The following is a 72,089-nucleotide window of genomic DNA, read 5'->3' as shown; positions in this document are numbered from 1 at the left end:
AGCGTCGACATGAGATTACGTTGTGGAAATGACGAGACATGTTCATTTGAAAATATCAAGAACATAATCATCTGACATTGCTCAAAGAATAAACAATTTGGACAGTTAGCGGCCGATACCAGTTCTGGGGAATCCTGGCATATACACGTCATCTGTTCTCATTTTGAAGTCACGCAGCTGCTGAAGGATGCGACGAGGGAAGAAGCAGGAGTAGTAGACGTCATTGAATATCTGGTGTTTAAGTATGTGTCCTCCCTTGTCTTTGTTTTCTACTATTGTCTGTTCGCTGAAGTCTGAGCTCCATTTTCCCCCAGCAACCTGCAACATTGTAACATATCAACTATTTCCCTTGTTGATCACATCCCGATTTCCAGGTCCCGGCCTTCACCGATAGAATAGTGCATTTCATATCTAGATATAATTATGCAGCGTGAGATATCTACATATTGGCCCTTCAGTTGTAGAATGTGTGAACAACATACATGGCAAGGGCGGAAGCAAAGGATTACCCCCACCCTCCCCCCAACATTGAATGTGTACTAATTGTGCAAGTATGAGTGAGTGAGTGAGTTAAAATTTAACGTCGCATCGGCATTATCTCAGCCATATAGCGACGAGACCAAGTTAATATATTGACAATTTAGTCATTAATGCAAAGTTTTGTTTAAAAACAAGTTGTAAAACATATTTGAGCATACAATATTTAGAAACAATTCATGAAAATATTTGAGCATAACAATATTATATATACAGTTTTAAAACACGGGCTATAGGCCACCAGTAACCATAGCTAGGCCACCTCGCTGGGGATCATGGGGAGAGACAGTACCTCTGCTTCCTGCATGATACCCCAGCAGGATTTACGTCATCACTTTAGCCACTGGTGGTTGTGCACAATGCTAGCCAATATTAAAAAATACTCATCAATGAGTTGGCTTAAAAACACTTGTTGATGATAGTTACATTGATTATGATAGGATTACGTGTCACACAGGGGGGCAATATTTTTACGGTACTTTAACCTCCTGGACAGAGCCTTCAATAACGTCTGTTAATAGTAGTATCAGACCAAAGTTAAAAACAAGCATTTACTAATTCACATAAATATTTAAAATTTATTATACAGACCAATTTCTTTCAAGGAATTTATGATGAGATGCCCGCTGACACGGGAAAAGAGATCTTTCAGATTTATGCTTTGATAATGTGAATCCCTTGCGATTGCAAAGTCCACATAGTCAAGCAATCTATGCTTGACGGTGAACCTTTCATCACAAGGGATACACTTAGGAGGTTCGTCCTCATCTGCCTTAAGCAGATATTCATGTGTAAACCGAATGTGGCCAATACGACATCGTCGTAATACAACCTCGTCATGTCTTGACTGACAACCCAAGTAGGTATGACCGATTGTTGGTTTCAATTCGTGTAGTTTATTGCTTCCTACTTGGGTGTCCCACCTCTTTTGCATGAGATCCCCAGTATAAGATTTGATGGTTGGTTTGAAATCACTGTACGGGATAAGAAGTGGAGATAACGGTTTGTCAAGAGCTGCTTTAGCTGCAGCATCGGCTTTTTAATTACCTGTTATGCCTACATGACTTGGTAACCAGCAAAAGACGATGTCAATTTGGCCAGTGGAAAGATCATTATAGAGTTCTAAAATGTCAAGGATAATAGGGTGATATGGTGAGACACTTTTAAGTGCCTGAAGGCAAGATAACGAATCAGAGAAGATGATGAAATATTTAGATTGGTTTTGTTGTTGAATATAGGTCAAAGCTGTTAGGATAGCTTTGGCCTCAGCAGTAAAAATTGAACTCAAATCTGGGATTCTTGAGGAGACAGTTCTGGATCCAATGATGGTGGCACTTGCATCTTTGCCACCATCCTTGGACCCGTCTGTAAAAATGGACCTGTGAGAATTATATTTGGAGCGTAATTGGTTATATATGATTGTTGATATACCAAAGGATTGGTATCCGACTTTTTTAGATTGGCAAGAGTGAGGTCTACTTCTGGCTTCACCATCTGCCAGGGAGCAGAAGACGGTGAGGTGATATAATGCTTAAATCTATTTTAGCTGCAGTGATGTGTGGTTGAATTCTGATTCCAAGTGGTGGAACAAGTTTTGAAAAATTTTCAAACAGGTTTTCATATTGAGGGTGGAAAACACAATTGTATGCTGGATTAGATTTATTTGAGTGCAATTTAGTGATATATTGCAGTGAAAGTTTAATGTGGCGCAGTTCGAGTGAAGGTTCATCTGCCTCCACATACAAACTGTCCACGGGAGAGGTCCTTAAAGCTCTAGGACAGAGTCTTAGGCCTTGATGGTGTATAGTGTCTGTGTAGTGTCCAATTATTCTAAATTGCTTTTGCAGGTTCCACCATAGACAATGGAACCATAGTCTAATTTGGAGCGTATTAACGATCTGTACAAGTGAAGGAGGGTGGTCTGATCCCCTCCCCACTCGGAATTTGAAACAACTTTAACAAGTCGAGAGCCTTCAAGCACCTTGCCTTGAGATATTTAATGTGTGGTAAGAATGTGAGATGACGGTCAAATATGAGGCCCAGGAATTTGTCCTGGTGAGGTTTGTATTTACGACAAAAGTGAATGCAGTTTGTTTTGGATTTAGAAAATTTGAAGCCGTTTTCGTTTGCCCATTTTTGAATTTTGTTAGGACAGAGCTGTAGCTGTCTTTCTATTGTATTCATATTCTTACCACGACAAGAAATGTTGAAATCGTCCACAAAAAGTGAACCTTCAACGCTAGTGTTTAATACTTTAGTGAGACTATTAATTTTGATGCTGAAAAGGGCGACTGATAGTATACTGCCTTGTGGGACGCCCTGATCTTGATCGAAACGATCAGACAGGGTAGATCCCACTCGTACTTGAAATTGTCTGAAATTGAGATATGAACTGAGGTAATCTGCCCCTTAATCCAAATTCATGCAAATCTTTTAAAATACCATGTTTCCACGTTGTATCATATGCCTTCTCTAGATCGATAAAGATTGATACAGTATGTTGTTTGTTGACAATGGAATTTTTAATAAACGATTCTAAACGCACCAAATGGTCAATGGTACTTCTGTTTTTTCGGAAACCACACTGGATGTCACTCAGGAGGTTATTGGTCTCCAGGAACCAGACTACTCGATTGTTGACCATTCGCTCCATGGTTTTACAAACACAGCTAGTTAATGATATTGGATGGTAGTTGGATAGATCTGTATGATCCCGTCCTGGCTTTGGAATAGGAATAATAATAGCATTGTGCCACGAAGAAGGGAAATTTCCGGTTGTCCATATTTCATCAAATATACTAAGTAACGTTTCCAAACATGAATCGGGCAAGTGTTTCAGGAGCTGATAGTGGATGTTGTCTGCTCCTGCTGCAGTTTCATGATATTGCCCTAGGGCAGTATATAATTCATGGAGTGAAAATGTTTCGTTATAGTCCTCACCATTATCAGAGTTAAAATTGACTTTTTTCTTTTCCTGCTGTTTTTGAAACCTCTGAAATTGAGGATTATAGTTTGATGATGAGGAAAGGTTTGTTGGCAATTTCGGATTTAGTAGTTAAAGGTGTGTTACCATCTTAGAGATGTTGAACTCCAGATTTGGATCCTCTGCCTCAGAAGGCTGCCTTATTCTCTCATGAAGATTATGTCATTGTCACCTACTCAGGAGGCATTTAAACAGAATGCATTGAGGGCTCATCTGCAAACCTGCACCTGGAAACATGCTTTAGATGAAGACCCTCCGACTCTAGATCCTGTCAACCGTGGCTGGATGAAAGACACCCTCAACCAGACATTGCTTCGAGTGTTGCTGATACCAGGAACGCCATCAGCTCCTGACTACATTCTCAAACTGTTGAAATGTAGCTGTGAAAACTGCGCCTCAGCGAAGTGTGGATGTGCTGTTGCTCGACTTCCATGTACAATGTTCTGTGAATGTGAAGGATGTGATGATTGTTATAACAAGCACACCAGAACTGCACAGAGTGTGTTAGATGAAAGTGACTGATGTGACTGATCTGATGTGACAATAGACTCAAACAGACTTTGCCTATGACTCTCTCATAAATATTGTGACTCAAATTGATTCAAGAATGGGACCTGACTGATTATCCTGGATAAGGATTTGTATGATGCATGTTCTTCATCTGGTAGTATTGTAAGTAACATACAATCCATAAATCAAACAATTCAGTCATGGATTATGTTATTTCCAACTCATGCATTATATTTATAGATTCATTGAAACAATGAGTTAAAATACTTTTATGGATATTGTCAAAGCACTCGTTTATCCATACAATGTATTAGGAAACATCTGAAAGGTTCTCTAAAAAAGGTTTAATTATCCTATTTTCAAGATATAAATCAAAGTAATTTTTACTTATTTCGTATTAGAAATTTCAAAATCAAATAATTGTTTTTTTATCTACTGTATACATTGATAATTCACAATTCAACAGTAACATGGTATGGATTACATTTCGTCTGGATAAAAGAGGTTTAGAAAATCATAATTCCCTATGTTTTAATACTTAAAAAAACTTCTACCACATGTCTGACCAAAAGTTTTAAACATAATTATATGTTGAATGTCAAGTGTATTTAACATCTATAGCAGACAGAATATTATTCATAAAATCACAGCTAGTGTTCATTCCAAGCAATATTGCAAAGTCCGAGAGAGAAATGTGTATATCCAATTGTGTTTTAACATGCCAACTCATTCCAAAATCCCTTCACATGTTCACAGGACACAAAGAGATGTTTCCTATTTTCAGGCTCATTCTCACAATAAGTACATATACTTTTATCCACTATCTTCATCTGTTTCAGTTCCGTTTTGGTGTATACTATGATGAATATATCTTTATTGAAAGTCTAGCAACTTAGTGTCTTTTGTGGGTAGAATAGGTCTTCAGCAACCCATGCTTGCCGTAAAAGACGACGATGCTTGTCGTAAAATGCGACTAACGGGATCGGGTGGTCAGGCTCGATGACTTGGTTGATGCATGTCATCGATCCCAATTGCGTGGATCGATGCTCATGATATTAATCACTAGATTGTCTGGTCCAGACTCGATTATTTAAAGACCGCCGTCATATAGCTGGGATATTGCTGAGTGCGGCGTTAAACAACAAACCAACCAACCAAACATGGCAAATATGCTATGCGGATCTCGCTTTCGAAATGTCTCCCCAAATGTCTCCCCAATGTTGTCGATGCCTTAGGTTTGGCACCTCCCAATCTATTGACTGACATTGGTGGAGTAACTGGGTTTACTGCCAGGAATAAAACCCTTCTGTTAATCTGTGAAATGCAGAAGGCTGCAAGTTCTGTGTGTTGGTTCGACTAGGCAGTACCTCCTAGGAGAAGAAGTCCCATTCGCTGTTTGGGCTGCGTGTAGATGGGGCAAGGGCCCTGAGCTGATGATGAACCTAACCAGCCTGACTGTGCCAGGATCACCCAAACCCTCTTTGCTGCATTTATTTACTTAAATCTCTAAATTATAATAAAGCATAAAACTGTGTTCTAACAGTTGATTACAACGGCCTGTTTCATCACTGGCAAGATGCTGAGAACTTCTTCAATGAGCATGATCGAGATGATGGCTTGACATTATGAGTTGACTTTACTTGCAAATTGTTACCCGCTGCAAGTTTCAGAATTGACTTTCACTTTGTGTGAGTTCATTGGAGTCTGAACCTTCATAGAGCAGGGGCCAAACGTAGAAGCTTTCGACGACGTCCACACGATGTTTTGCCCTCATACTCAAATGTACTCACACAAAGTAAAAGTAAATTCTTATAATTTCTGATTTAACTATATTAAACTATAATTTATATATAGTTTTGCTGTCACATGTCAGTCATAGTTTGGATTTGCATTTTTTCGTTTTGTTCACTGTAATTGGTCGTTGCGAGAATATTCTTAAAGAGGTTTGTAGTTTAACTCTCTGACTCTCATGAATGTATACTTATATGCTAAGTTCAAGATGAAAGGGTCTAAATGATCAGAAGCAACGCTTCTGAAATTTTTTTATGCTGGGGGATTCCCAGGGCTTTACCCCAGGAATAGTGGAGAAGATCGTCAGTGTTTACGCCATTTCAAGAATACAATCTCGTGAAAACGTATGAACGTCAAAATGTGTCGTTCATAAACATATGAACGTCAGTTTCGCGGTCATGTAACTGACCTCTCGTCCAATGGAAAAGTCGTATATCTTGTGTCCTTCACACTTCACTATATATTTGTATAAATTTCAATGTGAATAGTGTATTACTATTCATAACGTTATGATTATGCAAGTACGTTCTTTTCTGGTTGTTGTTTAACGCCGCACTCAGCAATATTCCAGCTATATGACGGCGGTCAGGAAACATTGGATTCTGGACGGACAATCCAGTGATTGGTATATTCGTCATCATAGTCATCTTTCCGTGATGGAGCACGACATCCTCAATGAGGATACCTGGAGCTAAGGAACAAATGTGTTTCAAGATAAATGCACATTGATGAAGTCTCTACTAAATCAGTACCGATTCGTTGTCCTTAGTCGGTTCATTCAACTTGATTCAGCGTCAGAATTCGTCTCCAGTTAAGAGGCAACCAAATGGAAGGGTTGGTCAATTTCTATGACATGGTTGAGAGAGTGTGGATCTTTACTTCCAGGATCAATCGACCCGTGAAGATACGGGGTAGAATAGGTCTTCAGCAACCCATGCTTGCCGTAAAAGGCGACGATGCTTGTCGTAAAATGTGACTAACGGGATCGGGTGGTCAGGCTCGATGACTTGGTTGATGCATGTCATCGATCCCAATTGCGTGGATCGATGCTCATGATATTAATCACTAGATTGTCTGGTCCAGACTCGATTATTTAAAGACCGCCGTCATATAGCTGGGATATTGCTGAGTGCGGCGTTAAACAACAAACCAACCAACCAAACATGGCAAATATGCTATGCGGATCTCGCTTTCGAAATGTCTCCCCAAATGTCTCCCCAATGTTGTCGATGCCTTAGGTTTGGCACCTCCCAATCTATTGACTGACATTGGTGGAGTAACTGGGTTTACTGCCAGGAATAAAACCCTTCTGTTAATCTGTGAAATGCAGAAGGCTGCAAGTTCTGTGTGTTGGTTCGACTAGGCAGTACCTCCTAGGAGAAGAAGTCCCATTCGCTGTTTGGGCTGCGTGTAGATGGGGCAAGGGCCCTGAGCTGATGATGAACCTAACCAGCCTGACTGTGCCAGGATCACCCAAACCCTCTTTGCTGCATTTATTTACTTAAATCTCTAAATTATAATAAAGCATAAAACTGTGTTCTAACAGTTGATTACAACGGCCTGTTTCATCACTGGCAAGATGCTGAGAGCTTCTTCAATGAGCATGATCGAGATGATGGCTTGACATTATGTGTTGACTTTACTGGCAAATTGTTACCCGCTGCAAGTTTCAGAATTGACTTTCACTTTGTGTGAGTTCATTGGAGTCTGAACCTTCATAGAGCAGGGGCCAAACGTAGAAGCTTTCGACGACGTCCACACGATGTTTTGCCCTCATACTCAAATGTACTCACACAAAGTAAAAGTAAATTCTTATAATTTCTGATTTAACTATATTAAACTATAATTTATATATAGTTTTGCTGTCACATGTCAGTCATAGTTTGGATTTGCATTTTTTCGTTTTGTTCACTGTAATTGGTCGTTGCGAGAATATTCTTAAAGAGGTTTGTAGTTTAACTCTCTGACTCTCTTGAATGTATACTTATATGCTAAGTTCAAGATGAAAGGGTCTAAATGATCAGAAGCAACGCTTCTGAAATTTTTTTATGCTGGGGGATTCCCAGGGCTTTACCCCAGGAATAGTGGAGAAGATCGTCAGTGTTTACGCCATTTCAAGAATACAATCTCGTGAAAACGTATGAACGTCAAAATGTGTCGTTCATAAACATATGAACGTCAGTTTCGCGGTCATGTAACTGACCTCTCGTCCAATGGAAAAGTCGTATATCTTGTGTCCTTCACACTTCACTATATATTTGTATAAATTTCAATGTGAATAGTGTATTACTATTCATAACGTTATGATTATGCAAGTACGTTCTTTTCTGGTTGTTGTTTAACGCCGCACTCAGCAATATTCCAGCTATATGACGGCGGTCAGGAAACATTGGATTCTGGACGGACAATCCAGTGATTGGTATATTCGTCATCATAGTCATCTTTCCGTGATGGAGCACGACATCCTCAATGAGGATACCTGGAGCTAAGGAACAAATGTGTTTCAAGATAAATGCACATTGATGAAGTCTCTACTAAATCAGTACCGATTCGTTGTCCTTAGTCGGTTCATTCAACTTGATTCAGCGTCAGAATTCGTCTCCAGTTAAGAGGCAACCAAATGGAAGGGTTGGTCAATTTCTATGACATGGATGAGAGAGTGTGGATCTTTACTTCCAGGATCAATCGACCCGTGAAGATACGGGGTAGAATAGGTCTTCAGCAACCCATGCTTGCCGTAAAAGGCGACGATGCTTGTCGTAAAATGCGACTAACGGGATCGGGTGGTCAGGCTCGATGACTTGGTTGATGCATGTCATCGATCCCAATTGCGTGGATCGATGCTCATGATATTAATCACTAGATTGTCTGGTCCAGACTCGATTATTTAAAGACCGCCGTCATATAGCTGGGATATTGCTGAGTGCGGCGTTAAACAACAAACCAACCAACCAAACATGGCAAATATGCTATGCGGATCTCGCTTTCGAAATGTCTCCCCAAATGTCTCCCCAATGTTGTCGATGCCTGAGGTTTGGCACCTCCCAATCTATTGACTGACATTGGTGGAGTAACTGGGTTTACTGCCAGGAATAAAACCCTTCTGTTAATCTGTGAAATGCAGAAGGCTGCAAGTTCTGTGTGTTGGTTCGACTAGGCAGTACCTCCTAGGAGAAGAAGTCCCATTCGCTGTTTGGGCTGCGTGTAGATGGGGCAAGGGCCCTGAGCTGATGATGAACCTAACCAGCCTGACTGTGCCAGGATCACCCAAACCCTCTTTGCTGCATTTATTTACTTAAATCTCTAAATTATAATAAAGCATAAAACTGTGTTCTAACAGTTGATTACAACGGCTTGTTTCATCACTGGCAAGATGCTGAGAACTTCTTCAATGAGCATGATCGAGATGATGGCTTGACATTATGTGTTGACTTTACTGGCAAATTGTTACCCGCTGCAAGTTTCAGAATTGACTTTCACTTTGTGTGAGTTCATTGGAGTCTGAACCTTCATAGAGCAGGGGCCAAACGTAGAAGCTTTCGACGACGTCCACACGATGTTTTGCCCTCATACTCAAATGTACTCACACAAAGTAAAAGTAAATTCTTATAATTTCTGATTTAACTATATTAAACTATAATTTATATATAGTTTTGCTGTCACATGTCAGTCATAGTTTGGATTTGCATTTTTTCGTTTTGTTCACTGTAATTGGTCGTTGCGAGAATATTCTTAAAGAGGTTTGTAGTTTAACTCTCTGACTCTCATGAATGTATACTTATATGCTAAGTTCAAGATGAAAGGGTCTAAATGATCAGAAGCAACGCTTCTGAAATTTTTTTATGCTGGGGGATTCCCAGGGCTTTACCCCAGGAATAGTGGAGAAGATCGTCAGTGTTTACGCCATTTCAAGAATACAATCTCGTGAAAACGTATGAACGTCAAAATGTGTCGTTCATAAACATATGAACGTCAGTTTCGCGGTCATGTAACTGACCTCTCGTCCAATGGAAAAGTCGTATATCTTGTGTCCTTCACACTTCACTATATATTTGTATAAATTTCAATGTGAATAGTGTATTACTATTCATAACGTTATGATTATGCAAGTACGTTCTTTTCTGGTTGTTGTTTAACGCCGCACTCAGCAATATTCCAGCTATATGACGGCGGTCAGGAAACATTGGATTCTGGACGGACAATCCAGTGATTGGTATATTCGTCATCATAGTCATCTTTCCGTGATGGAGCACGACATCCTCAATGAGGATACCTGGAGCTAAGGAACAAATGTGTTTCAAGATAAATGCACATTGATGAAGTCTCTACTAAATCAGTACCGATTCGTTGTCCTTAGTCGGTTCATTCAACTTGATTCAGCGTCAGAATTCGTCTCCAGTTAAGAGGCAACCAAATGGAAGGGTTGGTCAATTTCTATGACATGGTTGAGAGAGTGTGGATCTTTACTTCCAGGATCAATCGACCCGTGAAGATACGGGGTAGAATAGGTCTTCAGCAACCCATGCTTGCCGTAAAAGGCGACTATGCTTGTAAGCGGCGACGAACGGGATCGCTTACTTGGTTGATGTGTGTCATTGTATCCCAGTTATGTGGATCGATGCTCAATCAATTTGGTCTAAGTGTCTACAGACTTTTGCAAGTTTATGAGTACATAAGGAGCCCGTGGAGTTATTATTATTGACTTATTTATTAATGAGGACTTACTTCATTATTATTATTCGTTGATTGGGGTATAAACCTAAACTCAGGTGTGCGTACTGTGGAATCCTCTGTTAACACAAAATATACTGAAGTCAATTCTTAGATATACACACAATTCATAGAAGGTAGGACCTAAAGTATAATTTTATCTTTAGAGATCGAAACTATTCAGATTCTAATAGGAAATACAGCGAGCTGCAATAAGTAGGTAAATGGAACTACAATGTTGAGGGCGCAGTTTTAAATTATACAGGGAACAAATCCATACTACACCGGTCTCAAGATGACCTAGATCTGCAAGCGAAATTAATAACGATAAGTCACCTGTATTTACTGTTAGTATTTTTCCATATACTTGTATATTAAGCATATATTTTCACAAACCTGAATCAACGCTTGGTCATACAGCTGGAATATTGTTAAAGTGAATGAGTATGGTTTTACGTCGCTTTTAGAAATATTCCAGCAATATCACGGCGGGGGACACCAGAAATAGGCTTCACATATTGTACCCATGTGGGGAATCGAACCCGGGTCTTCGGCGTGACGAGCGAACGCCTTAACCACTCGGCTACCCCACCGCCCAAGTGCGGTGTTAAACAACCAGCCAACCAACTGTATATATGATATATATATATATATATATATATATATATATATATATATATATGATTTGAGTATACATTCGACTGTTTGCTTTTATTCCTCAAGGCTATATTCTGTGATGAGGGACTACTTCTGCCGTACATACTCTTTGCGGTAGAATCGTGAGCCGGACATTTCTTCGTTATACACACGGATGTAGTCCTCCAACATTTCGTCAGTGAACCAGTTCTTCCAGTCACCACTCACACCTGAAATGGAAGCAAGCGTTGGTGAATCTCAAAACAAGTTCAGCATTATCGTACTATTTGGAGGGTCAAATGGGTTTTTTTTACACACAGGCCTTAACTGGTAGTCATGAAACCGGCCTGCACAGAAAGAGAATTCCATTTATCATTAGGTCACGTTTTACCATACTCTTATACGTTTTACATTTACGTCCTCCAGCCTTTAGGGGATCATACGATGACTTCCTTAAAGTGACGATTCCGGGGTAGAATAGGTCTTCAGCAACCCATACTTGCCGTAAAAGGCGACTGACGGGATCGGGTGGTCAGGCTCGCTGACTTGGTTGATGTCATCGATCCAAATTGCGTGGATCAATATTCATGATGTCAATCACTGGATTGTCTCGTCCAGACTAGATTATTTTACAGACCGCCGTCATTTAGCTGGAATATTACTGAGTGCGGCGTTGAAAAACAGACAAACAAACTTCCTTTTAGTGACAGTGAGGGGTGAAGAGCCGCTTTGAACCTGATGTGATATCACTTATTTGGAAGGAAAATCCAAAGACATGCAAAATGTAAACGTCACTTATGAGTGAGTGAGTAAGTTAAGAATTAACGTCACATCGATATCGGCAATATTTCAGCCATATAGTGACGATCGTCACTTATGAACACCATTGTTTTGTTGACCAACTAATCGTCATTTTTTAAACCACCGGGCACTTGTCGCTCAGACGAAAATACTGTTGGAAGATGACACACATCCGAGACATTGTGTTATGGATGCAGGAGGAGACACACAGGCGCCGCAATTTCGCTGTGCACGGTTGCGACTTTTGTGTACGCCACCATCCTGTGCTATTGGGTTCGGATATATCTCTGGGTTTGTCATCACCATACACACGTGCTCATTGGTTTCACCAAAGCCATAAACGTCAGAGAGCTGCAGCACGCCGGTCTTTACTCCCACTTTAAGCTGATACGCCATGTTATAACTGGAATATCGTTCAAGTGGCGTCAACTCACTCACTTGTATGATTGGCCCAAGTAAGGGCACTGAGGTATTTGATGCGTTTGAGAAACAGTTAAAAAATAGAGCCAATTACTTCATCCTACAATTGTATCATACTCTTATGGAATCTTACCTTTTCGGAAAATAGAGTTTTCTCCACTGAACTTTATAGTGTATGCACTCTTGTCAACCACCATTTTTGAAAACTGGCATTTTTCAGCAACAGCTTCAAAGAGACCAACATTCTTCTGGACGCCAAGAAAACCTGCCAGCCTTTCAACTGCCATGAGCTTATTCTATGAAAAAGAATACATATATTATTTATTGTATATTCTATAGGAGCACAAGGGCTTGATCATAACACATGTACGGGATCGGGTGGACAGGCTTGCTGAATTGCTTGATGCATGTTATCGTATCCCAATTGCATAGATCGATGCTCATGATTATAATTACTGGATTTTCTGGTCCAGGCTCGATTATTAACAGACCGCCGTCATATAGCTGGAATATTGATGAGTCGGCGTTAAACAACAAACAAACAAAACAAACCATCACACATTTCCTTTTTTATGAATGATTAAATTCTCATTTTTTAGGATAGGATCTGTGACAATGCGACGCCTCAAAAGCCAACAGATACTATATACATTAAATAGTATCATTTCTGTTGATACTGTATGAACAAGGCTTACTTATTAACATTCAGTGACAGGATGATCAAGATTACCTCAAGCATCTCTTCATACACTACTGTGAGTACAGGGATGTCCGGATGTTGTTGAAGAAAGTTTTCAGCCTTCTTCATGTGATCAAAGTATCCATTAACATCAGCTACAAATGAAATTGCAGTTTTCTGTGTAAGTACAATGAGTAAATTTCCTATGATGGTTGTATGTGTGTCATAATAACGGAAAATTTGGCCAAAACATGACTACTATTCTGTTAAAAATGAATATGATTTTGGATTTGAAATGTTTGTAATACTGACAGTCTGTTGTACTGAATGCCTTTTATAAAAAAAACAATGCAGATCATTAGGATAGGTTTGATGCACGCATCACATATTGCTCGCGCGTCGTTTTTGTAAAGGTTTGTTGTTTTAGAACAGCATGCAACTCTGGCTTTAATCGCAGTAGAAAAGTACGTACTGTGATTTATTTCAATGCAACCTTCCTCCTTCCTCCAAACTTTTTTGTTGGTATTTACGATTTGCCAGTCATATCATATAACGAAGACCATGAGAACTAATTTAAGACAATCTACCTTTCCCTTCAAGAAAGAGGTAAAAATAATCCTTGAAGTCTCCTGTGTAGTTGGTCACAACAGATCCAGAACGACTCAGGTTATACATAGAAACGGCAACATCTCTGGGGTCCCTCAGGGAATACACAATTCTACATTTCTTCTCTATCAGATCATCAGGGGAATGGAACAAACTGACATGGGAATTAATAATTCGTGGAGAAGGTAGCGCGTCCAGGACTGCAACCCCCACAATCTCTAACTGGTTCGCCCCTTTCCAGATTGGCGCGGTTTCTGCTTTACCTTTCAAGAGCATACTCATCATTTCATACGTCCAGTGTGTTCCTGTTGAAGATAAACTTGTGTTCAAAGATACTGAATCTCAGGTGAATGATGATTTAAGTTACGAGCAGATAAAGATGAGGGCACTTACTAATAGTCAAATGCCCGTGAAGATCCGGCGTAGAATAGTTCTTCAGCAACCCATGCTTGCCGTAAAAGGCGACTATGCTTGTAAGAGGCGGGTGGTCAGTTTCCCTGACTTGGTTGATGCATGTCATCGTATCCAAATTACCTTGACCGATGCTCATGACATCACTCACTGGATTGTCTGGTCTAGACTCGATTATTCACAGACCGCCGTCACATATATAGCTGTAATATTGCTCAGTGCGGCGTTAAACAACAAACAAACAAACATCATTTGTGTAATTACCTGTCCTCAAATATCCAGCAAAGTAAACGTCATCCGCGCGCAGTTTAAATCCTTTGATCTGCTGAAGATGAGCAACGTTGTAGAAAGTGTTGTAATAGACGCCATCATAGCGTTGTAGTGAGTACGCCTTACCACTTCTGTCCTTGACATGAACCAGGTCTTGTCCAGGGTTGTTCAGTTCAATCTCATTGCCACAGACCTGTGTTGAGACACATACTAACATAACTCCGAGATTTGATTTTATAGTCTGACGTAGATTTATAGAAACGTAAATGAAATACCAGAAAATGCCTAAAGTAAGCATTGACATAATTTGCATGTAACTATAGTCTGAAAACTGAACACCAAAACAAGCATTCTATAGTTTGCACGTGCCTCACGCAGTAGCGCCAAACACTTGCATAGGATGTCACTCCTGATTTTGACACGTTTTAGGAAGGTCGATTAATCTCTGTGGACCACTATTTCTGTCCAAATTAAAAGCTTCTGCTTATCATACGAGGGCTGGTCAACGAAAGTCATATGCCTAATTAACAAAACCATCAATGGTGAAAGAGGTTTTAGTTTTCAACATAATCTCCCTGCTTTTTAATATACTTCTCATATCGATAGTAAAGCTTTTGAATTCGAAGTTTTCTGAATCCACCCTGAAAAACCCATTCCAGGCAGCTGAGGTCATCGTTGTCGTCATAGCGCTTTCCACGAAGGTGTTCTTTCAGTTAAGGAAACAGGTATAAATTGGTGCCAGGTCTGTCAGACGTCAGCATATAGTGGCCGATACTTTCAATGTTTCACAGTCTGTGATTAGAAGACTATGGCACAGGTACCATCAAACCCAAAATGTTGACGATCAACCACGTTTAGGGCGTCCAAAGTCAGCGACGAGAGTCCAGGTTCGATTGATCCAAAACCAGGCTCAAACGGCCAATCAATGGCTGCTAACTTTCACCAGGCTACTGGATTGCGAGTTACGGGTCCGACTGTTATGAATCGTCTATATGCAGTTCATCTTCATGCTTGACGTCTATGTGTTGTACCGCCCCATACACACCGTCATGTTGTAAACAGACGTCAAAGGTATACAAGAGACCGCCTCCGTGGTCAAGTGGTATAGCGTCCGCCTGGAGAGCGGAAGGTCCGACGTTCGATCCTCGGACGCGTCAAACCAAAAGGCCACTAGTCATTGTACTGTGTCTGAGTGGGATATTCATGTTAAACTGCGGCATGGTATCTCAGTGAGTGAGCACTATAAATCGGCATCAGTCCGGACTAGCATAAGCAGACGCAGACACACACACACACACACACACACACACACACACACACACACACACACGCGTGCATGCACGTCGCTATATAAGTACAATAATCTTGGACATGACGTTAACCACATTTCACCTCACCTTCACCTCAAAGGTGTACTAGTTTTAAATAATAATCTGTGATATTCTAGTAATTTTACTGTCTATCGATGACAGGTTCTTATTTAGTTTAAATATATGCATAAATAATGTATAACTTCTCGTCACGATATGGCTGAAATATTGCCGATGTGACGTAAAGCATACACCCTATCACTCACTCACTTAAAGGTGTACACTACATCGAAACTGGGGTAAGTAACAGATGAATCCCGCTTCACTCTTCACTTCATTGATGGGAGCCGTCGTGTCTGGCGACATCGAAATGAACATCAACCTGTGACCTCATGACAGATTTGGCGGTGGATCGGTCATGGTGTGGGATGCCATCACTATGACTGAGAAAACCCAATTATATTTTGTGCAAGGTTGGTTGGTTTGTTGTTAACGCCGCACTCAGCAATATTCCAGCTATATGACGGCGGTCTGTAAATAATCGAGTCTGGACAAGACAATCCAGTGATTAATATCATGAGCATCGACCCACGCAATTGGGATCGATGACATGCATCAACCAAGTAGGCTAGCCTGACCACCCGATCGCGTTAGTCGCCTCTTGAGACAAGCATAGTCGCTTATTACGGCAAACATGGGTTGCTGTTGAAGACATATTCTACCCCGGATCATCACGCGTCTGTTTGTGCAAGAAAAGGTTACTGGAGAGTACTATCGGGAAACATACTGTTGTACTGTTTGCAAAGGGTTTTCGTTTTGTCTGTCAGGAAGAGAGAATGCACTACTGCCTCGCTTATCTAACCTCGCTATCAGCCTGCTTCTTCACCCCTTGTCTGCAGTGGGTCAAGATTATGATCACAACTCAAAGTCCCTTGACAGTTACTGATAATGCTGATATCTTCATATGTAATATGTAGCAAAACCGTCGTCCATTACAGGCAAAGTACTTCAAGATAACAAGTTATTTTTACATCTTCTCTTAATCGGAACCTCATGGGTCTGAATTTCAAAGTATGATCTGCCATTTTTATCGTGAATGATACATACATTCAATTCCCGTCTGATCGTTAAAGATATCAAAAACAATCATTTGAAAACCCTTATTAGTATGTTGTTATGCTTTAAGTAATCATTACATCAAATCGAAATGAAAGTATCAGCGTTTTCTGTAACTGACGAATGGACTTTACATTGTGTTCACTACTTGACCGACTGCCGTGCGTCGTAGTTGACTGATAGCGAGCTTAGACTAGCGATACCGTAGTTAATTTAATTCCCCTGCTGCTCAGAGAGGCGACTATGCTTGTCGTAAAAGGCGACTAACGGGATCGGGTGGTCAGGCTCGCTGACTTGGTTGATGCATGTCATCGATCCCAGTTGCGTGGATCGATGCTCATGATATCAATCACTGGATTGTCTGGTCCAGACTCGATTATTTACAGACCGCCGTCATATAGCTGGAATATTGCTGAGTGCGTCGTAAAACAACAAACCAACCAACCAAACCAACTCAGGGTGACCGTGCACGAATCGCAAGTGTTCACCTCTAGCAGCACCACGTCCATCGAAATGTCATGGCAAGCTATGAGCCCAGACTTTTCGCCGATTGAATACATCTGGAAGATGATAGGGAGACGTTTGCTTCAACGTCATAGGCAGTCGACAACGTTGGCTGAACTTGGCCAGGCGCTGCAAGAGGACTGGGCCGGTGTGACATTGAAAATGGACCCGCGTTGAAAAGTGACCCGGGAGTCAGTATTCAACGTTGAAAACATACCCGGTCTCAATTTTCAACAGACCAGGGTCAATTTTCAACAGTTGAAAAGTGACCCTGTCAGTTTACAAAGTCGTTAAATAGTGACCGGGCCTCGCGTTGAAAAGTGACTCCGTTGAATTATGACTTCTAGTGTAAATAAAAAGATCTAATGTTATAATCTATGAAATCTTTGTTAGTGTTTTTATCTAGGTGTTTCTGAGTGCGTATCTCTGTAAGCTTGCATCAGTTGTTTTACGTACATGTATGTTTTTTCGAGTGCGGTAGAGAGAAGGGTGGGGGCGTTTCATGTTTTATTAAAACGGGAATAATCTCGATATTCAAGATTGACTGGACATAACTATAGATCTATACAACCAAAAATCGCCGATACAGCTTCTCTTTGATTTTAGACTTATTGACACCACATTTGTTGCAAATCGAAGGACGTCAAGCTATGTTGCTCATTCGATTTCATTCGTAAAGAGGCCAAAGTGTCTTTTGCAATGGTTTACAAATAGCCATTGTCAGTGGTTTTATAGTCTCCATGTTTCAGCTGGTTAAATCAAGGACGTAGGTATTGCATAGATTTTCGTGCATATCAGTTTTATTGATATCGGTTAATATTTTACAAAGATTTTGGCTACATTGATGTTTGCCGATGTTTGACAACGTGGCAGAAATTTTATATGTTTACGGAATCCTCTCATCCAAGATTTCAAGCAAAATGTATATTTCAAACATTGCCGACTTTTTTATGTTTTCTTCAAACGTGTTATCATGGCTTTGTCGGAAGACCAAAAAAACCTTCATATTCGACCGTATTGCACGTGCAGCAGTACCACGTGACAAGAATCGAAAGATTGTCATATGCGATGTTATGGATAGGCATACAGTCGTGTATGTCATAAGTCATGTGTCAAAGCATTCACACAATAGTCAGAAATGGAACAACAGGAGATCAGTGAGATCTCCCTTTTCGTCAAGGACAGGACCTACCCAAAATCAATGAGCACTGATTTTGCTAAAAGAAATTTTAGACGAAAATGCAAAAGATTCTCACTTGAAAATGATGTTTTGTGCTACAAATCAAAGAATGGAAGATGTCTAAGAGTGCTGGGTGAGGATGAAGTACCTAAAGTACTGACAAGTATACATTCGCAAAAGCATGGAGGACATTTAGGAGACAATAAAACGTGAGTATTCAAGTACAGTGTCTGTTTAGGTCCAGCTACCTTTCAATCTTCATTTTTGTTAAGATTTAATTAATAAACAAAGTACTTTTACGAGGGGATATCAAAACGTTTTGAGCCTCACTTACTTAAAGTTGAAATTCTGGTTAAAGTTACAATTATTTTTCAACATAGTCCCGTTCCAATTCACACACTTGTACCATCTGGTTTTTCAATCATTAATGCCCGATATTTTGTGGTCCGGAAGTAAATTGTTGTCGTCCTCAAATCTTCAACCCTGCAGGTGCTTTTTCAATTTAGGGACTAAGTGGAAATCACTGGGGGCTAGACCTGTAGGTCACAGTTATAACCCACATTCTCGAACAGCATCCATCTCAACCCAACTGGCGTGTACTGGTGCGTTGTCTTGTTAGACAATCTAGAACAGGTACTAGTATTTGGGTATCCTCCATTGCATTGTATAGAGTCGCTTAATGTGGTAGAGAATGCTCTTCATTATCTACTTGAACAAGTGTTTTAGGGTTAAAAAATTTGATAACTTCCACATTTCCAAAATTCATTGTACATACACATTTTTGAAATTCGGCATAATTCACAAATGTTACTACAATTTACTAAGTTTGTGAAATAGTGCTGGTTTGGTTTCTTTTCATTTAATCGCACACACCACTTTTCACATTTAAAACAGGCTTTTATAGGAGTGAGTGAGTGAGTGAGTTGGGTTTAATGCCGCTTTTAACATTATTCCAGTCATATCGCGGCGTGTCAGCTTAATGTGGGAGGAAAGCCCGAAGTGATGCAGGTCTCAGACGTTTACCACTTCGGTGCAACCCTCGTGCTAACACAATATATTTGCATCAATATAAATATATCAGAATGACTTAAGATTGCAACATTTATTTTTGCACTGAAATATACTTGGCATCATGCTAACACTTCGAAACAATAATCGTTAAACGCAATTCCTAAGACCACAATGAACATTTAATGCATGGGGACGTTTTAGGTTGGGGACGTTTTCGGTGTACCCCTTTCTTTTTACGACTTCCAGATTGTAGATAATATTTTTGGATAATCAACTGTGACCATTCAGGGTACAGTGCACTTACATCCCGACACACGATGTCAAATGGACATGTGTATTGTCGTGAGGTGCAGACACTTGAGACTGCCATTTCCTTTTTGTCAACGTCTGACAGATATCGTAACCCAGGACAAGTGAATGCTGTTGTGGTTCTCAACTCGAGACTTACGTAGGTGGAAGGTTGTTATATTGTTTGTAGACAAGACTTTCCGGGTTAGGCTTAGACCTTTGTAATCAACAACACCGGTATCACTCTTGTTATTGCAACTGGCTGTATGATGCTGTACAATAAGATATTATGTACCCGTACTATCTGCTAGAAATTTGGTAACATTTGTGCATTTTTATTTTGCAGCTGGAAGAAAGTCAGAGAGAGGTACTACTGGAAGGGCTCCTTCCAACAGGTCCAAGACTTTGTAGCTAAATGCAGTCAGTGTCAGCAAAAGGAAGTATAAAGAAGGCAAAGAAACCTCTTGAACCTGTTCCTGTTTCTGAAACTGCATTCAGTCAGATTGGAATGGACATGATTGGTCCACTTGAAAAAAACTGGGAAAGGTGGGTTACACATTTTGATACCATATGTATACAGGTTTGTGGCCTTGAAAATAAACTATATTTTGATTGATTGCATACAGACAGGTTGACAAGTTTGTTTGTTTTTAAAAAAGAAGTCTGTTGTCATTTGATAATATTCTATTTGTCTTTGAAAGATTGTCTCTCCTACTTAATGACTGTGTCTGTACCCTGTAAACTAGCCTGAGTATCTGGCGGTAAATAGCGACCATAAGCTGTTTTCGTTATGGGGTATAATATGTTCTGTAACATGGCTTAAAATTTGAAATATGATTCACGTGGTGCCTCCATCTTCAACTGCAAACTAGCCCCCTTGCATGCTGAGAATTAACTTGTGGCGCATATCTAATACACTACATGAAGACTCCCTAGTAACAGCACCAACCGTACGTGATGTACGTGACACATCATAGATCACAAGCTTCATTTGCATACTGCCCAGCATGCGGCTTAGTTCACAAATCAAGATTGAACTACAAACTCATCCATAAAGATTTGAAACCATCTTAAGTTTGCAGACATTCATACTAAAACGTATGACCATATCCTGTGACGAAAACAGCTTATGGTCGCTATTTACTGCCAGAAACTCGTGCTAACTGTAAACTAACCTTTTGAAGAAGTACTTTGGTTTGAAATATGCATTTTTCTTTTCAGGAAACAAGTATATTCTGGTTTTCACGGACTATCTTACTAGGTGGGTCGAGGCAGAGGGAGTTCCGAATAAGTCAGCTAAAACAGTCCTGAACTGTTTTGTCCATTTTGTTTGCAGACACGGTGTAGCAGATAAACTTATTACCGACCAGGGGAGGGAGTTTTGCAATGATTTAAATAAGAGATTTTGCAAAGCTATGGGCATCGATTACAGAGTTGCATCACCGTATCATACACAAACTGGAGGCCATACTGAACGATTTAATAAAACACTTTGCATGATGTTGACAACAATACTTAATTCAGCACAGAGTGATTAGGATGATCAACTTCCTTATGTTCTTCTTGCATATCGTACTGCAGAACATGCTTCAACAAAATCAGATCCATTTTCGCTTGTTTATGGACGGAAGGCAAGACTTGCTGTGGAACTTGACATCCAAACCTATCGTGATGGTGATGATTCTTTGGAGTCCTCATTGATGAAACGGAGTGAGGCTTTCCTCGATTTGTCATTCTTGCGAAATGTCGCAAGGAAGAGCATTGAGAAAGCTCAGAAAAAACAAAAGCGGCTGTACGATTCCAAGATTAGACAGTGCACGTTCAAACCCGGTGACAGCGTTCTTTTACATAACTTTCGGAGAGTTACGAAAAAGGGTGGAAAACTCGAAGAGAAATGGAGTGGACCCCACAAAATTAAAGCCATACTAAAGAACGGAACTTACTGACTCGTTGGTATGAAAGCAGGAGTCAATGGAAATAGACTAAAAACATATTTTGCCTCGGAGAAGAATGGAGAATCGTTGGCGTCCTCAAACGATGAAGACAAGCAACATTCTACTGTGACAACTTCACCCACAATAACATCAAAGACACCTTGCCACGATCATGACTTCAAAGGAGAACCACCTCCGTCAACCTCTAAGAACAGGATTGCGCCATCAAGTTCTCCCTACAAGGAAGGGGTCAAAAGATCGGCTATGCGCACTAGAAGTTGCAGGGTTCCTGGACTTGATGAAAAGAAGCTCCTCCCCCCAAAAAGAGAAAAATGGAACTCTCATCAGTTAGTGCACCGCAACCAGAAGAAGGGTCACCCGATGAATTTGTCAACGTTCCAGACGACATTTCCAAAAAAAATCAACAAACAGAGGACGAAGCGTATTCTTGAGTGGATAGTACAAGCTCGCCGAGTTCCTCAGAGAAGGTTGCGTTCGTGCGAACTGAGAGTATACAGGACCATGTACCGCTTTATCCAGTGGACGATACCTGGCAAGAGGAGAAGGCATCATACTTTAATATCAGTGTTAAAAACAGTTTACCTACAATGAAACGATTTGGGATGATGGACAGATCTTGTAAGCCAAAAGGAACTGTGTCAATGAGAGGCGATGGGAATTGTCGGTTCAGAGCTTTCAGCTACCTGTTGTTTGGTGTGAAAAAGTTTCACATGGTTGTTCGGAATCACATTCTGAAATACATGGCAGATCAAGAAGACTTGATGAGGAAAGTTGACTCAAGCCCCGTCAATCGCTACATTGATGAAGCAAACATGTCAAGCATTGGAACATGGGGTTCGGATGTAGAAATCAGTATATTTGCCACGATGATGACAACGACCATTTATGTGTTCAGTCAGTGCGGTATGAAGGATGGACTGACGAACTTTGCATGGCTCAAGTACCCACCATTTATGGGAGTTCAGTGCCTGAAAAGTGCATCTATCTAAGTAATGTTTGCGCTCACTTTGTTCCAGTTCTCAGTGTGGAGGAACCACAATTAGAACAATTCGTCCGCCAACCATACTTTGGTGTAAAAAATTATATTCCCAAGAAATACACCAACTACGTTTCTGATGACACTCTGAACGCAATAGTTTGCGACAACTATGAGGATGAAGCCAAAATGCGCCGTCTGGATAGCAGCGCTTATGTGTATGTGTACAAATTTACTGATCTGCACTTCAGTGTCCCAGGTACAGTGTCAGTAATATCGGACATCGACGCTACATTGTTCAATCTCCTTTGTGACTGGGAAGATCTTCCAGAGAAACTGCCAAAACGATCCCGATACTGCTAATCACAGCGGTGATACGTATTCAGAACATCAAGGGTACTGATTGATCTGAGAGCAATTAGTTCGCTGATTTATGATTCAGAGGCATGGATCTATGTATCTGAAATCGATGTATATGACGTTTAGTGAACTTACAGTAGAGATCTTTCATGGAAAACTTAAAGGTGGTTATTTCAGGAAACTGTCTAGCTTGAATTTTTGGAACTCGGAAAATAGATTTTTCCGATTCCAAAAACATTTGGGTTTATTTTAACAACACATATGTACATGTTTGTCCCAGAGAACTTTGTTTTTTCACTTCTTTTGAGTGTCAATATTCCTGAGAACCATAGTACAGATTTTTCGGTAAACGTTTGTACGGAAGCCTATAAGGGCCACGGTGAAATTTTTCCACAAACAATTACGTATATGAGAGTACAACGTAAGTAGATGAAAGCATTATCTGTATATGAAAGTATCATTTACTAGGATTATCATCTACGTAGATGAAACTATAGAAAACGTAGTTGAAAGTATTATCAACGTAGATGTTTGCAGACATTTTCCACTGTGACACTAATACGCTTCCTACTCGTTTGAATTCTGAGGATATATGTTTCTGAGAACATTTTCTGATGACGCAAAGTAGACGGATGAGCGTACATATGACGATTGTTCTTGACAGCATGATAAATTGTTTTAATATTTCATGTGACAAATGCATCGAAGAACCTCAAATTTTGTTTCTGAGATTTGTAATAAAAACGATGAATCTGAGAACTTTTGGAAGTTAATGTATCTGATATCTTTTAGTAAATATGTTCCTGAAAAAGGTATACATATACATGTAGATGTTTTAGGCAACTTGGAGGACAAACATTTTAGAACTCTTCAAGGAATGAAGAATCTTCAAAATGATGAAACACCAGTTTCTCAGTCTCTCTCTGCACCCACATAATTGCTCTAACACACATGCACCCACCCGTGCCACTTTCGTTCAGCCCGAAGACTGGTGCCCCATTGAAACCACCGTGGCGTAAGGGTTGAATTAGTACACATTTTTCGACATTTCTAAAGCCAGGAACCATGGCAATTTGTATACGTATACGTTAACACATGCCTATAAATGCGTGTCACATCCAACCCTCATCCGGAACACACTGATCAATATTTGCACCAATTTAGACATGTTGCCAAAGATAACAGAGTCTTCTGGTAAGCAGAATAAACCACAAGTCATAATTCAACGGAGTCACTTTTCGACGCGAGGCCCGGGTCACTATTTAATGACTTGGTAAGCTGACAGGGTCACTTTTCAACTGTTGAAAATTGACCCTTGTCTGTTGAAATTTGAGACCAGGTATGTTTTCAACGTTGAATACTGACTCCCGGGTCACTTTTCAACGCGGGTCCATTTTCAATGTCACACTGGACTCCTTTATAGGAGACCCCCACGCAGTGTGCCTCGTCGATTGAGGGCAACTTTAAAATTTTCCATCTTACCCTTATCATCCTTCAACATCGTTGGCGGTCACAACATCTACTGTCATACTGTGTTCCTAATTTGACCATTATTACCATACAACTATTACAAGAAACTAATATTTCTCACAATTTTTGAATTTTTAAAATTATTTCCAAGTATCCCCTACTGTGTCTGAATTTCAAAGTATGATCTGCCATTTGTATCGTGAATGATACATACATTTTGAAATCCGATCAGTACCCGTCTGATCTTTAAGGATATCAAAAACAATAATTTGAAAACCCTTAATATCGCGTTGATATGCTTTAAGTGATCATTAAATCAAATTGTAATGAATTTTTTTGAAATTTTTAATCATTTCCAAGAATCCCCTACTGTTGTAGAAAGTATATGAGAAAAGCCTTGGTATCTTCGAATACCTTTAATAGATTTGTGACATATTTCCCCACACATATATATATAATTTTTTTCAGGGAAACATGCATAATTCCTGAACATTTCAGGTTAAACGTGAAATGTTTCATTAACTCAGTAAATATGTGTACATCCTGAACATTTCAGGAATCATAAGTTTACTGAAATATGATGGTGAAAATTATACATATTTTCTGAAATCATTTTTAGGCACTCTACCAAGTTTCGATTCTAGCCTCCTCAAGAAGTATGTGCAAGATGTGAGCATTAGCAGAAATCCACTGAGGTTGACGCTCTATCCACTACACCGCGGAGGCGGTAGAAGATAGGCAAGAATATTACAGGTGGGCTATAGTGTGTTAAGGAAGTACACATTTTCAATCAACATATAAATGTCAAAATGTATGGAAAAGTTTGGCAGATCTTTCTATTGTGCCAAGAGCAAGAGCTACAATTTAAGGATACTCACCGTTATCCCTTGAGACATGGCGCCAGATGAGAACATCTAAACGTGACAATAACACTCGTTTCAATCACAGTTCAGTTTTATATTGGAATATTGCGAATGTGAATCCTAATTTTTTACGAGACACAACGTCACACAATAGCTCATCGGATATCATGAGTTCGATAGACACGCGCTTGAATTTATAGTCACGCTCTTACCTCTGAAGGTAGCAATGAAATATTGGAATATCTTCCGAGGAACAAAAAAACAATTTGTGAGCAAATAAATATTAGTTTCAATAACAACCGTCATGTTTGAAACATTTTATAGTGAAGATAATATTCTATATTATAATATTGGCAGTGAAAAAGAACATGGAACTGTTAATACTATTTATTATTAATTTTTACCGATTTATGTTCCAAGATATGATGGACAACATTTAACCACTTTAATATATCATGATTTATGTAAGTTTTTTTATTGAGTTATTACGTTTTTGTATGTCGTGTTTGTTCTTTATGGAACAGACACGTTCTAATACACACACATGTGCTAGTTGCAATTCATTTTGGAACAGGTGTTATAACATTGCAACTGTTACTCACTTCAATGGACTTCCTCACACACAGTTTTCAAAAGATATTAAATTTATTTGATATAACAGGATGGCGAAGATATACACACCACTGCATACATTAATATATCATGATTTGTGTGTTTAATTGAGTTTGTCTATGGCTGATGCTTTTTGTGTTTAAATGGACACGTTGTAATGTGGACATTTGTGAGGGTTGGCTGACAGTTTGCAGACGAAACCACTCCTCAAGTGCATATATCGGGATCGGGTGGTCAGGCTCGCTGACTTGGTTGATGCATGTCATCGATCCCAATTGCGTGGATCGATGCTCATGATATCAATCACTGGATTGTCTGGTCCAGACTCGATTATTTACAGACCGCCGTCATATAGGTGGAATATTGCTGAGTTCGGCGTTAAACAACAAACCAAACCAAACCAATCATGAAATTAATTATGCCTCCCACATTAACGCCAGCAGGCATGTAATGCTTGCTTCCTGTCTGTCTGTTGACTGAAGAATGTGGGATTCGGTTAGGTGGTGACCTGCCGCTGTGCAAAATTAAACAGAATAGACGCCGGGCCTACAACAGACAACGGGTCAATGGCTTGCGCGAAATTAATAGATGCACGAACGTCCGGTGGAGAAAACACGGTGTGTAGGGTTTGGGTTATGTTGCAAAATTTGAAGCAGGGGTTGCGGACAGAAATCTTTCCGACTTCATATGTGCTTGGTTTGTGTAGGTTTGGACAGAGTGAGCTGTCGGGCATCGGTTCGAAGTGGAATGATCCGGGTTCATTGTGTAATCTACTCCCGCATTTTAGTAAGATCCCCTGAGATCGCAACCCTTGTTTGCTCGAGAAGAGACCGACGGGATCGGGTGGTCAGGCTCGATGACCATCGATGTCAATCACATAATTGTTTGGTCCAGACTCGATTATTTATAGACCGACGTCATAAGGCTCAAAATCTTAATAGTTTCTGGTTAGATTTGTTTGTGCTAAAATGAAACTATTGTCATCAGCAGTACTCCTGTTTCCTGGCCAGCTTGCAAGCCAAGAAATTAGAAGTGTAAGGGCAATAAATCAAACGAACATAGTTTTATGACGTATGTTTTTCTTTTCATGGTGGGGTTTACAGAATTCAAACCCTTTTCCCTAAACACCGTGTTTGTTGGTTTTACGTCACACTTAGCAATATTCATTTAATGAATCTGTTGGAATGAGCATAAACAAAGACCAGGTGAAAAATAGGTGCATCCGTACATTACAACACGTCATAATTAAATATAACCAAACACGAATAGCATCGTATTTCATACAAAACAACAACGCATATGACGTATGCCGTCCTCATAGCCTCGTTCTGAGAGTTGTCGCACGCGGTGTGAGGAAGAAGGTTGTGTCATCATGGCTTAACGTTTCGGTAGTCGATGGTAACCACTGTCACTTCGTTGTCACTGGTGCTGAACAGATTATCTGTGTCCCCTTCCTAATTGCGGTGTTATCTCTCCATTACCCTGTGCAACGTACATAGGGATACTACACTCATTCGACCCGTGAAGATTCCGGGGTAGAATAGGTCTTCAGCAACCCATGCTTGCCGTAAAGGGCGACTATGCTTGTCGTAAAAGGCGACGATCGGGATCGGGTGGTCAGGCTCGCTGACTTGGTTAATGCATGTCATCGATCCCAATTGCGTGGATCGATGCTACTGATATTAATCACTGGATTGTCTGGTCCAGACTCGATTATTTACAGACCGCCGTCATATAGGTGGAATAGTGCTGAGTGCGGCGTTAAACAACCAACCAACCAACCAACCAACCAACCAACTACACTCATTCTCGTTAGATACCATTTCTACGAAACGAGTGGACTTTCTATGGTATCTGACCGACCAAAAGCGATGTCAGGTACCATAGAAAGTTCACGAGTTTCGTAAAAATGGTATCTAACGAGAATAAGTGTGATATTATATTTATTACCCACGTTAAATATGTATGTAAGTGTAAATACATAACAACTTTGTTCGTTGAGACCAAACTGATACCGGTTGCAAAATCTGGTTGCGCATGAATATTGATATACACTACTGCCTAGAAGTTCATTCCCCTTACACGCATGGGCAACGCGTTACGCAACCAGTGTGCATCGGGTTGGTCACGCGTGTGATACCCGTGTGCAACGCGTTGCACACGGGTGTGCACCCCGTCCGCCACTCGTGTGCAACGCGTGACACACTCATTAGAGGGGGAACAAACTTTTGACCAAAGGAGGACCCGTCTTAAGCTGAACCTGGAGGTGGTAACAAGGAGAGAAAAATTTGTTATCCTGACGAAAAATGATAATACACATGTATTTGCTAATGTCTCCTTTCTTTATGTGATTTTGTGGGAATAACATGAATACTGTTGTGTTTAAATAGACCTGTCTTGTTTTATACGACCATTGCTTCTAAATCCGATGGTGTTAAGAGAATACATGGTCCTGGAACATGTTATTGCAATTGAAATGCTTTTATTGTGATTTGACATTAACCGTCTGTAGTACGACTTTCAGTGATAATATGTATGAGGTTTGGCGGCGCATTGTTTTTATTGGACCCTAATTACTTTATGATGACTTGGACTCTTTATCTCAGCTCCATAGCCGTGAGGCTGGGAAAGAGCAGCATGTAATTAATGAGGGTGGGTTATATCATTGAGGATACACTTGAGGGAGAGAATACTAATTACCGTACTACAGGAAGAGACCTGTAGACGTAAGCGCGGGGTTGTGTTTTAGCTGGCCGTTCGATAATGGCCGCCAGGAGAAGTGAGCTTTGACTGCGTCATCTAAAATAAATAGTAAGAAACAGCAGTGTTATTTTCACGGGTCTGTTGAATAAACTCCTAGCGCTACGGTCAATGTATCTTCTACTTGATCCTTGATACATCATTTTGACATTCACAATATATAGTAATTCAACGTACAAAGGAGCACTGATCTAAAGCAATTCCGCGGGAGTAGTTGTTCCCTGTGCATTACTGTATTTTCCCAGTGAGTACCCGGATGATATAGCAGAAATCTAGACTTGTTCGCGACCTGTGCTCGCCATTCGTAAGCGCATTTTTATTGAAAGTAGAAGGACGTATGGTCACATTGATCAACAAAAATGAAAAATACAGTTTTGGAAATGTAGGTATATTTGTGGGGAGCATCGGTAATGGTGATGCAGTTTTGGTAAGTCACTTGCTTGGTAATTGTGCGATCTTTGTGTACACTATTTTGACTTGCAACACAAAGTAAATATTTCATCTGAACATTGCTTATTTTACCGTGTGTATATGTTTACATTCAAAATGTAAACATATTTCACTAAGGAAATTTATTAAACGCCTAAATATTCAGTTTATTTTACAAATTAACTGAAAAATATGTCCATCGTTATTAATATGATAACGAATTCCAAATATTTGTTTATGTTTAATATCATCACCACGTACAGTTCTGTATTGTTGAGCTTCTTTTCTTAGCATAATTAATATATTGTGATGTGTTTAAGCTCTTTTGATCGTCTTTATCATTTTTAGTCTGTCGGTTAAATAAATGAATGGATTATTCAGTCAATTTGTAAAATGACTGAAATATTTAGATATTTAATAAATTGCCTGAGTGAATCATATTTTACACATTGACTGTAACATATACACGCTTACAAAAGAAAATACTTGTGAAAACAATGTCTATCGCGCATCGAAAAACTTCCCAACCAAACGGAAAGGAACAAGAATGATTCTGTTCAAAGCTGCAGCGAATGAATGAAAACAAAATGCAAATATAATTATTACAACCTACCAAATAATGTATCCGGGAATATCAACATAAAGGAACAATATCCATTGCGTCTGCAGCTGTACAAAAATACTTATTCGATGTCAAATGTCTATGTGAGAATCAAATACTTTAATAATAATTATTTGGAAACAATATTTGGAATATATATGAAATATATTAAAATATTTAAATATATCGTTTTAAACGTTATTTAAATGTATCGAATATTATAACCCGTGTCTGTTTCTTAACTGATCACTTAGTTTGTTTCAATTGTTTCACAGAAGAAGAAGAAGAAGAAGAAGAAGAAGAAGAAAATTATTTTATTTTCGTGTCACACACTGTACAGCAGTGACAATAAAAATACACAAATAGTGTGTACAGTGTCCGGCAATTATGGCCTACGAGACACGCAGGACGTCACATACATATGAGTAAAAATGAGAAATATCACAGTACATACATATACATAAAAATGAGTTATCACCGGTTATCACCAGTTATCACCAGTTATCAGAACACTCTGATACTAAGATACATGGAACTAGGCTGGTAGAGACGAAAGACACAGTTGTCTTCGCTCATACATGTGGTGAAGAAGCGCGGCTAGGGGTCTGACCACCTTATTGTTCCGCATAAAGAACACGGTCTGATCGGCAGCGGACATCTGTATAAAGTTTGGATTTGATTGAGAAGCTAAATTCCATAAATCATAGCGTAAATCTGTATAGAGAGAACATTCAGCAAAAAAGTGTATTTCATCCTCAACAGCATTGCAATTACAGAATTTACACATACGTTCAATAAGCGGTGTTTTCGGGCGGGTGAATCTTCCCAATTCTATTTCTAATGGCAGTGAGCCGCAGCGAAACTTACTTAATATACTGCGCTGACATCTGTTCATCAATAAACTGACATAGGGTTCTACTGATAAAGAATCTTTAAATAATCTGTATGTACGTAACTTATTACCATTTACCTGGCCCGTATCGTTCCAGAGTCCATGTAACCAATCAGAATGGTCTAAGGATAACAGACATACTTTAGACAAGTTAAACTCTTCAGTAGAAATATTATTTAGATCATAAATTGGTAAATGTAAACTGACAAAGTAGTTGAAAACTGTATTATTCCAGGATCTACAGAATTTTACTGACCATCTGCAAATAATACTCAGCATTCGGGATTGATCTGCAGCATGCAAACTGCGCCAGAACCGAAGAATTTCAATCTTTCACATAGCTGCCAAGTTAGCTGAGAAAGCCCACGTGACAACTATTTTTATAATGTCCTCGGTTCTTAAAAACATACATTGAGTTAGATAACAATGAACAACCAGTCAGTGTATTATCGGTTACCCTTTGAACAAAGTATGTTGTTTTTACATCTGTACTTCACACCATGATATGAGTGTATTGCCTAGGTTTAGTAAACCTACCTTCACATGTAAACACTTACTTTTGACATATCCACTGTGCAAGATAACAGTAATTAATCAATCAACGTATTTCCTGTTGATCCTTTGATGTCTGGGAATGATCAGTTGATTTACAAAAAAAGTAAAGCAACTGACCATACATCTCTTGCTGGGCTGCCACGTGCGTATCACATAACTCACATTCCACCTCACTTCAAACCTGGATTTAGATTGAATAATTACCCCAGGTACAAGAAAGACCAAATTTGAACCTTTATAATCTGAGTGGTGCTACAACTAAGTATACATGTTATAAATTCATTAACTGAGCAGCAAGTGAATTACGACAAATACACAAGTGTAGGGTTATACCAGAAAATGTGGATGACAACAAGGGAGTAGTAATTGTATCATCCACGCAATCCGAAATCCGCAAATGCTTTCACTCAGGGATACTTTTATTATTCAACTGTAACCATCAGGGGTATTTCCAAATAACGACATCCGATGAGCTTTCGCCGTTATTTGTCTGTTTGTTTAGGCTGAAGAAATTAATTACCATGCGCCCTTTGTTGAAATCTTCAAAGATCACGGGTAACCAATCAGTTTTCAAAAATGCGTAAGCTTATTTAGCTGTCCTTGCAGACCCAGTCTCTTGTCACGCTCGGTTGCGTCAATGAGCAAATTGACTCACGGCAGCTAGAAAGCCCAAGCGGAAATCCAAAGGTCGTATTACCTGAAGAATCAACCTTCATTTGCAAAATATCTACTGCTCTCAAAATTAAAGTCAGAACTTTCTAACCAAGGATTACCAGTTGAAACAGGTCGATGGCTGAACATTCCCAGGGAAGACAGCCAGTGTCAACTCTGTGAATCTATCGCTATGGGAGATGAATTGCATTATTTATTCCAATGTGAAGCTTTTCACCAACGGCGATATGAACTCTTAAATAAGCAATATCTGAAGTTTCCAAACATTTAAGTAAATTATGACCACTAACAGTGTAAGAAATCTAAAAGTCCTATCTAAATTCCTTAACAATGTGTACAATACAATTGGTAAATTGTATTAGTATCCACGTATCCTATTTTTTATTATTTTTGTTAAATTGTACATAATAAAAATTGTAGATAATTGTATGTCATGTTATTCTAAGAATAAATGAGTTTGAGTTTGAGTCCGACACCCGAGAAGAAGCCAGAGATTAGTGCCCCTTTTTGAATAGTTTACAATCATGTGTTTTAGGGTTAGCTGTGTTGGCTTAAACGTATTTTTATTTCAAAAGAAATCTGGATCGGTAAACAAGCTAAACTTGCTTATGTAATACCACTCCAGGTAACAACTTAACAACAGCTGGATATATATAAGAGAGTGATGAACATAAACATACAAAATGCACAAATGAAATACACGAAGCCAATACACTGAAGCAAGTGATGTCTGTGAAATAAGGTAATGCAGTTTTCCTTTACTACATGCATAAAATTAAGCTACTCAAACCTTTTGCTTTTGACAATGATGTCGTGAACTGATTTAAGAAGAGTCATGTTTGTAGAACTGCTTAACTACTGCCACGTAATATCATTTTTAGACCATACCCATGTGTGTAGAAATACACAGTGTTTCTGATATTATCGTATTTCTTGACAGTTATAGAAAAAGTGAATTGCATCTTCAAGGTGATATCCACAAGTGCAGTCTGGTATGTCTGATACATGTCGTCTAAACTTATCAGCGTTTAAGTCACTGCAGCCGAGCCTAAGGCGACAGTGGACAATGTGGCATGATCTATGAAAATATTTGAAGTCAAAATTATTAGTAATTGCATCAGAACGATTAATTAATGATTTGATTTCTTTTAATGAGCGAGCATTAGTTACTTCATCGGATAGAGGGTTCCGCAGGTTGATCATATCCAGAAGAAATTATTATTAAGCATAGGTCTGTGTTCTACATTTGATTGTGTGTATGTTGAATCTATTTCTAAGGTTATATTTGCTGTTATCAGAGAATTGAATATACACTTTTCAAATATTTTGGCTGAGCAACTTGTGAGTGCTACAGGTCTATAATTTGAGCATTCATGTTCATCGCTGACACTGACACCGCATCAGCCCGGCAGTGGACTTGACACAGTTATTTGCGCACCGATTATATAACTCCTACAGACAGGGTGGGGTGGTTGTTTAAAGCGAAACGGACGACCCTGTCTGTTATCTAATAAATGCTGTGCGGCGCCTTTGATCTTGCCTCAAAACATACACCTTATAGTAGTAAACGACGATCAGGATGGCCTGGAAATAAACACAATTCTGTCTGCCCAGTGTATCCACAATTAACTAGAATGCTTCATATCCACAAATATATATATAGAAAATAGATATTTGCCCACAGCAAATATTCATTTGCTTAATTGCATCAGTATGGTTTATCAGAACATGTACAATGCTTTCTTACGCTTGGTGAGGCAGACTGAAATTGAACATTAGGATAACGTCAGCAGGGATAAAAGAGGTCATACCAAAGAGCTTTAATTACTAGTTGAAAAGTCAGACATTCCGATCAACCACTACCAGGCCCGGCCGGATCTCAAGGTTGACCAGATCAACACCGCCAAACAAGGAGTCCCTTTCGTCATGGTGCACAAGAAGGGGGGACAGGACATCGAGTACGACATCACAAACTACACAGACTTGTACCACTTCTTCCAGAGTAGTGGCGTACCGACCTCAAACCACTTCGTCGCCAATACCGCCGCCCTCCTTCTAGCCAAACATGCTCGCCAGCCGACGCCGTGCATTCCCACGCTTGCCCCCCCACCCCCAGGCCCAAACTTTTCCATATTATTGAATATTCTTTTATCACCCACCCCCACCCAGCCAAACCCCAACCCCTTTAACTTTATTAGAATAGGCTGTAAACTTATATTATTATTATTTTTTTTGGGGGGGGGAGGTGCACTTCTTTATTTAATCATTACGCTTTTTTTACCCTAATAGTATAAGTGCTTCTTTGTGTGCGAGATAGGCTTAAGTCGGAAAGCGCACGTTAAATCTCCGAGGTACCTATCTACCAGAACTTTATTTGCTGTTCTGGTCATACATAAATATATGTAAGTTACGTACATGGGGAGGCTAGATTATTTACAACTAACAGCAATATAGTGCAAATATTATGTTCAATAAAAGAAAACGTTGATAGATCTATAACACACTTTTTGTACTATTAAACAAACTGTGGACTTTTAAGACATTTTCGCTTATTGTAATAACATCTAGCTAACAAATCATGTCTATCTCTGAAATCCACAAGCATAGTTGCTGTCGAACCTAAAAAACATATTCAGGGAGGTCAGTTTTGACTTGCCAAGCACCTTAAGGTGAGTTTATTTTTAAACTGTCAAAAGCGATTGTCCCTTCAATACTAGTATATGGCTGGAAGCTGTTTCTCGGACTGTTATGAGTTATGATGTATTTTATGATATTACTGGGGAATGTTCAAATTAGTTACTGTCATTTAATCCAACGTTCTAACTGTCGACTGTCTCAACAGGACCATAGGTTTGGTTATATATCTCCTCCCTGTCTCTATGTCTTAAGTTGTTAATCGGTAACTGCGGTCCAAATGTATGAACTTATTCATCTATTGTTGCAAACTTGACTGATTTAAACATATCTAATTGATCATGAACTACTCAGTCAGTCAAGCACCTGTATCAGAAATGTAAAACCAGCCATGTTTCATGTAGTCCCAATATCACTGAAAAATGCCGATGAAACGTGACATATAAATTTACTCACAGACAATATATTTTTCGTGAGAGTGAAGCACAATTTTATTAAAGTTTTATTAACAATTTCATAAACTATAATAATATTAATATTAAAATTCATCATCACTTGCCAAGTTTATGAACATGTCCCCATTTGGGAGATGTCACATATAAACAAGGATTCGAACTAAGTTTGATCGTCTTTGACACTGAGGTTTATCCCCACTTTGCCAGCAAACTGCAGAAGATTAACAGTGAGTGAGCATCGTTTCCATGTTTATACAAGAAAAGATGTTATGCCAAAAACGCTCACAGTAGTTAGTGAGTAAACTCACGACCTGTCATGACCTGGTTGAGTGACTTCCTCCAATCAACGTGAAAGGATTACCCACAGAGAAAGAAAGGATTAAAGTCACCCATAAATCTTATCCTAACGTAGTACTCCAACTTCTAAATGCCTCTCAAAGAAGGATTAAAATCCTAAATATATCCTATCTACGTGGTATAGGTACTCACAACCTCTAATAATAAACTGTTACGTTTGGTATCCCCAGCAATACTCATATGGTCATTGGGCAAATGTAAAAATCACAAACCCTAACGAGATTCTGTCTACATGGTCACACCCGGTGATTGTGAAGATCTCAAATTCTATCAACAGTCAGACAGCATGGTTGTTCATATTCATTTACAACATCCTCTTATAATTAGTATAAAAGTGTCCCACACAAAACCTTCTTTTATTTATTCTTTCAAAATACAAAACAGAAAGTGGGATGTGGGGAAATGGGACATATTCCTACGTAAAATAATGAGACATTAGTAGTGGTGACGGCTATATCATAATTGTACTGTCTAAAGCATAAATTTGGCGAACGAAAAACGTTATATTTGCAATCAAATGGAATGACTCGTGTGGGCAAATGAATATGTTCGCAAATCCACAAACAATCATTTTATTAATGGCGAACATTTACCAACCCGCGACAATCGTGTCAACACGGGGGTTCCCCTAGCAATAAACTCGCATCTAAATTCACTACTGTTCTACTGGCTAGACGGGACCCTAGTGGAATGGTTCATGCCATAAAAGTCTAACAACCGAACACTAATTAAGACGGGCCGACCTTGTATTTACGGTCTGGTGAACACAGCTCAATGGCCGCTCATTAACTCAAATTTCACATCTCACTGTTTTGTTTTATCTCACTATTCATTTGATAATTTTGTCAACTTCAACTGGAACCCGGTCCCGTGTTACACGCGTGGCACACGCGTGTGCAACGGGTTGCACACGCGCTGCACACCCGTTGCACACCCGTGTGCAACGGGTGCTCACCCCGTGTGCAACCCGTTGAGCACCCGTGTCACATGCGTGTTACACGCGTTCTCAACGCGTGTTAGGGGAATGAACTTTTAGGCAGTAGTGTATGCCCAAAGACGGGCATTGCTTACATTCCTATGCATACGTATATTTACAACATGCGCCTGCAGTTGTGTTTTAACAAACACCCAGTAGTGCATTTCTTTTCTCATTCGCACTTGGACATTGGACTGAAGATGAAATGTGCCTAAAATAGTTTTTGATAAACTCCGGGCGGTTATCGTGTAGTCAAGACAGAGTCAGGGCTGTGTCGTGCATCACAGTACATACATCAACATGGATGAAGCGAACAGCGAACTCGGGGTAGTGACTGTAAGTTAATACAATGAAACACTTTCGTCTCACTATAATGTTGCTGAAAAGGATCTTATTGACCTGACGCAAGTAGACATGAATGCCGTCTCTAGCCTAAAGGTACATGGCATAAAGGCCCGGTAATCTTAAGTGGCAAGGTGGAGACGCTTCTGTCAAGATGGATTTATGAATGTTTGGTTACTCTCATTTTATAGCATGTTTGTCACCATTGAAGTTTATTTGAAAGTTAGACTCACGTTGTTACAGAGACGAAACGTACAGATCATGGGAATGAAATAATAATGCTAATTTATTACAGGATTAAGATGTACTTCAAAATCATGTTTATGAAGCTATTTGCTGCATCTTACTGTTGCTGATAATTAACTGCCATTATTTAACCCTTCATGTGGTGATCCTATGTCGTTTATTCTTCCCCGCCCTGAAGGTTTTTAAAAGAGCTAAAAATGTTTAGGGGAAATATAAATCTCATTTCGTTAAAGTTAACCGGTCTATATTTTGTAAGAATAAACTATTGCGCATTGAGCGATTATCTCCTTTAGCTATAAGGCGTAGTTTAGGGCTTTATCACGCACTAACCTTACAATGCTGTACATCGTATCTTATTCAACCTGTATCACTGAGAGTGAGTGATTATCTCCCTTACCCGAACAGCTCTATTGCGCACTACCTTTGCAGTGTATCGTATGTTATTAAGGCCTGTCACGCGCACTCAATCTTTCAACTTCACATTGCTGTTGCAACATATTGTTCAACACGATTAAATACCAGGCTTTTATAAAGTATGACTTTATTCAATAAACAACACATGTAAAACAACGAGTTTGATATGAGAAATTTGTAATTAGTTGTCTTCATAATCATATGTATGACCCTTGCTGGGCATAGTTGAGCACAATATTGTTATGAATGCATGAAGTGATGCAGGTCTCAGATGTTTACCACTTCAGTGAAACCCACGAGCACGGGTATGGTGCTGACAAACCTAGAAACATAATCGGGGCGAACCAGGATTCGAACCCACAATCATAGGTTTCTGACGTGCCCAAGGGACGCAACTCTGCACAGCGAATCGCGGCGCCTTAGACGACTGGGCCACCCGTGTCCCCGTACACAAATGTATAAGAAACTATCATACAACAAAGATGTTTTAGATGAGATATATATTGCGGAACATTCCATGAAGAAACAGTGGCATTATTACACTATCACAAACTACAAAATACATGCACAATAAACGACAAGTTAAAAACACAGGTACATTCAACTTACAAAGGAGGTACATTAGAACAATTTTATTTCAAAACAAGTGTAATAATTTTAGTTTTGTGATTACGTAAACGAAGTTTTGAGAAAAGTGACCTATCACCTTTGTTTTTAGACAATGTAAGTCTCAATATTTATAGATGACTTGACCAAACTGTGTGTTCTTAACTTGGGAACCCCTCTTAACTTGCTGCCAGATCAATGGGATCATTTGAACTGAAGTTAATTTACAGTGGATTCATTACACCTTTTTTTGTTTACTATTTAAAAAGTTTGTTTTATTAAACCCAAACAACATTTTGACCAGGAATATTGATATTTGCTGCAAAAGCATGTTTAAGAATGACATTTGTTGTGTTATCTATATAGGACCTGTGATCAATTAATATTTTTATGGGTACTAATAGTGGGTATATATCAAGTACTGCCTGACATGCCCAGTTTTCTTGCCTGGGTTTCCTTTTGCTGACCATTTAAAGACACTGTTTCTTTTATTGTGCATTCCAAAGATACATTAATAACAACCAATTTGTGCTTTACACTAATTCTCTCCTCCCATAGCTTACACGTCTTTCCTCTGCACAGAACATTATATTGCGGGGAACAATCTCTACTTGTTTACTCAAGGACTAATTTTACGCACATCCATGTAAAACATCCACGTTAATAGAATTGAAGTAAAATGATCAGTAATTTGTCAGCGAATTTGCATCAAGGATGTAGTATTTTAAACCAAGTGCTGTTGAGGCAAGTTTTATGGCTCAGTCACAGGTGCTCAAATTATAGACTGATCCGAATGGACAAGCGTTCTGACTTCTATTTGGTTCTATGCAGGAATGTTTATGTTACATCGTGGTGACCCGTGAAGATTCGAGTTAGAATTGGTCTCCAGCAATCCATGCGTGTGGTAAGGGGCGACTAACGGGATCGGCGTGGTCAGGCTTACTGACTTGGTTGATGCTTGTCATAGCGTTTCCCAATTGCGTAGATCGATGTCCATGATACAAGTCACTTGATCGTCTGTTTTAGAATCGATTATTTACATACCCCTGGAATATTGCTGAGTGCGGCGTTAACCAACAAACAACATCATGGTTCGACCCGTCACAGTCTTGTGTGGTAAAATACATGTGTAAAAATAAAGTTGGTTGGATTGTTGTTACAAGCCGCACTCAGTAACATTCCATCTAGATGACGGCGGTCTGTAAATAATCTTGTCTGGACCAGACAATCCAGTTATTTATATGAGCATCGATCCACGCACTTGGGGCCAATGACATGCTTCAAGCCAAGTCAGCAAGCCTGACCACCCGATCCCGTTAGTCGCCTCGAACGACAAGCATAGTCACCTTTTACGGCAAGCATGGGTTGCTGAATACCTATTAGAGAGTACCAGTCACTTTCAAGCTTCTCTCCCATACAGCTTCAAAGAAACGTTCACCGTGTGCATACCATACTTATTGATGAAATAAGTATGGTAGGTGATCAAGTGTGTACAGTGATAAATCGCAGATTGATTGGCTTTACTGGTGTTAAACATGTGTTTGGTGGCTCAAATGTCATTTTTGTTTAAGGTTTCTTGTAAATACTCCCTGTTCTTAATAGCTTTGTTTTGATTATTCAATCTAGTGGCAACTGTCCCAAGAAATATGCCTAATTGCTCAACAGGGCATGTGTTGGTTTCGACCGCTGATATTCATTTTACTAACTTAAATCACGACTTTGCTCATTTGCTAGAATTCTAGTCAGCTTTGCACATTTTTCCACACAGACAATGGTTTTAGAATCTGTAATTAAACATGTCAAAAGAACACAGTGCAGTATATTCAAGCTTCAACTTCTCCCGTTTAATTTGTCATGCATTACATTTTAATTCCTAACCTCGGTAACAGGATCATTATGCATTTTTCTGGGTCATCGCATATGGCAGGGAACTTTGATGCTCTGCATCTATGGTTTCTTGTCATTGCTACGACGGTATAAAGTAACAGAGTGGAGATGCCTCTGACTACATGGATCTATGAATGCTTGACAAATTAATAATTTGCTTCCCAGTACATTTTATCTAAAAACAAGTGACTTTAAAAACAATAATCCTTACTTTAATGTTTACATTGGTATTGCTTTTGACACCTTTTTTATAATGTTTGAAGATTCCTAATATTGAACTTGCATATGAGCTAGCATATAAACTGGCACCCGTGTCCTAGCTATCTGGTAATAGATCAAACTTTTTCAGTGGACAACACATTGTTACTGTCATAACCATATAATTTTATATTTCCTAGTTTTTGTTTTAAAGTTGTCTTGCTTTTCTTTTTCGGACATGATTTTATTCATCAAGAAGTGCTTTGACTTTCCCTTCATGATTGAGGTAACTCTAGGCGTGAGGCTTTCATTTTTCAAGTTGTCTTGGATTGTGCACATCGAGAATGATGTCATAAAATCGAAGTGTGCTTATTTGAGGGTAGTAACTGCATTTGTTAAATTAAACCCGAGTCATGATACATGTTTCTGGTGAAGTGGCCTATTGGTATAAAATGTACCTCTCTTTTCCTTAATGTTGACTTATCATTGATCACTGCTCATAATGGAAACATTTTGTAATCTTAACAAATATATATTAACCATCCTACAACTGTTTCTTAGATCGATGGAACTACGTTTGACTCGGATTCCAGTGGACAGGACATCGTTACAGTAACAGATCGAAGTGGCCACACCTTAAAGTTTCAACTATTCCAAGGAGTACATTATATACCTTTGTATAATGTCGCTACACTTCAACAAATCAAAGGTTTCAAAATGAGGCCAGATGACATTTACTTCAGCGGATATCCTCGAACAGGTAAATTCTAAACGTCATCACCAGAAAATAACCTCTGAAACCAGGTGTTCATCGGAAGAGCACTGGTAGCGACCACCATTCATTCCATAACAAGTAGGAGTTTGACTCTTGCCTAATGCTGCATCCAGCAGTTCATCCTGCAATACGACGGCGGCAGGTAAACAATAACCAGACTTTCTTGTGATCTCTGTCATCTTGGGATAGGAAAGCATCGCACATACATGTAGCGGTAATGACCAACGTGTCATATTTTGTAAATTCATCTGAGTTCTACACATGAAATTTTTGGAATGACTTGACCAGAACATTGATAGTATTTATCTTGATTAGAAACCTTATCTGTAAGTAAAATGTGTCTTTCCATGAAAGTTAGACAATATGAACATACTCTTAAGTAAATAGGGATACTCCATCTACAGATATCTTGCTGCATATCTATCCACTCTCAATAAACACGTCAGCACATACCACACTACGTCCGAATCAGTTAATTTATCTTAAAGAGCTTAATCACTTAGGCAATAAACCAACTGTGTTTTAAGTTTTGAGGTTTCAAACGTAGAAGCGATACCTGTAGCTTTAATTCGAAACCGAACGGAAAAAGTTTTACGCATAAGATATATTTAAACGTATATGAACCAACATCAATTTGATATTGTCCGACGGGTGGATATGTGAAATAAGTTCTTCGAAATCAGGAGTCTACAATTACATGACATAAGTAACATTCAATCATTCATCCACGAATTTTAACAGGATTTGACATGTTATTCTTCTTTCTGAAGGGACAAACTGGACATTCGAAATGACAAGCATGCTTCTTAATGGTAAAGCTGAAACCATCCAAAGAGCCAAGGATCTCATGGAGTTATCTCAGCCTGACAAACTAGCCCAGCTGCTATCACCACGCATCGTCAACTCTCATATGAAGCTGTGCGACTCTCCAGATGATGTGGCAGCTCTTAAGTGCAAAGTAATCTACACCTTGCGAGACCCAAAGGATGTTATCGTCTCTCTGTACAATCTCCTTTATGACAGGCCCTGGTCCTATGGTAGATATCAGGGGTCACTTGAGGATTATCTTCACCTCTTCTTGGACGGAACAGGTCTGAAACTTTCTCCACCCTTCAAACTGTAGCTAGTTAAAAAATTAATTCATTAATCATGAAAGATGTGTGTTAGTACCAGTTTTCCCTGTTCATAGCAAACAATATAAATTTCGTATGTGTTGACAACACAACTCCACATCCAGATTTAGTGATTTAGGTTCTTTGTTGGAAAAAATGTTTGAAGCCTTATTTTGGTGTCCCCACCCTGATATTGTTAGAAGATTGCTAAATGCGGCTTAAACATTAATGCATACACGCGAGAAACAGTTTTAGTTGTGACAACAAAAACACATATATTAATTGAATTTTTTTGTTATGACAAATATTCCAAGGCAACATTATATACGTAGCAAATACCAACACTCAATTATCTCACTCTTATTATCTTAGTTGTTGTTGCTATTTCCATAACCTTGTGTTTAGAAAGGGTTTTGGGTTATGTTTCAGTGGAAGTTAATGGCATATTTGAACACTGGAGAGACGCCGAGAAATATTTTAGTCAGCATCCCGAAATTCCAGTTCACTTGCAAAGTTATGAAGACGCCATCAAGGTTCGGGGCTTCGTTTCAAAAATGATCCGAGCACTGCGATTGTCGTAACTTCCATACTTTAACAATGCGCTAAGATTGCTGTGTGAAATATGACTGGGAATGAAATTATATACATTTTCATTTGTTCCATGCTATTGTATTTTCCATACATACATGTAAGGAATACCATTTTACTGTTGCCCTCAGTAGCGAACTAGTAACTTGACTACCAACATATGAAGCACAGGATACAAAAAGGACATATATGGAGATGCTTGAAAGCTGACAGACATTTGCACATTTGTGAATCTATGTATATGTATGGTTTATTCTTTGTTTTCTTAGGATCCTGTACGTGCTGTTCAAACTCTGTCCGACTTCCTTGGGCTTCCTAGAGATGACGATCTGTGCCGAGCCATTGCAGAGAAGTGCAACTTTTCCGGAATGAAAATCGACAAGGAGCCTTTCACAATAAAAATAGATGGTGAAAACTGTTTGTACAGAAAAGGTAATTTCGTTAACAGTTGCTGCCCTAACCAAACTAAGTTTTCCTGGGTGATTGATTTCAATCCCTTCAACACTCATTTGCTGAACGTAATCATTCACAAAAGGATATTTTAAATAAGAACTGAATGAAGAAGGTCCTTCAAGGTATAATGACTGCATGCGTGTTCGTATGTCCCCCTTGTATCAAACGACTACTTATCAGAATGTATGTAACTATACTGAAGAACATAACCGACATTGTGTTTCTCAGGAATCGTTGGTGACTGGAAGAACTGGTTCAACGACCAGATGTTGGAGGACTACTACAGAGTCTACGAAGAAAAGATGGCGGGGTCCAGATTCTATGATACTTATGCCAGGAGTAAATACTAGCATGTCCACACGTAAATGTTTCTGTTGGAATGGTCATTATCCACACTAATCAGAGACGCATTAAGCACTAAGCCTAACCTGCATCACTGCTCTAAATGGAGACATAATTCAGAGTGTTATGTCTTTTTGAACTTATTTCATAATGTAAACAATGTGTCGTCAGATTCAATTATAGACAGACTGAACTGATAAAGCTATTGTATTAACCCTACATGTCACAATCATTTTATTACCTAGAGTTAATTATACAGAATGTTTGTTATAATATTTCAGTAACAAATGGAAATCTAAAGTCCAAACAGTTTGCCTTTACATATCCATACATCATTTGCTTGGATAAATGAACTGACTTATTTGTAATAATAAATTCATTTTAAGGTCCTTAAAAGTCTTACTGTCTTTTTAAAAGATGTGGCAGTTGATAACCAGTGCACGTGGATATCATTATCAACGAAGGGGGTCAACGAATAATAGTTTGAACAATCGCTAGAGGCACTTTTGTTTGTGAATTCGTTCTCCATTTGTGTGAGTGATATTGACTGTATACATCTAGTGAGGACATGTTGGCGCCTTGTCATTCATGTATGTTCGAACTAAGGTCAAGGTTACATTAATATGGGTCAACAGTCAATTCGATGAGTTTTGTTTGTTTGTTGTTCGGAATCAGCAGGAATCAAGCAAAACAACCTGGAATGAAGTATTCTCAAAATTCGTGCCACATTCGGGAGGGAATTTCAAACTGACCAAGCTTTGTAAGAATTCCGTTCGAATACTTAGAATGCAATTCGAAACCGCCTCAAATGATTCTTGCACATTTCTGGTGTATTAGCTCTCGAATGCAGCTCGAATATTTAGAATGCTGTTGGAATGAAGGCAGAATATTTAGAATGCACTTCGAATGCCATACGAGTGCGGTGCAATTACTGCCTCAATACCACCCGAAGTCTGGTTGGAAGGTGCCTCGATTGCTGTACAAATTCACCTCGAATGCAGTCAGAACGCTCCCGGAAGAAACAGGAGAAGACTCAGAAGGTATCAGACCCGACCATGGCTGGCAGAGGAGAGGAGGAGGCTGTATAGTCCTTACTATACACAGCTCAGAGTAGAAGACCCACAGTCCTTCAACTACCTGCGGATTAAGCCTGCAAAGATGACAGAAAATATATACTTGTCCCATAGTACAGTACAATACATACTGCCAAATAGAAGCGCGGTGTTCATGAGTGAGTGAGTGAGTATGGTTTTACGCCGCTTTTAGCAATATTCCAGCAATATCACGGCGGGGGACACCAGAAATGGGCTTCACATATTGTACCCATGTCGGGAATCGAACCCGGGTCTTCGGCGTGACGAGCGAACGCTTTAACCACTAGGCTACCCGACCGCCCCCTGTGTTCATGAATAATGTACTAAAATATGTGTTGTACATATGTATTACAGGTGACAATCATTGTATATCAAGACGAAAATAATATGGTGCACACGAATAGAAAATCCTGTGTACAGTGAAACCTCGTTTGTAAGGATCCTGTTCGTCTGGACACCCCGATTTGTAGACGATTACTGGTTGGAAAATTGGAAAATAGAAATAATTGAAGCCATTCCAGGAGAGTGAGAGAGTAGTTTCATGTTGGGAATGGCATCAGGTCTGTGGCGTGACGTCCCATTATTTGAACTATGATATATACTTCCATATACTTACCAGATACAGCGGTGTAAACACTATATCTGACCCGACCATCTTGACCCCTGTCCTTGTCAGTAGCAAAAAATGTTGCCACCACGGTGCCTGGTTTGATGTCCTCGGACAAGGATTGGACAGGGAACTGACCAGTGTTGTTGTCCAGGGAGGGTGAATTCCAAATCGGTGCATACTCGTTCCGCGGAAGAACCTGCAAGTACTGAAGGACGTCAGTCAATGGACACTGCCTGTTGAAGTCACCACACGTAACATATTCTTAAAAAAGACCCCACTGGCGCCTGTCTGAACGCGTAACAACAGTAGGCATTGCCTTTTTATATGAATATATGCTGAAAACCTGACGAGAATCAATGTCCTTAATGTATACCTTGTGAACATAATTTTACAGCGAATGTATTTGTTACGATTCCAATGGATTCTCATCGCAAGTCAGCAAATGTATAGCCTCCTTTTACCCAGGTAAGCAACAAATAATTTCAGGTATTTGAACGGTCATCTGTCCCCTCACTTAACCCTTATTGTGACCTGTATGCCACGAACATGACTTTTCAAGCTGCAATTTGTCACTGTTCAGTCGTTTCTTTTCTTTTAACTCTATACAACACATTCGCATCTGCATAAAAACCGAGTTGCTTTGATTAGTGTGCCAAGTATCCGCTGTCCGTGGGTTCGAATCCCAAATCGACCCCAGTATGATCCCTTGTTATTCTGCACCATATCTGATTTAATGGTTTTCCACGCCACATGCTAACAAATATGATGAAATTTGTAAATATATAACATCAACGCCAGAGAATAACCGGCCTTGGTTATCCCCGATCACAGAATCCGCTGGGCGTAAAAAGCAAAACAGCGTTAGAATGTATATTCGGGTTCATTATCAAAATGTGTAGCCCATTTGGTCCTCTTGAGTGAGTGAGTGAGTTTGGTTTTACGCCGCTGTTAGCAATATTCCAGCAATATCACAGAAATGGGCTTCACACATTGTACCCTTGTTTGGAATGGGAATCGAACCCTGGTCTTCGGCGTGACGAGCTAACGCTTTAACCACTAGGCTACCCGACCGCCGCTTGGTCCTCTTGAATAAACAAAAGTCAAAACTGACTAAACAACATCAGGCAACACTCGACATTGCTGTAACATGAACCCCTCAGCATGGATTGTCTCAAAATAGCACTGAATCTTAGTCTTGTCACTGCTATAAGCGTTCTGTCGTTAGTTAAAATAAAATAAAGTACTCAAATATATGAAAGTTGTTTGAAAACTTGAATATTTGTCTTCTCTTAATTGTTGGAATAATTTCAGCGCAAATTTGACACGCGAAGGCTGTAGCCATAGCAGCACGTTTTCGGAACTGAGTCTTGACCATAGCACAGTAAAGGCGGCTTACAAGGTCCTGGGTGAAAAGAAGACTTGATATTGGCTATAGTCTCTTTTGCCTCTGGTAGATGATATCACGCTTAACGAATATATTGGAACGACCAAAAACAAAGAGTAGAGGAAATGCATGCGCTAAATTCAACACGTCATAATCAAAGAAAAATAAACGCATTAAAATGACAGAACCGTTGCATTTATGACATAAATAACACTGTAATTCACACTAATTTCAATGCAATTGCCACACAGCAACTCGCTAGAAAACTCGCCGTGACCACCAGTATGACGTTTGCCGTCCTCATAGCCTCGTTCTGAGAGTTGTCTGACACGGCCAGATTGAGGAAGAAGGTGGGGTCATCATGGCTTAACGTTTCGGTAGTTGATGGTAACCATTGTCACTTCGTTGTCACTGGTGCGGAACAGATTATCTGTGTCCCCTTCCTAATTGCGGGGTTATCTCCCCATTACCCTGTGCAACGTACATTCATGTGCGACGTTGTTGACAATATCCGGATACCGCCAATGTTGAGGTGCAGACAGTGTTGTTATGCGATAACATTACAGTCGAATGTCGATCTGTTATCAGGTCCTTGAGAACTGGCGACAACGAAAGTTAGAAAGAAAGTTGACAGTTGACACACAACATTCAGCTGACATTTATTAACACATATCCCATGAACTATATAATACTCATCGCAAATATATAAAAATAACAAATATAAGCGACACAAAAATCCATCCATGATCATGAGAAACATCTACTAAAAGCAGAGTCCATTGAACAATTTCTACCATGTCATACGCATGTGTTCAAGAATCACCCGTCACAAACACACGCAGGCCACTTCTTCACCTGACAAGATACGAGTACAAATACACGGTACAAGGAAATACGGGAATTACACCGTACGTCATTTTGGTCACTGATGCGTAAATAGGTAATTCCGCAACACATAATAGCGGTTCTCGTTCATGGATCCATGTATACTCATTGTACATCACATTGCCCTCCGAGTAGTGTATTTCTTTTCTCATTTGTCCTTGGACATTGGACTGAAGGTGAAATGTGCCTAAAATAGTTTTTGATACACTTCGGGCTCCAACGAAGATGTATAATTCAAATGTCGATGTTGCGCTATTGATAGTCACTTCGTATTCATTATTTTGTTCATATTTTGTTTTTGTGTCACAATTCTTTGAAGCAAACATTCAATACTTTACGAATGCCCGCTTGCATCTGGAAGGACCAACTCACCTGATAGACCTGGTGTACATGTCATCACTGTAACTTGTGATACTCATTGAATATAAACATAACACAAAGCAGCAACGAAATAATCAGGAAATGTGATTCGTCATGTTAAATATTGTCAATTTCAAACGTCTGAACCTTATGCATAGGGAAAATGAGAAGTATCACTTTATCAGGAAGTATACGGTAACTCTAAAACCCTTCAACCTTTCGCAATAATGTGGTAATCGTGAAGTCAAGACAGGGTCAGGGCTGTGACGATCGTACATGGGCGTGCATCGCAGTACATACATCAACATGGATGAAGCGAACAGCGAACTCGGGGTAGTGACTGTAAGTTAATACAATGAAACGCTTTCGTCTCACTATAATGTTGCTAAAAAAAGGATCTTATTGACCTGACGCAAGTAGACATGAATGCCGTCTCTAGTCTAAAGGTACATGGCATAAAGGCCCGGTAATCTTAAGTGGCAAGGTGGAGACGCTTCTGTCAAGATTGATTTATGAATGTTTGGTTACTCTCATCTTATAGCATGTTTGTCACCATTGAAGTTTATTTGAAAGTTAAACTCACGTTGTTACAGAGACGAAACGTACAGATCATCTTGAAATGAAAATGCTAATTTATTACAGAATTAAGATATACTTCAAAATCATGTTTATGAAGCTAATTGCTGCATCTTACTGTTTCTGATAATTAACTGCTATTATTTAACCCTTCATGTAGTTATCTTATGTTGTTTATTCTTCCCCGCCCTAAAGGCGGGGAAGTATACCGGGAACGGTTAATTTTGTAGCATGTATGTCGACATGTTGGTTTATTTGAAATTTCAAGCCACGCATTTACCGAAACGAAACATACAAGTCATGTGCGTGGAATGTAGATGCTATTCTTTTCCAACATTAAGAGATACTTCAAAATCGTCTTGCTCTTCTGAGACTTAGTCACGTTTCGTAATGCAGGTAACCCATGAAATTTGTTCATTTTGTTTTCAAAAGAGCTAAAAATGTTTAGGGGAAATATATATCTCATTTCGCTAAAGTTAACCGGTCTATATTTTGTAAGAATAAACTATTGCGCATTGAGCGATTATCTCCTTTAGCTATTAGGCGTAGTTTAGAGCTTTATCATGCACTGACCTTACAATGCTGTACATCGTATCTTATTCAAGCTGTATCCCTGAGAGTGAGTGATTATCTCCCTTACCCGAACAGCTCTATAGCGCACTACCTTTGCAGTGTATCGTATGTTATTCAGGTAGCCATCGAGAAAGGTTCAAGGGAGGAATTTAGGTCAAACCTGTCACGCGCACTCAATGTTTCAACTTTACATTGCTGTTGCAACATATTGTTCAACACGATTAAATACCAGGCTTTTATAAAGTATGACTTTGTTCAATAAACAACACATGTAAAACAACGGGTTTGATATGAGAAATTTGTAATTAGTTGTCTTCATAATCACATGTATGACGCTTGCTGGGCATAGTTGAGCACAGTATTGTTTCAAATACTTCACTGCATGTAATGTATGATTCATACCGTTTCATGCGGCAGTTTACGGTTCTGTGTGGTTTATTGCCTTGACAGTTATTTTTTAACTTACGGCAGAGATTATACACCCGTATATGTTCTTTGCTTCTGGATACATAGTAATCAACAGGTTGGTCTGTAGTTTGCAATTATTTCCCTTAAAGATAATACGGTTGCATGATATCTTCACGATGTTTGGGTTGAACATAGTAACTTTCTTACTAGTAACCCAGTTCACCAAATGGAACCGTACACAAGAGTGATTGGGGGAGTTGGGTTTTATGCCGTTGAATAGTATTCCGTGTCAGCTTGATGTGGGAGGAAACCCCGAAGTGAGTGAGTGAGTTGGGTTTAACGCCACTTTTAACAGTATTCTAGTATCACGGCGTGTCAACTTAATGTGGGAGGAATGCCTGAAGTGATGCAGGTCTCAGATGTTTACCACTTCAGTGAAACCCACGAGCACGGGTATGGTGCTGACAAACCTGGAAACATAATCGGGGCGAACCAGGATTCGAACCCACAATCATAGGTTTCTGGCGTGCCCAAGGGACGCAACTCTGCACAGCGAATCGCGGCGCCTTAGACGACTGGGCCACCCGTGTCCCCGTACACAAATGTATAAGAAACTATCATACAACAAAGATGTTTTAGATGAGATATATATTGCGGAACATTCCATGAAGAAACAGTGGCAATATTACACTATCACAAACTTCAAAATACATGCACAATAAACGACAACTAAAAAACACGGGTACATTCAACTTACAAAGGAGGTACATTATAACCATTTTATTTCAAAACAAGCGTATTAATTTTAGTTTTGTGATTACGTAAACGAAGTTTTGAGAAAAGTGACCTATGACCTTCGTTTTTAGACAATGTAAGATAAGTCTCAATATTTATAGATGACTTGACCAAACTGTGTGTTCTTAACTTGGGAACCCCTTGATGAATGCGCGAATTTTTACATTTGAACTGAAGTTTATTTACAGTGGATTCATTACACCTTTTTTTGTTTACTATTTAAAAAGTTTGTTTTATTAAACCCGAAAACCATTTTGACCAGAAATATTGATATTTGCTGCAAAAGCATGTTTAAGAATGACATTTGTTGTGTTATATATATAGGACTTATTTTTTTTATTGGTACTAATAGTGGGTATATATCAAGTACTGCCTGACATGCCCAGTTTTCTTGCCTGGGTTTTCCTTTTGCTGATCATTTAAAGACACTGTTTCTTTTATTGTGCATTCCAAAGATAACTACATTAATAACAACCAATTTGTACTTTACACTAATTCTCTCCTCCCATAGCTTACACGTCCTTCCTCTGCACATAACATTATATTGCGGGGAACAATTGATGCTCTGCAGCAATCTCTACTTGTTTACTCAAGGACTAATTTTACGCACATCCATGTAAAACATCCACGTTAATAGCTAACAAAGTTGAAGTAAAATGATTAGTTATTTGTCAGCGAATTTGCATCAAGAATGTAGTATTTTAAACCAAGTGCTGTTTATGCAAGTTTTATGGCTCAGTCACAGGCGCTCAAATATAGACTGATCCGAATGGACAAGCGTTCTGACTTCTATTTGGTACTATGCATGAATTTCTATGTTGCATCGTGGTCACCCGTGAAGATTCGAATTAGAATGGGTCTTCAGCAATCTATGCGTGTGGTAAGGGGCGACTAACGGGATCGGCGTGGTCAGGCTTACTGACTTGGTTGATGCTTGTCATTGCGTTTCCCAATTGCGTAGATCGATGTCCATGATACAAGTCACTGGATCGTCTGTTTTAGACTCGATTATTTACATACCCCTGGAATATTGCTGAGTGCGGCGTTAACCAACAAACAACATCATGGTTCGACCCGTCACAGTCTTGTGTGGTAAAATACATGTGTAAAAATAAAGTTGGTTGGATTGTTGTTTAACGCCGCACTCAGTAATATTCGATCTATATGACGGCTGTATGTAAATAATCGCGTCTGGACCAGACAATCCAGTGATTTATATGAGCATCGATCCACGCAATTGGGGCCGATGACATGCATCAACCAAGTCAGCAAGCCTGACCACCCGATCCCGTTAGACGCCTCGAACGACAAGCATAGTCACCTTTTACGGCAAGTATGGGTTGCTGAATACCTATAAGAGAGTACCAGTCACTTTCAAGCTTCTCTCCCATACAGCTTCAAAGAAACGTTCACCGTGTGCATACCATACTTATTGATGAAATAAGTATGGTAGGTGATCAAGTGTGTACAGTGATAAATCGCAGATTGATTGGCGTTACTGGTGTTAAACATGTTTTTGGTGGCTCAAATGCCATTGTTGTTTCAGGTTTCTTGTGAATACTCCTTATTCTTAATAGCTTTGTTTTGATTATTCAATCTAGTGGATACTGTCCCAAGAAATATGCCTAATTGCTCAACAGAGCATGTGTTGGTTTCTTGACCGCTGATGATATTCATTTTACTAACTTAAATCACGACTTAATTTTGCTCATTTGCTAGAATTCTAGTCAGCTTTGCACATTTTTCCACACAGACAAAGGTTTTAGAATCTGTAATTAAACATGTCAAAAGAACACAGTGCAGTATATTCAAGCTTCAATTTCTCCCGTTTAATTTGTCATGCGTTACATTTTAATTCCTAACCTCGGTAACAGGATCATTATGCATTTTTCTGGGTCATCACATATGGCAGGGAAGTTTGATGCTCTGCATCTATGGTTTCTTGTCATTGCTACGACCGTGTAAAGTAACAGAGTGGAGAAGCCTCTGACTACATGGATCTATGAATGCTTGACAAATTAATAATTTGCTTCCCATTTCATTTTTTCTGAAACTCTCCATCTAAAAACAAGTGACTTTAAAAACAATAATCCTTACTTTAATGTTTACATTGGTATTCCTTTTGACACCTATTTTATAATGTTTGAAGATTCCTAATATTGAACTTGCATATGAGCTAGCATATAAACTGGCACCTGTGTCCTATCTGTCAATAGATCACACTTTTTCAGTGGACAACACATTGTTACTGTCATAAGCATATAATTTTATATTTCCTACTTTTTGTTTTAAAGTTGTCTTGCTTGTCTTTTTCGGACATGATTTTATTCACCAAGAAGTGCTTTGACTTTCACTTCATGATTGAGGAAACTCCAGGCGTGAGGCTTTCATTTTTCAAGTTGTCTTGCATTGTACACATCGAGAATGATGTCATAAAACTGTAATGTGCTTATTTGAGGGTAGTCACTGCATTTGGTAAATTAAAACCGAGTCATGATACATGTTTCTGGTGAAGTGGCCTATTTGGTAAAAAAATGTACCTATCTTCCATTAAAGTTGAATAATCATTTTATCACTGCTTATACTGGAAACATTTTGGTAAATTAAAACCGATTCATGATACATGTTTCTGGTGAAGTGGCCTATTGGTAAAAAATGTACCTCTCTTTCATTAATGTTGAATAATCATTAATCACTGCTCATTATGGAAACATTTTGTAACCTTAACAAATATGTATTAACCATCCTACAACTGTTACTTAGGTCGATGGGAAGAAGCTTGACTCGGATTCCAGTGGACAGGACATCGTTACAGTAACAGATCGAAGTGGCCACACCTTAAAGTTTCAACTATTCCAAGGAGTACATTATATACCTTTGTTTAAAGTCGCTATACTTCAACAAATCAAAGGTCTCAAAATGAGACCAGATGACATATACTTCAGCGGATATCCTCGAACAGGTAAAATCTAAACGTCATCACCAGAAAATAACCTCTGAAACCAGGTGGTCATCGGAAGAGCACTGGTAGCGACCACCATTCATTCCATAAAAGTAGGAGTTTGACTCGTGCCTAACGCTGCATCCAGCAGTTCATCCTGCAATACGACGGCGGCAGGTAAACAATGATTAAACTTTCTGGTGATCTCTGTCATCGTTGGATAGGAAAGCATCGCACATACATGTAGCGTTAATGACCAACGTGTCATATTTTGTAAATTCATTTGAGTGCTACACATGAAAGTTTTGGAATGACTTGACCAGAACTTTGATGGTATTTATCTTGATTAGAAACCTTATCTGTAAGTAAAATGTGTCTTTCCATGAAAGTTAGACAATATGAACATACTCTTAAGTAAATAGGGATACTCCATCTACAGAAATCTTGCTGCATATCTATCCACTCTCAATAAACACGTCAGCACATACTACACTACGTCCGAATCAGTTAATTTATCTTAAAGTGCTTAATCATTTAGGCAATAAACCAACTGTGTTTTAAGTTTTGAGGTTTCAAACGTAGAAGCGGTACCTGTAGCTTTAATTCGAAACCGAACGGAAAAAGTTTTACGCATAAGATATATGAACCAACATCAATTTGATATTGCCCACCGGGTGGATATGTGAAATAAGTTCTTCAAAATCAGGAGTCTACAATTTCATGACATAAGTAACATTCAATCATTCATGCAAGGATTTTAACAGAATTTGACATGTTATTCTTCCTTTCGGAAGGGACAAACTGGACATTCGAAATGACAAGCATGCTTCTTAATGGTAAAGCTGAAACCATCCAAAGAGCCAAGGATCTCATGGAGTTATCTCAGCCTGACAAACTAGCCCAGCTGCCATCACCACGCATCGTCAACTCTCATATGAAGCTGTGCGACTCTCCAGATGATGTGGCAGCTCTTAAGTGCAAAGTAATCTACACCTTGCGAGACCCAAAGGATGTTATCGTCTCTCTGTACAATCTCCTTTATGACAGGCCCTGGTCCTATGGTAGATATCAGGGGTCACTTGAGGATTATCTTCACCTCTTCTTGGATGGAACAGGTCTTAAACTTTCTCCACCCTTCAAACTGTAGCTAGTTAAAAAATTAATTAATTCATCATGAAAGATGTGTGTTAGTACCAGTTCTCCCTGTTCATAGCAAACAATATACATTTCGTATATGTTGACAACAAAACTACACATCCACATTTAGTGATTTAGGTCCCTTGTTGGATAAAATGTTTGAAGCCTAATCTTGGTGTCCCCAACCTGATATTGTTAGAAGATTGCTAAATGCGGCTTAAACAATAATGCATACACGCGAGAAACAGTTTTAGTTTTGACAACAAAAACACATATATTAATTGAATTTTTTTGTTATGACAAATATTCCAAGGCAATATTATATATGTAGCAAATACAAACACTCAATTATCTCACTCTTATTATCTTAGTTGTTGTTGCTATTTCCATTAACCTTGTGTTTAGAAAGGGTTTTGGATTCTGTTTCAGTGGAAGTTAATGGCATATTTGAACACTGGAGAGACGCCGAGAAATATTTTAGTCAGCATCCCGAAATTCCAGTTCACTTGCAAAGTTACGAAGACGCCATCAAGGTTCGGGGCTTCGTTCCAAAAATGATCCGAGCACTGCGATTGTCGTAACTTCCATACTTTAACAATGCGCTAAGATTGCTGTGTGAAATATGACTGGGAATGAAATTATATACATTTTCATTTGTTCCATGCTATTGTATTTTCCATACATACATGTAAGGAATACCATTTTACTGTTGCCCTCATTAGCGAACTAGTAACGTGATTATCAACATGTGAAGCACAGGATACAATAAGGACATATATGAAGATGCTTGAAATCTGACAGACATTTGCACATTTGTGAATCTATGTATGGTTTATTCTTTGTTTTCTTAGGATCCTGTACGTGCTGTTCAAACTCTGTCCGACTTCCTTGGGCTTCCTAGAGATGACGATCTGTGCCGAGCCATTGCAGAGAAGTGCAACTTTTCCGGAATGAAAATCGACAAGGAGCCTTTCACAGTAAAAATAGATGGTGAAAGCTGTTTGTACAGAAAAGGTAATTTCGTGAACAGTTGCTGCCTTACGAAAATAACTTTTCCTGTGCGATTGATTTAAATCCCTTCAACACTCATTTGCTGAACGTAACAGTTAAAGAGGATATTTTAAATAAGAACTGAATGAAGAAGGTCCTTCAAGGTAAAATGACTGCATGCGTGTTCGTATATCCCCCTTGTATGAAACGACTTCTTATCAGAATGTATGTAACTATACTGAAGAACATAACCGACATTGTGTTTCTCAGGAATCGTTGGTGACTGGAAGAACTGGTTCAACGACCAGATGTTGGAGGACTACTACAGAGTCTACGAAGAAAAGATGGCGGGGTCCAGATTCTATGAGACTTATGCCAGGAGTTAATACTAGTATGTCCACACGTAAATGTTTCTGTTGGAATGGTCATTGTACACACTTATCGGAGACCAATTGACCAAGCTTTATAAGAATTCCATTTGAATACTTAGAATGCAATTCGAGCCCGCATCAAATGATTCTTGCACATTTCTGGTGTATCACCTCTGGAATGCAGCTCGAATGTAGTTCAAGCACAGTAGGAATATTTAGAATGCTGTTAGAATGCAGGCAGAGTATTTAGAATGCACTTCGAATGCCATACGAGTGCGGTGCAATTACTGCCTCAATACCACCCGAAGTCTGGTTGGAAGGTACCTCGAATGCTGTAAGAAATCACCTCGAATGCTGTAAGAAATCACCTCGAATGCAGTCAGAATGCTCCCGGAATGGCCGCCGAATATGGTTCGAACATCCAAGAATTCAAACAGAATGCAGCTCGAATACTTAGAATGTTCTTCGAATTTACTTAGAATGTAACATGAATGTCTCTGGTGTATCAAGAATGCTGGCAGAATGGTCCCCGATAGGGTATAAAATGCGGCCGAATCTAACATTTCCATCAGTCTCAGCCCAGCTATCATAGAGTATGGACCCCCTGGACCTAGTTGCTGTGCTCCAGATTGCAGTCCTCCAGCAAGACCTGCTTGAAAGAGATGTGCAGGAAGCCAGGAGGAGAAGGCCAAGAAGATATCAGACCCGACCGTGGCTGGCAGAGGAGAGGAGGAGGCTGTATAGACCTTACTATACATAGGTCTGATTAGAAGACCCACAGTCCTTCTTCAACTACCTCAGGATTGAGCGTGCCATGTTTGATACGTTGGTGCAAGGGATAGAGAAGCAGGATACCAAGACAGTGCTATCCCCAGGCTTGAAGCTGGCCATCAGTGTGAGGTTACTGGCTTCAGGTGACAAGTACATCAGCCTCATGTACAGTTTGTTGTTTGTTTCTTTGTTGTTTAACGCCGCACTCAGCAATATTCCAGCTATTTGACGGCGGTCTGTTAATAATCGAGTCTGGACCAGGCAATCCAGTGATTAATATCATGAGCATCGATCCACGCAATTGGGATCAATGACATGCATCAACCAAGTCAGCGAGCCGGACCAACAGATCCCGTTTGTCGCCTTTTACGGCAAGCATGGGTTGCTGAAGACCTATTCTACCCCGGAATCTTCACGGGTCCTCATGTGCAGCTTCCTAGTGGCTGATGGTGTTCCTTGCCTAATGTACAACTTCCGTGTGGCAAGCAACACCATCAGCCTCATCATCCCTGAAGTTGACCAAGTCATTGTGGAGGAATACAAGGATGGGGTCACCACCTGCCCCACCACTCCAGACGAATGGACACCTATTGGGGAGGTCTTCAGAAACAGGTGGAATATTTCCTCATGCTGTGGGAGCTCTAGATGACAAGCATGTGGCCATCAGGAAACCTAGCAAGAGCGACTCCTTGTACCAAAACTACAAGGGCTTCTTTTCTGTGGTCCCCATGGCCCTTGTGGAGAATCCTGGCCCAGAGATGGGAAGTCCTCCTCACCACCATGCAACCAAGGACTGCGCAGGACATCATTGAATGTACAATACGGCAGTGTTTGAATTACGTCCAGACTCATTTGAGGGTCAACCGGGACGTTCCGACTGCATTTGAACCGCATTCGAGAGGCAATCGAAAGATTCTGACGGCATTCCAGCTGAATTCTTTTAATATCGAAATAGATTCCGTCAGTAATCGAGATGCATTTGAGGTTCATTCCGGCTCATTTGAGGCGCATTCGGGACATTCTGGGTGGATTTGAAGTGGCTTGGCGTTTCGATTCTCCCTCGAATGCGATCAGAATGTTTCGAATGCTGTTGGATTGTCGTAAGAATATTTAGAATGCAGTCAGAGTGCAGTTAGAATACACTTAGAATGTTGTTGATATTTCTCAACTTCGATTGCACCTCGAATGTTTTGAGCATAAGCAAAACATTCAGGCCGAACACAAGAATGGGCCTGAATATTTTGAATGCACTCAGAATGCAGTCAGAAGTTATAGAATGCACTTTGAATATCCAGGAATAAACTAAGAATTTTCATTCTGACGGCATTCCGGCTTATTCAGCCTCTGATGTGATTAAGGTTTTAACGCCGCACTCAGCATTATTACAGCTATATGAGGGCGGTCTGTAAATAATCCAGTCTGGACCAGACAATCCAGTGATTGACATCATGAGCATCGATCCGCGCAATTGGGATACGATGACATGCATCAACCAAGTCAGCGAGCCTGACCACCCGATCCCGTTAGTCGCCTTTTATGGCAAGCATGGGTTGCTGAAGACCTATTCGTCCCCGGAATCTTCACGGGTCACAAGGGAATAGATAATTATAACCACAACTGAAGTCACCTTAAGTTTTTCCAATTATTTATCTAATACTGATACACTTTTCATTAACAAAGAGCTTTATAGAATCCAAATAGCAATACTTTGTTTGTTCTTGAACAGGAGAACTTTATGAGATTTGACATTTTACATTCAAATTGATTTCTGAAATTCATATTGTAAACTAATGCCAAGGCAATGTAATATTTTACTCAAAATATTTGAAATTTAGAATTTAGTTAGCTCTGGAGGTAAGGGGCGCTAATTCCTATCAGCCACATAAAGACCTTGATGTAGTATAATTTGACAAATACCTCTTTTTCAAACGAATAAACTCCATTGTATAAATTTGAGTGGCTGCGATGACCAGTAAATAGTAGGGAGTACGAGTCCCAAGAGCCAAAACCCCTGATAAATCCCTGATTTTTGAAGTTTTTAATGAATTCCCTGATATTTCCCTGACTGGAATTTTTTCCAACACATTTCCAGTTTTTCCAGTGGCAGTGGGAACCATGTGTGAGGTCTATCACGGATTTGATGCTATCTACAGTTTCGGCCATTTCCAATTTCCTCCACTAGTTATTGGAAACGTTCAGGAAAATATTTCCTTTCTCCCTTAATCCCATCTTTCATGCTTGTAAAACATATACTTAGTGAGATTTTCATATAATCCATACAATTCAGTATGAGGTGCCTACTTACTAAAGGAAAACTGAAGTGAAGCCTAGTTTCACCATTCATATTTTTGTACGTTAACATGTTTTATAGCACTTGTACAAGAAACATATTCTCCTGCAAAAGTAAAAAAGTATTAAGAAACCCGACAGGCACTTTTGGCGTTCGATTTGTAATCTGTAGGTTTGTTCACTGGGACAGGACGTCGATCTTTCTGAAGCATTGTTTTCACACAACAGCCGATAATCCCCAAGCCTACTCGGTCGGACTCGCCTTATTTAAAATTTATTCCGCGAGAGAAGTTTCAGCTCTCGTGACCAACTGCGATAGTAGGCTGTTTTCCCGGGAAGACCTCTGCCTTCTGGCTTCAAACGACTGAAGCATTTATTTTGTAATCTAGGCTTACATACAATTACATGTACATTTACACACACGCACGCACACACATAAATACACACACATAATTGTACTTTACATACATACATGTAATCATACATACAGCCATGCATACCATGCAGACACACAGCCATGTAATCATATGTACATACTGAATAGGAAGCGTGTATATTGATCTGTTTTCTAATCACTGACCAATCAAGAGTGTCAGTCGGCATGTTTCGAATCTTTATAACCGATGAGATTGTGATAACAGCCACACCTGACTTATTTGTCTGAATGAAACGTCTAAAAACAAGAGGTGAACCGTTACACGGTAATTCGGAGAACCGATTTTCTGTGCTTTTGAATCAAAGTACCGTTGTGCTGCATGTATATGGAGTACATATATCTTACGATGATGTGTCATTCCTCAATCAGTACGTATTATTACATCGGTTAATTATAAGTTGCCATTTTTTAAACAGTTTTTCATAAGATGAAAGAAATGATGGCGTAGAAAAAAGACTTGCAATTAACACTTTTACCGTGATGCAATCGCGTTACTTAATAGAGTCCACAAAGGACACTATACAGGGCGCCTTTTTACTATTCATTCCTTGTTTGATATCAATAATTCATTAACGGATACCAAAGAATGAATTTATGTCACAAATTTTATTTTATTTTATCATGAAATGTTTATTGATATCGCAAATCGTCTTTTAGATTTCAATAACTTAATTTATTATCAAATATTATCAAATAATGTACTTTATCATCTAACAAATCGAATATGGTATTGTATCTATAGCCTTCGTCTCCGTGCATTTATGTTTTAATAATTCGTGACGATAGGTACAGTATCCTTACATTTACATATATAGTCATATTCGGATGATGTCTCTACATACAGTAAAGTACGGTTATAACGAACTCAAAGGGACTACTAATTTTAGTTCGTTATAACCGTAGTTCGATATAAGCATATATACAGCATAACTACAGCAAATAGTCGGGACCAAAAAGTAAGTTCGTTATATCCGTCAGTTCGTTATAAGCGTGTTCGTTATAACCGTAGTTTACTGTACATGTGTATACATGTATGTAAGGGCAGGCTTCCTCCCTTAGTTTAATCAGCTTTTCTCCTGGCTATGAATGTGGAACAATGGCTTTAGGGTTACATATGTATCTTGGCATCATTGTATTTAATGCGCTTAGAATATTATTATTTACTATCATACTTACTTCATGTTTTAAATGAGACGTTTATATTTACATGTCACCACAAATTACAATTTATGCTTATAGGCTCAACACAATTGGCAAATACTTTTACAGATATGACAAGTAAACCATTAATGTACGTTGAAACAATATATATTGTAAATGCCAAAATGATGTATCTAAGATCAAGTAGAAGATATATTGTGTATCTACATATACGGGAACATATGTGTCGAGATACGCACGTTTCGTTATAAATTCTGCAATCTCTTGTAGTGGAGCCTGCTTGCCGGGCCCCGCGCGATAATTTAGGCAATCCCCCATGTGCAACTGACTATTATGGCTGACTTGGTTGATTGGATGTGTTGGTCGCCCTCTATATCTAGTCCAGTACTACTCATATTCATGATAGAATCTGCCTGTCGGACAGACTTGCTTTATGTGGGATATACACGCGCACCTGTCCCCAGGACAAACTCACAGTGGCGGAAATCACAGTCGTCTATCAGTCTACACATATAAAAAATACCGACTGTAATGTAACTGAACGAAAACCCAAACTTCGCATTGCCGACATGGCTTAAAGACATCTTATAATAATTTACTGTCTTATCATACGATAATAGCGAGAACCCTCTACATCAATACCTTATGAATTTATCTTTAACATGTGTGTGGAATGCTACAAATATTTCCCCCACCTTGCAATGAGATTTCATTTTCCGAGTAAATTCATTACCTGGCTTTAACTGCGACAACGTTCGTTATCTCACCTTACATTAGAATAGTGAGTGAGTGAGTGAGGTTTTTCGCCGCTTTTAGCAATATTCCAGCAATATCACGGCGGGGGACACCAGAAATGGGCTTCACACATTGTACCCATGTCGGGAATCGAACCCGGGTCTTCGGCGTGACGAGCTAACGCTTTAACCACTAGGCTACCCGACCGCCCCTACATTAGAATAGAAGCTTCTGATTGGTTAAAGAGCAAGCAATTGATTTTCCCCGCTTAAACAATCAGTCGAAACACATCGTAGGCAACTTGCATACCTCGAATAAGTATCGGTGAGTTGAAATGAACTGATGCTTATCCATAAATACATTAATAATAAAATAACAATAAAAAATATAAACAAAAAGTAAGACCCAATACTAATTGAAAAAAGCATAAATACTACTAATAGGATAGGGAATGAATATAAGATAAAGTTTATTAGTTAAGCTAATATGAATATAACAGACAGATTAATATATAAAAAGCGAACACAATATTATTACTTGGCTGGGTGGTTGAGTAAAGAAGCTGATAGTGCAGTGTGGTAATGGCATGGTGGTGAAGCTAGGTGACCTACATGTAGTTAATTTGGCTGAGTTCTCGATTTGACGGCGACCTACATGAAGTGGGGAGTGGACGATTGTCGCTGAGAATTTTGATACCGACCGTAGGTAAATTTGGAATGTGATCTGCGCTGATCTCTAAAATCTGCGCTGTAGGCTGGCACTTTTAATGAAGATTGGGATTGCCAAGATACCTTTGGCCATATCGTTATCGTGTGGTGAAGATAGTGTCAGGCGAGTGTGAACCCTCCGTGTATGACAGTAAACACATCAACATGGATGAAGCGAACAGTCAACAGGGGACCTTCAGTGTAAGTTAACACACCGAAAAGAATTTCGTCTTACAATAATTTTCAGGAATAGGTCTTTTTCAGCTGGCTGATGACACAGATACAGTCATGAATGTTATTTTGTGATTCGGCTAGCCTACGGTGGATAGCATAGAGGCAGGGTTTTCTTTGCTACGACCGTATTACCGTAGAGGTTATTATTGTGGTGATGCCTATGGCCGCAGGGATGTACAAAATGATATTTTGATTCGAAGTTCATGTTTTATGAGATTCACAATCATCTAAAAAACAAGAGGCTTTCAAAACAATAATTATTGCTATAATCGCACATCTCCATTATGATTATGATAAATGCATGATAATGCATGTTAAAAGCATTAAAATAATACTGTCAGCCGAACAAACATGCGGAGCGTAACGTGTCTCCAAACTCTTTTAGAGGCTTTCAGGGAACATTTTACTGATATATGAACATGAGGGATCAAAGTAGACGTTGATGAGATCTTAATAATATACGACCTAAATTCCATATAATTGTTAGCAAATGGACCATAGAGAAAGTTAAACCAATATTTTATCGCGGTACATGCGACATCTTAAGTATAGAAAATTGTGAAATATGGGAATATTACAAACTAACGGACCATGTTCCAATATCTCAAACCTGCTGACTTTCAAACTGATAACGCATCTCGGACATTATCCAGGACCTGTACATGTTATTGTGTTGGGCAGATAGAGTTAGGCAAACAAATTTAAATCGTAAATACCTTTATCTGTCTCAACTAGTGATTTCAGATAGTAAGAAAATCATTGAGACATGGGGGCAATTCGATTCCCTCCTTGGATACTTTTTTTGTTTTACTGCTGTTGTCTTGCATTAGACATGACATGCCTTTTCTTAATCGGACGTGGTTTGATTCATCAGGGAAGGCTTTGAGTTTTACTTCATGATAAAGGTAACTCCAGGCGTGAGGCTTTCATTTTTGAAGTTTTTCTTGCATTGTGCACATCGATAATGATGTCATAAAACCGAAGTGTGTTTATTTATGGGTAGTTACAGGACTAGGTTGTACTGCATTATAGATCAAACATGAATATAGATAGATATTGGTGATGTCAGCAGTCACCTCATTTGGTCAATTAAAATCGAGTCATGATACATGATTCTGATGAAGTGACCTGTTGCTCAAAACCGGAGCTCTCTTCTATTGTCGTTGAATAATCAGTGATCACTCCTTATAATGAAAACATTGTGTAATCTGAACAAATATATATAAACTAACAAACAACTGTTTCTTAGGTCGATGGGAAGAAGCTTGACTCGGATTCCAGTGGACAGCACATCGTTACAGTAACAGATCGAAGTGGCCGCACCTTAAAGTTTCAACTATTCCAAGGAGTACACTATATACCTTTGTATAACGTCGCTATACTTAAAAAAATCAAAGGTTTCAAAATGAGGTCAGATGACATATACTTCAGTGGATATCCTCGAACAGGTAAATTCTAAACGTCATCACCAGAAAATAACCTCGATTATCCTCCGAAACTGTTTCCATTGGGTGTAAAAGGCAAAATAGTACTGAAACATTAATGATTTGATCACTGAAAGGCACTGTTCCGGTAGCACCCACCGTTCATTCTAGTTTGACGTTTGCCTAACGCCGCATCGGCGTCAGGTAAACAATCACGTCTCGAACAGACTATCTTGTGATCTGATTATACTATGGGAAAACATCGCACATCGTGTTAAAGAACAGTGTGAATGAATATTTTGTAAATTCCTCTGAATGCCTTCAATGGAAATTCTGGAATGATTTCACCAGAACTTTGATGAAATTTACTTTGATTAAAAAGCATATCTGTAAGTAAAATTTGTCTTTCCATGAAAAAAGTAAATGGGGATACTCCATCTTCAGAAATCTTGCTGCAGATCTATCCACACTAAATTAACACGTCAGCACATATCCCACTACCTCTTTATCAGTAATACGTTTAACGTTTATGAACTAAGATACTACGAACTTTGACACTGCCCACCGGGCAGATTTGTGAAAGAAGTGCTTCCAAAATAATTTCTTTTTGCGATTCTCAAAACCTCAAAGGCTTTGCTTGACTTTGTGCAATCTCAGAAAAGAACGAAGTTCCATTCTGTCAAATCATTTGATTTTTCAACTTTGTACACCACTCTCCCACATGATAAACTTAAGGAAAAACCTAATTCCTTGATTCATGGGTCTTTTGATACAAAACGTGGTGTACACAGATACAGTAACGTATCTATATTCAGAGGTTCAGGACAATTTGTGAAAGGAGAAAACAAGTGCAATCTGACGTTTACTGGGAAAACAATATGTGAAATGCTGCATGTCCTCATTGGTAACATCTACCTAAAATTTGCGGGTAAGACATTTAGGCAAGGCGTAGGCATCCCATGTTCACCATTTGTGCTCCCCTTCTTGCGGATCTGTTTCTTTATGCATATGAATCGGAATTTCTGTTTGATTGGCAAACCTTCAGGTATATCGATGATCTGATATTGTTCAATCACATATCCAATTCCCTTCCAATGATTTTCCCACCTGAACTAGAAATAAAGGAGACCAGTGAGACCGCCTCATCTGTTTCATATTCAGAACTATGCATAAACAAAACTATGCATAAAGATTCAGAGTGACAAAACACTCTCCACAAGACTGTATAAGAGGGATGACTTCAACTTTCCAACAGTCAACTTACCCTTCATGTCGAGCAATATTCCATCAGCTCCAGCCTTTGGTGTTTACATTTCGTAACTTTTGAGATACAATCGAGCATGCTCTTTCAACAAAGATTTCAAAGAGCGTCATACGACTCTTGCTCAGATGTTGTTTGATCAAGGTTACAACATTTAAGGCTTCAGTAAAGGTTTCAAAAAAAATTTATGGTAGACATATGGAGGAAATTTCCAAATCTGACGCATCAGTGACAAAAATGATGACCTATGCAATTCTCTATTGTGACAGGTGCCAGCGATGGTAAAGGATATGCTCACCTTTTCGCGAACACCTGGAATCATTACTATTTGATAGTGATTCATAAACACATGATCATGATATAGTTGAAATTGTACCACCGACTCTGCTTAATAACCGAGTATTATTTTGTATATCGTCTAACATAGATTTACTGCTGCTAGCGGACCAATCAGGGATCTAAAATTCAGAATTTACGTTCAGCTTATTCATGAAAATGATTGTTAACAGGATTCAACATGTTATTCTTCCTTTCTGAAGGGACAAACTGGACATTCGAAATGACAAGCATGCTTCTTAATGGTAAAGCTGAAACCATCCAAAGGGCCAAGGATCTCATGGAATTATCTCCTCATGACGAACTAGCCCAGCTGCCATCACCATGCATCGTCAACTCTCACATGAAGCTCTCTGACTCTCCAGATGATGTGGCAGCTCTTAAGTGCAAAGTCATCTACACCTTGCGGGACCCAAAGGATGTTATCGTCTCTCTGTACAATCTCCTTTATGACAGACCCTTGCCCTATGGAAGATATAAGGGGTCACTTGGGGATTATCTTTATCTCTTCTTGGATGGAACAGGTCTGAAACTTTCTCCACCCTTCAAACTGTAGCTAGTTAAAATAATTAATCATGAAAGATGTTCTTTTTTCACGAAGTATTCCCAATGCACATCTAACATGTTATTCCTATACCAACAAACTCTGGAGAACCAAAGACTTTATTTTAGTACCAATTCTCTCAGTTCTTCCAATCGGTATGAATGATGTATACGAGGACAATGCTCCAAGTTCAGTTTATAAATACAATGCATTTGCCATTCAAATATCTAAAAAAGCAAGCAGGTCTTTATGGAAATCTTCATACAGGCAGATCATCAATAAAACATTGCTAGTTTTACCAGTACTCACAGATAATTCTTATTTGGGGCAGCCTGGTGGTTAAAGCATTCGCTCGTAACGCCGAAGGCACATGTTTAGTTCCCCAGTTGGATAAAATGTTTGAAGCCAATTTCTGGTGTCCCTGTCCTGACATTGTTAGAATATTGCTAAATGCAGCTTACAACTATACTCAATAATGCATACAATTGTGTCGATGTGAAAAGTGAGCAATAGTTTTTGTTGTGATAAGAAATATAATATATTAAGAGAATTTTGTTATGACGAATAATCCAAATGCAGCAAATTCCAACACTCAATTCCATCGCTCCTTTTACCTAAGTTGTTGTTGCTATTTCCACAAAACCTTGTATTCAGAAAGGGTTTCAGGTTATGTTTCAGTCGACAATAATGGCATATTTGAACACTGGAGAGACGCCGAGAAATATTTTAGTCAGCATCCCGAAATTCCAGTTCATTTGCAAATATACGAAGACGCCATCAAGGTAAGGGCCCTAAAAATGATCCCAGCACTAGGATTGTCGTCCTCTCATTCTAAAAATGATCCTAGCACTCCTAAACTTGTATATGTGAAGCACAAGATACAATAAGGAGATATATATAGGAGCTTGAAATCTGCCATACTTTTGAACATTTGTAAATCTATGTATGGTTTATTCTTTGCTTTCTAAGGATCCTGTACGTGTTGTTCAAACTCTGTCCGACTTCCTTGGGCTGACCAGAGATGACGATCTGTGCCGAGCCATTGCAGAGAAGTGCAACTTTTCCGGAATGAAAATCGACAAGGAGCCCTTTGCATTAAAACTTGATGGTGAAAATTATTTGTACAGAAAAGGTAACTTTAAACAGTTGCTGCTCTTCTAAACCAAATAAGGTTTCCTGCGAGACAGGACATTTAATTGAATCCCATGAACATTCATTTGCTGCACAATGCCTACATGCTGGTTCATATATCCCCCTTTTATCAAACGACTACTTATCAGAATGTATATAACTATACTGAATACCATAACCGACATTGTGTTTCCCAGGAATCGTTGGTGACTGGAAGAACTGGTTCAACGACGAGATGTTGGAGGACTACTACAGCGTGTACGAAGAAAAGATGGCGGGGTCCAGATTCTATGATACTTATGCCAGGAGTAAATACTAGTATAGCCATACGAAAATGTTTCTAATGGTCAATATATACACAAATCGGAGATGCATTAATTACCGATATAGCACAAAGCCTAACTTGAATCACTACTCTGAATGGACATATACTTTACGGTGTTATATTTCTTTTTGAACTTCATAATGTAAAAAACGTCTCGTCAGATTAAACCATTTACAGACTGAATAAATAAAGCTAGAGTATTGAATGAACACTGCATATCACAACACAACTATTTTATTACCTAGAGTTAATTTTAAGGAATGTTGATTATAAACTTTCAGTTACAAATCGAAAAACAAAAGTTCAAGCTGCCTTCCAATATACATTCATCATTTGCTTGGATAAATGAACCGACTAATTCGTTTTAAGAAATGTTAAGACCCTCAAAAGTCCCACTGTTTCTTTTAATCTAACCCAGTAAATAATCAGTGTCAAAGGGAGTCGATGAATTATACTTTAAACACTCGCTGGGGGCCCTTTTGTTAAAGAACACGTTCTCCATTTATATGACCAACATGATAGAGGACATATATATTCTTTTCGAATACTTGCAATTGCGTGAGTTTCAAGTGATGTTTACTGTATAAATCTGACGAGGACATGTCGACGTGTTCACGTCTGTTGGAAGGAAGGTCAAGGTTGCCGAGGCTATGTGACTTGCGGCGTCGGTGACATGCACATTCATATAGGTCAACAGTCAATTCGATGAGTGTCTGGGTGGACATGTTGTCTATATAAGACAGTTGACTGTTCATTCAGGGTTCACAATAAATTGCACTGTATATCTCAACAACTCTGCAACAAGACCATATGTTAATATGCCACCTTCGTCATTGTCAATCACGGAAAAGTTCACTACTTGGTGAAACGCGTTCCTGCATATACTGTTATTGATTGTTGAGATGTTTTAGTCACATCTTATACCATAATATGCTCAGTTGTGCTTCATAAGTTCGTGTCGGAACAGACCGCCTCCGTGGTTTAGTGGTACAGCGTCCGCCCGGAGAGCGGAAGGTCCGGAATTCGATCCCCGGCCGCGTTATACCAAAAGACGTAGTTGTTGTTACCCTGTCTGGCGCTCGGCATTAAGGGGCTAAAACAAGGACTGTCGGTTTCCTGTGTCTGAATGGGGTATTCATGTTAAACTGCGGTATGTATCTCAGTGGGCTAGCACTATAAAATCGGCATCAGTCTGGACTAGTAAAGTAGCCACACACACACGTGCATGCACGTCGCCATATAAGTGCACTAATCTTGGACGCGACGTTAAACCCAATCCACCTGAACCCATCTAGTGTCAGAAACTGGTATTTGCTCTGTTTGTAGAGATAATAAGAGACGCAATTTTGTGCATTATACGACTGAGCTATTTCGTTCAACTATTAATGGAACAATGTTAACAGACACTTACTTGTGCATGAGACTCTCAGTAATATCCCTAGGGTGCACAAGGACACAGGAGTTCCAGGCTTGAGACATGTCACACGCTTCATTTTTCTACAGATATCATAGGATTGCTCTTGCCCAGAATCATCACTAAAGAAGCCTACAGGATTTTAATGTTAGACGAGAATCAACAGTTGACCCTCTGAACTTACAATGTGGTATCTGTATTGGTGTACTTCTTACAGAATAAACCTACAAAATTATGAATGTTTGGTTTTCAAATCAGCATTCGTCAATATTTCTGCTCTATCACGGTTGTGTGTAAATAATCGAGCGTGGACCACGCTCAGCATCTATCTTTGTACGTGCGACGACGGGCAGGGTGTTTCCGATGAGTTTGGTGTTTAACTCCACAGACAGCAATGTCCCAGCTGTATGATGGCGGCCTGGGTTGCTGAAGATTCATTCTAATCCGGGTTGTCAACGGATCAGATGGTAAGTAGAAGAGATGCACGAATTAATGTTGCCAGCCTAGCTTCTCTTGATTCAAAAATGAAATTCTCTGAATCCCGAGGTTGTGTGTTGCAGTGAACATGGATGTCCTGCACTATTGTAGTTATTGGCTTAAATAGGGTTGTGCGAAATGTAATTCTGCGATATGTTAACGGTTAATTGGCTTTCGTCGACGGAATGTTAATATAACATTGACATTATGGTCACAGTATGGCTGTATTTAACTTACTGACTCAGGGTCTCATGTAAAAGAGGTGGGAAGGAATAAACTTCACGAATTAAAACCAATCGGTCATATGTACTTTTGTTGTCAGTCAAGACATGACGAGGTCGTTTAACGACGATGTCATATTGGCCTCAGTCGGTTTACCTACGAATATCTACTTAAGTCAGATGTGGACGAACCTCCTAAGTGTATCCCTTGTGATGAATGGTTCACTGTCAAGCGTATAATGCTTGACTGTGTGTACACTGTTCAATCGCAAGAGATTCACATTATCAAAGTGTAAATCTGAAAGATCTCTCTCGTGTCAGAGGACATCTCATTATCAACTTTTGAAAAAAATTGATCTGTATAATAAATTTTCAATACGTGTGTGAATAATTAAATGTTTGTTTTTAAATTTGGTGTGATGCTATTATGAACTGAAATTATGGAAGGCTTTGTCCAGGAGGTTAAAGTATCGTTAAATTATTGTCCCCCTGTGTGACACGTAATCCTATCATAATCGCTGTAACTATCATCAAAGCGGTAAGTTAGGCCAACTCATTGCTGAGTATTTTTTAATATCGGATAGCATTGTGCACAACCTCCAGTGGCTAAAGTGATGACGTAAATCCTGCTGGGGTATCATGCAGGAAGCCGAGGTACTGTAAGTCCCCCATGATCCCCAGCGAGGTGGCCCCACTTTGGTTACTGGTGGCCTATAGCCCGTGTTTTAAAACAAACAGTATACGTGATATTGTTATTCCCAAATATGTTTGATAAAATGTTTTTAAATATAACTTTGTAATAATTAACAAACTGTGTATGTATCGACTTGGTGCCATCGCTATATGACTGAAGTAATGCCGTTGCGACGTTAAATTTTAACTCACTCTCCACTGACCCACTCACATAAGATGAAACTGACGGGGTTCATAGACTCACACACCGGGTACATCACACCCTATACCCTTCCAGATCGAATGACAACTTATAGTATGATGATATATCTTTTCACATCAACGTGTTTGTTTTATGTTATGTTTAGTTTTCAATTTATTTTTAAATTAATATCACACATTTTGAATCTGTTACCATATTGAAATATTTTACAAATAATTCGTTCTGAATCAAAAGGTAAACGAACTTCGTCCATTTAACATCATTATTATTTATCGCCCTTTACCTGTACGGCAACCCATTGGCGCCATGCGTTTTCAACATTATATTGCACAACTTAATCGCAAAATTCACTGTGTTTCCCACATTCGATTTTTCCAGACTTTCAGTAAGTTTAAATTATACCTATTGTGATTAACTTGCATCAGAAATTGTTTCGGTTGCAATTAGTTAGAGGTTGGACTAAAGTGATACCAACTGTACATGAGGTCACAGCCCGTGAGAGCCAAATCTGCTAAAGTACTCACGGAAATGAAAAAAACCTGTTTTTCTCAATTTAAAAATCGACACAAAGTGTTACGTATCTGTAAATACGAAATGACAAAACAACTCGAAAAGTACTAGTCTGGATTTGCTAGTTTGATCTCAGTGAACAATACAAAATGTACTTTACAGGAGGTAATTTGTCGGCACTTTCAACATTCAAAAATAAAACTAAGTCCAAAATGACATAGCAGAAACAGACAATAGGCATTATGCACCTGTTCTCACCTGTCGTCAAGGTGTCATAGGTCACCTTGATCTACTTACACCTGGTTATGCCCTGTTTCACAATAGTCCATTTATTCACATTTTTAAACACTTTTACGTGTTAAAAGGCATAAAACATTTGATACGCTGTATTTGTGCCACGGCCCAATTAGTACTAATTTAGTTGTTTGAATATTTACATATTTTGTATATTAACTGCATTTATTTAAGATCTGAGATCGAAAAAACAGTTTTTTTTCATTTCCGTGAGTACTTTAATTAGGAACAAAATTGACGATGGCGCCCTGGCGACCAGCAGTGACACGTACTCCACGAACCAGGCAGATAAAACGAGAACAAATAGGTATCACTCAACACCTTCATTACCGTAGTTACCCAAGTATAAATGTAACGGCAATGCATGTTGAGGTGGCCTTACGCATGTGTTCAATGTTCTCTGTCGTGGTTGACGAGTGGCGCTATATACAGTAGGGGACCTGTGACACTATTTGTATTATCAATCAGGCACTTGTGGGTTTAACGTCCACTTCTGATCCAGTCACATGGGGTTGATTTGATAATAAATAAGAACAATAGGGTATAAGACTAATGACCCTCCAAAATAGAAACTGTAGGTGATAAATATATCAAATGAAAATGTATGTCAGGTTTTGTTTATGGAAAGTGAAATAGAAAGGCTCGATAAATAAAATAATAACATAAGAAAATATAAAATAAAAACAAAAAGTAAACAAGAGCTTGTACTAGTAAAAGAGTATACATATTGCTAAGTATAGAATAGAGGGGGTGAAAATAAGATAAAGTTTATTAGTGAGCGCTGAGTTTACCATGCAAATAAATATATAGTAAGGGAGGACAATATAATTATATCAATACACAAGAAAAGTTTGTCCTGGTGGCTGAGTAAAGAGACTGATAGTGTTGTGTGGTTACAGCGTGATGGTGTAACTATGTGACTGACCTACATGTACATAATTTGTCTGAGTTATCGAGTAGGTGGTTTTAGGGGCATGGATCAACGGCAATTTGGTACGCGGATGTCGGAGAGAACGATCGGCGCTGAGAATTTTAATATCCATCCCAAATTGATAAAGGTTTTTTTTACTATAGCTTGGTAAATTTGGAATATTGTTCTGTCTGGGTTTATCTTTTCTGTAGACTGGCACTTTTAATGAAGATTGGGATTGTCACGAATACTACCTTTGGGTAATATGGACTGAAGAGTGAGGATAGATTACTTTTGTATTTTGTTGAAAAAGAGTGTTTTGATGGTCATGATAAAGGGGACAGTGATGAAATATGTGATCAAGGTCCTCGGGTTGTCTGCATTGTTTATGCATTGGGTTAAAATAATATTGAGTTAAGATTAATCACTGGTTTGTCTAGCCCAGTTTTGTTTGTTTATTGTTTATCGCCGCACTCAGCAATAATCCAGCTATATGACGACGGTCTGTAAGTAATTGAGTCAGGACAATCCATTGACATTATGAGCATCGTTCCACGCAATTGGGATTCGATGACATGCATCAACCAAGTCAACGAG

At 39.2% G+C, this 72,089-nt stretch overlaps 3 protein-coding genes across 5 annotated transcripts; 2 read left to right on the top strand and 1 right to left on the bottom strand.

The window, feature by feature from the left end:
• Positions 1-11,202: 11,202 nt before the first annotated feature.
• LOC124150766 (sulfotransferase 1B1-like) lies at positions 11,203-26,016 on the bottom strand. Of its 2 annotated transcripts, none has more exons than XM_048386724.1 (6): positions 25,403-26,016; positions 14,349-14,547; positions 13,937-13,978; positions 13,119-13,222; positions 12,522-12,684; positions 11,203-11,397 (listed from the first exon to the last, which is right to left on the bottom strand). In XM_048386724.1, the coding sequence occupies exons 1-6, from the start codon at positions 25,436-25,438 to the stop codon at positions 11,276-11,278; spliced, it is 666 nt and encodes a 221-aa protein (XP_048242681.1). In that variant the 5' UTR covers positions 25,439-26,016; the 3' UTR covers positions 11,203-11,275. The 2 variants fall into 2 exon arrangements, with proteins under 2 accessions (XP_048242681.1, XP_046378754.2); XM_046522798.2 differs by having other exon boundaries at positions 13,655-13,978; positions 25,403-26,015.
• A 10,428-nt stretch (positions 26,017-36,444) lies between these two features.
• Positions 36,445-43,682, top strand: LOC124150753 (sulfotransferase 1B1-like). The gene is made up of 6 exons (XM_046522784.2): positions 36,445-36,666; positions 40,585-40,783; positions 41,569-41,889; positions 42,340-42,443; positions 42,768-42,930; positions 43,180-43,682. Exons 1-6 carry the CDS (start codon positions 36,631-36,633, stop codon positions 43,299-43,301), a joined length of 945 nt encoding a protein of 314 aa, XP_046378740.2. The 5' UTR covers positions 36,445-36,630; the 3' UTR covers positions 43,302-43,682.
• Positions 43,683-47,845: 4,163 nt separating this feature from the next.
• Positions 47,846-67,856, top strand: LOC124150746 (sulfotransferase 1B1-like). 2 transcript variants are annotated; one of them, XM_048386232.1, is made up of 6 exons: positions 47,846-47,968; positions 52,742-52,940; positions 53,714-54,034; positions 54,486-54,589; positions 54,908-55,070; positions 55,317-56,462. In XM_048386232.1, the coding sequence occupies exons 1-6, from the start codon at positions 47,903-47,905 to the stop codon at positions 55,430-55,432; spliced, it is 969 nt and encodes a 322-aa protein (XP_048242189.1). In that variant the 5' UTR covers positions 47,846-47,902; the 3' UTR covers positions 55,433-56,462. The 2 variants fall into 2 exon arrangements, with proteins under 2 accessions (XP_048242189.1, XP_048242188.1); XM_048386231.1 differs by lacking the exons at positions 54,486-54,589; positions 54,908-55,070; positions 55,317-56,462 and adding exons at positions 65,982-66,097; positions 66,285-66,447; positions 66,644-67,856 and having other exon boundaries at positions 47,852-47,968.
• The last annotated feature ends 4,233 nt before the right edge of the window (positions 67,857-72,089 follow it).

Source organism: Haliotis rufescens, unplaced genomic scaffold (assembly GCF_023055435.1).
Source record: "Haliotis rufescens isolate VD_foot unplaced genomic scaffold, xgHalRufe1.0.p SCAF_6, whole genome shotgun sequence".
NCBI lineage: Eukaryota > Metazoa > Mollusca > Gastropoda > Lepetellida > Haliotidae > Haliotis > Haliotis rufescens.
The sequence above is the reverse complement of the archived record's forward strand: the minus strand, read 5'-3'. Positions and strand labels throughout refer to the sequence as shown.

Bases quoted from the DNA above. Each gene is read 5' to 3' on its own strand.
- LOC124150766 (XM_046522798.2), bottom strand. From the start codon at position 25,438: ATGTTCTCATCTGGCGCCATGTCTCAAGGGATAACG. The intron at 13,979-14,348 runs GTAATTACACAA...TATCTTCAACAG, and splicing joins TGCTGGATATTTGAGGACAG to GAACACACTGGACGTATGAA. The intron at 12,685-13,118 runs GTAATCTTGATC...TCTTTTTCATAG, and splicing joins TGTATGAAGAGATGCTTGAG to AATAAGCTCATGGCAGTTGA.
- LOC124150746 (XM_048386231.1), top strand. From the start codon at position 47,903: ATGGGCGTGCATCGCAGTACATACATCAACATGGATGAAGCGAACAGC. The intron at 47,969-52,741 runs GTAAGTTAATAC...ACTGTTACTTAG, and splicing joins GCGAACTCGGGGTAGTGACT to GTCGATGGGAAGAAGCTTGA. The intron at 66,448-66,643 runs GTAACTTTAAAC...TGTGTTTCCCAG, and splicing joins AAATTATTTGTACAGAAAAG to GAATCGTTGGTGACTGGAAG.
- LOC124150753 (XM_046522784.2), top strand. From the start codon at position 36,631: ATGGATGAAGCGAACAGCGAACTCGGGGTAGTGACT. The intron at 40,784-41,568 runs GTAAATTCTAAA...TTCTTTCTGAAG, and splicing joins CAGCGGATATCCTCGAACAG to GGACAAACTGGACATTCGAA. The intron at 42,444-42,767 runs GTTCGGGGCTTC...TTGTTTTCTTAG, and splicing joins GTTATGAAGACGCCATCAAG to GATCCTGTACGTGCTGTTCA.